At 41.0% G+C, this 71,388-nt stretch overlaps 4 protein-coding genes and 1 pseudogene across 9 annotated transcripts; all 5 read right to left on the bottom strand.

Moving 5' to 3' along the window:
• Positions 1–14,406: 14,406 nt before the first annotated feature.
• LOC115164283 (hyaluronan synthase 1-like) lies at positions 14,407–17,253 on the bottom strand. 2 transcript variants are annotated; one of them, XM_029716607.1, is made up of 5 exons: positions 17,007–17,253; positions 15,858–16,533; positions 15,547–15,772; positions 15,226–15,358; positions 14,407–15,109 (listed from the first exon to the last, which is right to left on the bottom strand). In XM_029716607.1, exons 2-5 carry the CDS (start codon positions 16,512–16,514, stop codon positions 14,434–14,436), a joined length of 1,692 nt encoding a protein of 563 aa, XP_029572467.1. In that variant the 5' UTR covers positions 16,515–16,533; positions 17,007–17,253; the 3' UTR covers positions 14,407–14,433. The 2 variants fall into 2 exon arrangements, with proteins under 2 accessions (XP_029572467.1, XP_029572458.1); XM_029716598.1 differs by having other exon boundaries at positions 17,003–17,253.
• A 6,447-nt stretch (positions 17,254–23,700) lies between these two features.
• On the bottom strand, positions 23,701–28,304 carry LOC115164254 (hyaluronan synthase 1-like). 2 transcript variants are annotated; one of them, XM_029716556.1, is made up of 5 exons: positions 28,060–28,304; positions 26,910–27,585; positions 26,599–26,824; positions 26,278–26,410; positions 23,701–26,161 (listed from the first exon to the last, which is right to left on the bottom strand). In XM_029716556.1, the coding sequence occupies exons 2-5, from the start codon at positions 27,564–27,566 to the stop codon at positions 25,486–25,488; spliced, it is 1,692 nt and encodes a 563-aa protein (XP_029572416.1). In that variant the 5' UTR covers positions 27,567–27,585; positions 28,060–28,304; the 3' UTR covers positions 23,701–25,485. The 2 variants fall into 2 exon arrangements, with proteins under 2 accessions (XP_029572416.1, XP_029572407.1); XM_029716547.1 differs by having other exon boundaries at positions 28,056–28,304.
• A 6,449-nt stretch (positions 28,305–34,753) lies between these two features.
• Positions 34,754–39,391, bottom strand: LOC115164265 (hyaluronan synthase 1-like). 3 transcript variants are annotated; one of them, XM_029716579.1, is made up of 5 exons: positions 39,112–39,382; positions 37,963–38,638; positions 37,652–37,877; positions 37,331–37,463; positions 34,754–37,214 (listed from the first exon to the last, which is right to left on the bottom strand). In XM_029716579.1, exons 2-5 carry the CDS (start codon positions 38,617–38,619, stop codon positions 36,539–36,541), a joined length of 1,692 nt encoding a protein of 563 aa, XP_029572439.1. In that variant the 5' UTR covers positions 38,620–38,638; positions 39,112–39,382; the 3' UTR covers positions 34,754–36,538. The 3 variants fall into 3 exon arrangements, with proteins under 3 accessions (XP_029572439.1, XP_029572431.1, XP_029572447.1); XM_029716571.1 differs by having other exon boundaries at positions 39,108–39,382; XM_029716587.1 differs by lacking the exon at positions 34,754–37,214 and having other exon boundaries at positions 37,327–37,463; positions 39,108–39,391.
• Positions 39,392–49,636: 10,245 nt separating this feature from the next.
• Positions 49,637–55,484, bottom strand: LOC115164296 (hyaluronan synthase 1-like). 2 transcript variants are annotated; one of them, XM_029716629.1, is made up of 5 exons: positions 53,995–55,484; positions 52,846–53,521; positions 52,535–52,760; positions 52,214–52,346; positions 49,637–52,097 (listed from the first exon to the last, which is right to left on the bottom strand). In XM_029716629.1, exons 2-5 carry the CDS (start codon positions 53,500–53,502, stop codon positions 51,422–51,424), a joined length of 1,692 nt encoding a protein of 563 aa, XP_029572489.1. In that variant the 5' UTR covers positions 53,503–53,521; positions 53,995–55,484; the 3' UTR covers positions 49,637–51,421. The 2 variants fall into 2 exon arrangements, with proteins under 2 accessions (XP_029572489.1, XP_029572480.1); XM_029716620.1 differs by having other exon boundaries at positions 53,991–55,483.
• Positions 55,485–56,522: 1,038 nt separating this feature from the next.
• Positions 56,523–58,990, bottom strand: LOC115165738 (trypsin-3-like; annotated as a pseudogene).
• Between the last annotated feature and the right edge of the window lie 12,398 nt (positions 58,991–71,388).

Below are 71,388 nucleotides of genomic sequence, written 5' to 3' on the forward strand. Positions count from 1 at the left end.
GGAGCCAGCAAAACGAGTGCTCTCTATATGTGCACTGGGTCACTAGACATACACCTGTGTGGGAATTCCTGTAACTGTGTTATGGCCTAATATGTACTGTTGCTATGGTTACGCCTCTTGGGTCTTTTCCAGAACATGGGTGTCCCTTTCAGAGGAGTTAGCAGGATGACATGTCTGGTTATTTCTGTAAAGTGCCAAGGACTGTTGCTATGGTCCTACATGCATGAACCTGTCTTAAGGTGAGTACATGTCTGTATTTTGTAACTATTGGTGTGGCTCTACAGCGAGGCAATTACATAACAGTGGCTAAATGCCAATATCAGTCATTAAGAGGAGATACTATGGGTGTGACGTAAGGAGGAAAAATGTATAAGAAGTATGTGCCAAGCGGGGAAAGGGGTTGATTGCATGAACCAGCTCTGCTTTTATTATGTTGTAAATAAAAAGTATATTTCAACTGACAGGCTCCGGTATTTGAGAAATATGATTGACTGAATATTTCCACGACATTGTCGTGTTCATTTAACCAGTTGATAAAGCTGTTGTCGTGTTCATTTAACCAGTTGATAATGCTGTTGTCGTGTTCATTTAACCAGTTGATAATGCTGTTGTAGTGTTCATTTAACCAGTTGATAAAGCTGTTGTCGTGTTCATTTAACCAGTTGATAATGCTGTTGTCGTGTTCATTTAACCAGTTGATAATGCTGTTGTAGTGTTCATTTAACCAGTTGATAAAGCTGTTGTCGTGTTCATTTAACCAGTTGATAAAGCTGTTGTCGTGTTCATTTAACCAGTTGATAATGCTGTTGTCGTGTTCATTTAACCAGTTGATAATGCTGTTGTCGTGTTCATTTAACCAGTTGGTAATGCTGTTGTCGTGTTCATTTAACCAGTTGATAATGCTGTTGTCGTGTTCATTTAACCAGTTGATAATGCTGTTGTCGTGTTCATTTAACCAGTTGATAATGCTGTTGTAGTGTTCATTTCGGTCTGTTGCACATCTGTAAATGAAAAGCCTCTAATCAGTCAAGAAGATTCATCATTGTCAGAGCATTATATCTGTTATTGCTTTATTAACATTTTGATAACGTCACAAAGTATTCGCTTATAGAATTTCTTTTGATCTTTAAGGGCAGAACACCAGATGTTTCAACCTTGCCGGCTTGGGGATTCAAACCAGCGACCTTTCGGTTACTGGCCCAACACTCTTAACCGCTAGGCTACCTGCTGCCCCCAGAATGGCGATTCACACAGCTAATATTTTCTCTGCAAGACAGGCTCTTTAATGATCTGTTAGTGTTACATAACAGCATTTAAAAACAAATGGGTATCACTTACACAATTCATATACACAGCAATATATCCACCAGTTCCCTGGGGGTCATGGTCTTTGGGGAAATATACAGAGGTACTTTGTTCATTCTGCATATAGAATGGAAAATATGTTATTAGGGGATGACAGTTACTTTGAATGGTTTGTGGTATATGTATTGATGATTTCATTTTGTTTTATTGTTTCAATACAAAATTCACCAGATTGGGATACTGGAGTGTGGGATTCTGCGAGGGGTTACAGTGATATCTTCATGATCTGGTAACTCGTCTGAGAGATCGCCAGTAGAATAAGGTCTGAGTGTTCCGGAGGAAGTGGAACGAGCCATGAAGAGAGGGTCCCTACGAAGAGGTCCTAGCAACACCAACAGCCGTCCAGGTGAAAGGAAGCACTATGTGGTACCATCTAAACCACTGTACCAGAGTTCCAGAGGGGATCGACGAGTGACTATCGAGCCATGAGGAAGCAGACGACACCAGGCAGGAGCCTGGAGGGAATGGAAAAAGTGGATGCTGATACACCAGGCAGGGGCCTGGAGGAAACAGAAGGAGAAAAGGATCACGGCACAACTCCCAATATTCAACAGATGCACTCGCCTGAAGATCCAGAGAGTCCAGGGATTGGGAGGAGTGACATGCCTGTTGCTCCTGATGACATACCTATTCTGGCAGATACCCCTGTCCTCTGCTTCTTCATGGCTCGATAGTCTATCGCCGATCCCCTCCGGAACTCTGGTACAGTGGTTTAGATGGTACCACATAGTGCTTCCTTTCACCTGGACGGCTGTTGGTGTTGCTAGGACCTCTTCGTAGGGACCCTCTTGCCATGGCTCATTCCACTTCCTCCGGGACTCTCGGACCTGGTCTCCTGGGATCACCGGACGTGAAACCTCTGGACCTGGTTCAGGTTTTTGCATTCTTTCCGTGAGGCTTTCAAACTCAGAGACTTATAGCCTCTGTCGAAGGGGACGGAGAAACTATGACAGGAGAATGGGAAGGAAACTTCCTGTTACGTCCTGACCATAGAGAGCTTGTATTTTTCTATGGTAGAGTAGGTCAGGGCGTGACTGGGGATTTTGGTATAGTTCATTTATTTCTATGTTGGTTCTAGTTTCTTTTTCCTATGTTGAGGTTTTGTCTAGTTTACATTTTCTATGTTGTGTTCTAGGTTCTTTTTTCTAGGTTGGGGTTTGCGTATGATTCCCAATTAGAGGCAGCGGGTCATCGTTGTCTCTAATTGGGGATCATATTTAAGTTGATGTTTTTCCCACTAGTGTTTGTGGGAGATTATTTTGAGTTAGTGTATGTTGCACCTCTTCGTCACGGTTTGTTGTTTTTGTTTATTAGTTTATTGTATGTCTTGCATAGTTTCACAGTTAAATAAAGATGTGGAACGATACACACGCTGCGCTTTGGTCTCATTCGTACAACGACCGTGACACCATCGACTTCTTAACAGACAGTGGAAATGAAGAACGGAAGAATGGCCTTGACACTGGCAAACCTAGAAGAAATTGTAAAAACACCTCCCACTAGCACTGGTACACTAACGGAGACAATGCAACACCACAAGAAAGTGGGTTGATGCAGAAAATCTGGACTTCTGTTACCAACTGGGGTGGCCAAAATGAAGAAACTACCCCTGAATCTGACATTGACCAAAATGTAGAAATGCAACTAAAAATGGCTGGTATATGTGTGCTCAGTGGGGCAGCAGAAATAAACATAGAATGGACATTTGTATGCTATGTAGCAAATCCCCCGTGACAAGTATAGCAATCGTACCGAAACCTGCGATGTTTGAGGTTTGTGCAAATGGTGTAAACTAGATGATGTGAAACTCGGACATTTTCATCATTCTGACTCAATTGTCTGTGCCATGTGCAAAAAAGGGGACTGCCCCTTATGAATATGTTTAGAGTATACATATAGTCTAACAGAATATAACCATGTACTCAGTGTAACAGTTGCTGAATGATCATTTATGTTAGACCTTCTGAATTTCACTTTGCTTAGACATGTAAGTTACATAGGTCACAAGAGTCTAGGGAACATGCCCTTAATCCTCTAACAGGTTTTTTCACTTGTGACCTAATAGTGGTTAGAGAGGTGTCTGTGAGGGAGGGCCATATGTTTAGGTGTGTCACGTTCGTCATAAGAAGGAGACCAAGGTGCAGCGTACGTAGAGTTCCACATAGTTTAATAAATAAAACTCACCAAACAAAACAATAAATCACAAATGAAACGTGAAGCAAATGGCGTGCTCACAGGCAACTAACCAAAAAACAAACAAGGTCCCACAAAAACCCAGTGGGAAAAAAATGCCTAAATATGATCTCCAATTAGAGACAACGAAAGATTAGGAACCATATCAGGCAAACATAGAAATACATAATCTAGAATGCCCATCCAAATCACACCCTGACCTAACCAAATAGAGAAATAAAAAGCTCTCTACGGTCAGGGTGTGACAAGGTGTCATATTGAGAGTGACGTTATAAGGGATTCTGAAATTTAGTTTAATAGATTTGATGTTTCTGTTGTTTTTCTTTTCTCATACATAACTATACATCTCTGGCAAGGCTAAGAAATGCATGCATATGCTTTTACACTATGTTGAAGGACAATTGGCTTGAGGAGGGATACTTCTTTCTAGCTATAAGAGGGGATATGTTTGGTCCTGCCTCCTCCGTACGAATGAGAAAGGGGGGGTGAGGTGCTTCCCTTCTCACTTGTACTGGGGGACATTTTAAGGTATGGGACTTATTAATCCCCAGAGGATAGAGATATTGTGTTTTTTCCAGAACATATGTGGCAATTAATTAATACAGAAGGAGCCAGCAAACGAGTGCTCTTTATAAGTGCACTGGGTCATTAGACATACACCTGTCTGGGAATTCCTGTAACTGTGTTATGGCCTAATATGTAACGTTGCTTTGGTTACGCCTCTTGGGTCTTTTCCAGAACATGGATGTCCCTTTTAGAGGAGTAAGCAGGATGACATGTCTGGTTATTTCTGTAAAGTGCCATGGTCCTACATGCATGAACCTGTTGTCGTGTCTTTGGGCACCATTAAACTGAAGACATGTTTATCAAAATAACTCCCTGTAATTATTATCACGTGATTAAACTGATTAATCGTTTAACTGTAATTAACTAGGAGATCAGGGCACCAAGGAAAATATTCAGACTACAAAGTTATAATTTTCCTAATATAACTTTCCTATATTATAACACTATATATTATATGATATTATATTATAGTATAGGCCGATTATCTTCTGGTTTAAATGGTGTATTTTACCTCGCGTCCAGTCTCATTCCAAACGTCGTAAATTATTGTATCTGCACGAATCCAGCCTTTACTAAGTCATCCATACATCAATTGTCTTAAAATCATTTATTTACTAAACTAAGTAATTCACAGAAAGCATACAAACAGTAATTATCGTCACAAAGAATTGTTAGAGTAATGTGCCCTAGTGGGCTAAACAGGCATGGCTGGTGTCTTGTTAAAACAAAGGGTCATAAAGGGCAGCTGAGAAGGCACACAGAGTTCGTTAATATTAACAATTGATATGCTAATCCTTTGCACATGAACGCTCACTCATTCGGGAACAATTGCAATCAATATATATTTACGCTCAGTGTGTGTCGGGATCCTTGTTGGAGAGTTCTGTTCTGTTGGAGAGTTTTGTCCGCGTTCTCTCTCTGTTAGAATGGATCTTTCAAAGCGACATTCATTAATGCCGTTATAGAATGAATGTTTCGTCGGTCTTCGCGTTCAATTATATAATTTCTAGCTGCAGACTATTAATTAATATCAAAGACTTGTTATTATTCTGTCGGTCTCGATAGTCTAAAAGTTTAACCACGTGGTATAGTTAACTTTCAGTGGAGGAATTGGATGGTCAAACCTTGGCTCTCTCTTCTGAGGTAAGCTGGTCTGAAGAAAGTAAATCAGGGTGGGGGTTTTATACATGAACATAGAACAGGCTTGTCACATGACGCCTGGTCCTGTCTGTGTCCCTGGGGGCGTGCCGATGACTGATTTAAGCTTTGAACAGAAATACATTCTATCACATTAACATCAGTACATAGCATCTCAACGTATTACAAATAGCTTTATCCTTATTAATACATTTTATACAACCATTTAGATGCAAGTCCCATAGCTGAGGCTATTATATAAACAGTATTATGGTAATATGGCTATATTGTCTCTTCTGATTATCACAAAATTGTACCAAGCGGACCAGTTCGTAGCTGGATTCTTCACCAATCTATTATACCTTCTCCAGAACATAAATGTCGTTCGATTCCCCAATTCTGTGAGTTGGAAGAATTTCCTTGGTCTCTCTATGAAACCCCTCTGTGTCTCAACTGGGCGAGGCGGCAGGACATTTCCTTTGGAATTTACGACCGCCTTCACCGGGCCTGGGTAGGGAGAGGTAGGTAGGGGGATGGTGCAAGGGGGAGGGGGTCAACTGTACTCCCTGTACTCAAAGAGGGCAACATCATGACACTGTCTTAAGGTGAGTACATGTCTGTATTTTTTAACTATTGGTGTGGCTCTACAGTTTCCATGCCCTAATGTGAAACCAAACTAAAATGAGTGCGAGGCAATTAGATAACAGTGGCTAAATGCCAATATCAGTCATTAAGAGGAGATACTATGGGTGTGACGTAAGGAGGAAAAATGTAGAAGAAGTATGTGCCAAGCGTGGAAGGTGTTGATTGCATGAACCAGCTCGGCTTTTATTATGTTGTAAAAAAAAGTATATTTGAACTCACAGGCTCCGGTATTTGAGAAATATGATTGACTGAATATTTCCACGACATTGTCGTGTTCATTTAACCACTTGATAATGCTGTTGTAGTGGTCATTTAACCACTTGATCATGCTGTTGTAGTGGTCATTTAACCAGTTGATAATGCTCTTGTCGTGTTCATTTAACCAGTTTATAATGCTGTTGTCATGTTCATTTAACCAGTTGATAAAGCTGTTGTCGTGTTCATTTAACCAGTTGATAAAGCTGTTGTCGTGTTCATTTAACCAGTTGATAATGCTGTTGTCGTGTTCATTTAACCAGTTGATAATGCTGTTGTCGTGTTCATTTAACCAGTTGATAAAGCAGTTGTCGTGTTCATTTAACCAGTTGATAATGCTGTTGTCGTGTTCATTTAACCACTTTATAATGCTGTTGTAGTGTTCATTTAACCAGTTGATAATGCTGTTGTCGTGTTCATTTAACAAGTTGATAATTCTGTTGTCGTGTTCATTTAACCAGTTGATAAAGCTGTTGTCGTGTTCATTTAACCAGTTGATAATGCTGTTGTCGTGTTCATTTAACCAGTTTATAATGCTGTTGTCGTGTTCATTTACCCAGTTGATAATGCTGTTGTCGTGTTCATTTAGCCAGTTGATAATGCTGTTGTCGTGTTCATTTAACCAGTTGATAAAGCTGTTGTCGTGTTCATTTAACCAGTTGATAATGCTGTTGTCGTGTTCATTTAACCAGTTGATAATGCTGTTGTAAAGTTCATTTAACCAGTTTATAATGCTGTTGTCGTGTTCATTTAACCAGTTGATAATGCTGTTGTCGTGTTCATTTAACCAGTTGATAATGCTGTTGTAGTGTTCATTTAACCAGTTGACAAAGCTGTTGTCGTGTTCATTTAACCAGTCGATAAAGCTGTTGTCGTGTTCATTTAACCACTTGATAATGCTGTTGTAATGTTCATTTAACCAGTTGATAATGCTGTTTTCGTGTTCATTTAACCAGTTGATAAAGCTGTTGTAATGTTCATTTAACCAGTTGATAATGCTGTTGTCGTGTTCATTTAACCAGTTGATAAAGCTGTTGTCGTGTTCATTTAACCAGTTGATAAAGCTGTTGTAAAGTTCATTTAACCAGTTGATAAAGCTGTTGTCGTGTTCATTTAACCAGTTGATAAAGCTGTTGTAATGTTCATTTAACCAGTTGATAATTCTGTTGTCGTGTCAATTTAACCAGTTGATAAAGCTTTTGTCGTGTTCATTTAACCACTTGATAATGCTGTTGTAAAGTTCATTTAACCAGTTGATAATGCTGTTGTCGTGTTCATTTAACCAGTTGATAAAGCTGTTGTCGTGTTCATTTAACCAGTTGATAATGCTGTTGTAATGTTCATTTAACCAGTTGATAATGCTGTTGTCGTGTTCATTTAACCAGTTGATAAAGCTGCTGTAGTGTTCATTTAACCAGTTGATAAAGCTGTTGTAATGTTCATTTAACCAGTTGATAATTCTGTTGTCGTGTTCATTTAACCAGTTGATAAAGCTGTTGTCGTGTTCATTTAACCAGTTGATAAAGCTGTTGTAATGTTCATTTAACCAGTTGATAATGCTGTTGTCGTGTTCATTTAACCAGTTGATAAAGCTGTTGTAATGTTCATTTAACCAGTTGATAATTCTGTTGTCGTGTCAATTTAACCAGTTGATAAAGCTTTTGTCGTGTTCATTTAAGCACTTGATAATGCTGTTGTAATGTTCATTTAACCAGTTGATAATGCTGTTGTCGTGTTCATTTAACCAGTTGATAAAGCTGTTGTCGTGTTCATTTAACCAGTTGATAATGCTGTTGTAATGTTCATTTAACCAGTTGATAATGCTGTTGTCGTGGTCATTTAACCACTTGATCATGCTGTTGTAGTGGTCATTTAACCAGTTGATAATGCTCTTGTCGTGTTCATTTAACCAGTTTATAATGCTGTTGTCATGTTCATTTAACCAGTTGATAAAGCTGTTGTCGTGTTCATTTAACCAGTTGATAAAGCTGTTGTCGTGTTCATTTAACCAGTTGATAATGCTGTTGTCGTGTTCATTTAACCAGTTGATAATGCTGTTGTCGTGTTCATTTAACCAGTTGATAAAGCTGTTGTCGTGTTCATTTAACCAGTTGATAATGCTGTTGTCGTGTTCATTTAACCACTTTATAATGCTGTTGTAGTGTTCATTTAACCAGTTGATAATGCTGTTGTCGTGTTCATTTAACAAGTTGATAATTCTGTTGTCGTGTTCATTTAACCAGTTGATAAAGCTGTTGTCGTGTTCATTTAACCAGTTGATAATGCTGTTGTCGTGTTCATTTAACCAGTTTATAATGCTGTTGTCGTGTTCATTTACCCAGTTGATAATGCTGTTGTCGTGTTCATTTAGCCAGTTGATAATGCTGTTGTCGTGTTCATTTAACCAGTTGATAAAGCTGTTGTCGTGTTCATTTAACCAGTTGATAATGCTGTTGTCGTGTTCATTTAACCAGTTGATAATGCTGTTGTCGTGTTCATTTAACCAGTTTATAATGCTGTTGTCGTGTTCATTTAACCAGTTGATAATGCTGTTGTCGTGTTCATTTAACCAGTTGATAATGCTGTTGTCGTGTTCATTTAACCAGTTGACAAAGCTGTTGTCGTGTTCATTTAACCAGTCGATAAAGCTGTTGTCGTGTTCATTTAACCACTTGATAATGCTGTTGTAATGTTCATTTAACCAGTTGATAATGCTGTTGTAATGTTCATTTAACCAGTTGATAAAGCTGTTGTAATGTTCATTTAACCAGTTGATAATGCTGTTGTCGTGTTCATTTAACCAGTTGATAAAGCTGTTGTAATGTTCATTTAACCAGTTGATAATTCTGTTGTCGTGTTCATTTAACCAGTTGATAAAGCTGTTGTCGTGTTCATTTAACCAGTGGATAAAGCTGTTGTAATGTTCATTTAACCAGTTGATAAAGCTGTTGTCGTGTTCATTTAACCAGTTGATAAAGCTGTTGTAATGTTCATTTAACCAGTTGATAATTCTGTTGTCGTGTCAATTTAACCAGTTGATAAAGCTTTTGTCGTGTTCATTTAACCACTTGATAATGCTGTTGTAAAGTTCATTTAACCAGTTGATAATGCTGTTGTCGTGTTCATTTAACCAGTTGATAAAGCTGTTGTCGTGTTCATTTAACCAGTTGATAATGCTGTTGTAATGTTCATTTAACCAGTTGATAATGCTGTTGTCGTGTTCATTTAACCAGTTGATAAAGCTGCTGTAGTGTTCATTTAATCAGTTGATAAAGCTGTTGTAATGTTCATTTAACCAGTTGATAATTCTGTTGTCGTGTTCATTTAACCAGTTGATAAAGCTGTTGTCGTGTTCATTTAACCAGTTGATAAAGCTGTTGTAATGTTCATTTAACCAGTTGATAAAGCTGTTGTCGTGTTCATTTAACCAGTTGATAAAGCTGTTGTAATGTTCATTTAACCAGTTGATAATTCTGTTGTCGTGTCAATTTAACCAGTTGATAAAGCTTTTGTCGTGTTCATTTAAGCACTTGATAATGCTGTTGTAATGTTCATTTAACCAGTTGATAATGCTGTTGTCGTGTTCATTTAACCAGTTGATAAAGCTGTTGTCGTGTTCATTTAACCAGTTGATAATGCTGTTGTAATGTTCATTTAACCAGTTGATAATGCTGTTGTCGTGTTCATTTAACCAGTTGATAAAGCTGTTGTAGTGTTCATTTAACCAGTTGATAAAGCTGTTGTCGTGTTCATTTAACCAGTTGATAAAGCTGTTGTCGTGTTCATTTAACCAGTTGATAAAGCTGTTGTCGTGTTCATTTAACCAATTGATAATGCTGTTGTAATGTTCATTTAACCACTTGATAATGCTGTTGTCGTGTTCATTTAACCAGTTGATAATTCTGTTGTAGTGTTCATTTAACCAGTTGATAATGCTGTTGTCGTGTTCATTTAACCAGTTGATAAAGCTGTTGTCGTGTTCATTTAACCAGTTTATAAAGCTGTTGTCGTGTTCATTTAACCACTTGATAATGCTGTTGTAATGTTCATTGAACCACTTGATAATGCTGTTGTCGTGTTCATTTAACCAGTTGATAAAGCTGTTGTCGTGTTCATTTAACCAGTTGATAAAGCTGTTGTCGTGTTCATTTAACCAGTTGATAAAGCTGTTGTAATGTTCATTTAACCAGTTGATAATGCTGTTGTCGTGTTCATTTAACCAGTTGATAAAGCTGTTGTCGTGTTCATTTAACCAGTTGATAAAGCTGTTGTCGTGTTCATTTAACCAGTTGATAATGCTGTTGTAGTGTTCATTTAACCAGTATATAAAGCTGTTGTCGTGTTCATTTAACCAGTTGATAATGCTGTTGTAGTGTTCATTTAACCATTTGAAAGCTGTTGTAATGTTCATTTAACAAGTTGATAATGCTGTTGTCGTGTTCATTTAACCAGTTGATAAAGCTGTTGTCGTGTTCATTTAACCAGTTGATAATTCTGTTGTAATGTTCATTTAACCAGTTGATAATTCTGTTGTCGTGTCAATTTAACCAGTTGATAAAGCTGTTGTCGTGTTCATTTAACCACTTGATAATGCTGTTGTAATGTTCATTTAACCAGTTGATAATGCTGTTGTAGTGTTCATTTAACCAGTTGATAAAGCTGTTGTCGTGTTCATTTAACCACTTGATAATGCTGTTGTAATGTTCATTTAACCAGTTGATAATGCTGTTGTAGTGTTCATTTAACCAGTTGATAAAGCTGTTGTCGTGTTCATTTAACCAGTTGATAAAGCTGTTGTAATGTCCATTTAACCAGTTGATAATGCTGTTGTCGTGTTCATTTAACCAGTTGATAAAGCTGTTGTCGTGTTCATTTAACCAGTTGATAAAGCTGTTGTCGTGTTCATTTAACCAGTTGATAATGCTGTTGTAGTGTTCATTTAACCAGTTGATAAAGCTGTTGTCGTGTTCATTTAACCAGTTGATAAAGCTGTTGTCGTGTTCATTTAACCACTTGATAATGCTGTTGTAATGTTCATTTAACCACATGATAATGCTGTTGTAGTGTTCATTTAACCAGTTGATAAAGCTTTTGTCGTGTTCATTTAACCACTTGATAATGCTGTTGTAATGTTCATTTAACCAGTTGATAATGCTGTTGTCGTGTTCATTTAACCAGTTGATAAAGCTGTTGTTGTGTTCATTTAACCAGTTGATAATGCTGTTGTCGTGTTCATTTAACCAGTTGATAATGCTGTTGTCGTGTTCATTTAACCAGTTGATAAAGCTGTTGTAGTGTTCATTTAACCAATTGATAAAGCTGTTGTCGTGTTCATTTAACCAGTTGATAAAGCTGTTGTCGTGTTCATTTAACCAGTTGATAAAGCTGTTGTCGTGTTCATTTAACCAGTTGATAAAGATGTTGTCGTGTTCATTTAACCAGTTGATAAAGCTGTTGTCGTGTTCATTTAACCACTTGATAATGCTGTTGTAATGTTCATTTAACCACTTGATAATGCTGTTGTCGTGTTCATTTAACCAGTTGATAATTCTGTTGTAGTGTTCATTTAACCAGTTGATAATGCTGTTGTCGTGTTCATTTAACCAGTTGATAAAGCTGTTGTCGTGTTCATTTAACCAGTTTATAAAGCTGTTGTCGTGTTCATTTAACCACTTGATAATGCTGTTGTAATGTTCATTGAACCACTTGATAATGCTGTTGTCGTGTTCATTTAACCAGTTGATAAAGCTGTTGTCGTGTTCATTTAACCAGTTGATAAAGCTGTTGACGTGTTCATTTAACCAGTTGATAAAGCTGTTGTAATGTTCATTTAACCAGCTGATAATGCTGTTGTCGTGTTCATTTAACCAGTTGATAAAGCTGTTGTCGTGTTCATTTAACCAGTTGATAAAGCTGTTGTCGTGTTCATTTAACCAGTTGATAATGCTGTTGTAGTGTTCATTTAACCAGTTGATAAAGCTGTTGTCGTGTTCATTTAACCAGTTGATAATGCTGTTGTAGTGTTCATTTAACCAGTTGATAAAGCTGTTGTAATGTTTATTTAACCAGTTGATAATGCTGTTGTCGTGTTCATTTAACCAGTTGATGAAGCTGTTGTCGTGTTCATTTAATCAGTTGATAATTCTGTTGTAATGTTCATTTAACCAGTTGATAATTCTGTTGTCGTGTCAATTTAACCAGTTGATAAAGCTGTTGTCGTGTTCATTTAACCACTTGATAATGCTGTTGGAATGTTCATTTAACCAGTTGATAATGCTGTTGTAGTGTTCATTTAACCAGTTGATAAAGCTGTTGTCGTGTTCATTTAACCACTTGATAATGCTGTTGTAATGTTCATTTAACCAGTTGATAATGCTGTTGTAGTGTTCATTTAACCAGTTGATAAAGCTGTTGTCGTGTTCATTTAACCAGTTGATAAAGCTGTTGTAATGTCCATTTAACCAGTTGATAATGCTGTTGTCGTGTTCATTTAACCAGTTGATAAAGCTGTTGTCGTGTTCATTTAACCCGTTGATAAAGCTGTTGTCGTGTTCATTTAACCAGTTGATAATGCTGTTGTAGTGTTCATTTAACCAGTTGATAAAGCTGTTGTCGTGTTCATTTAACCAGTTGATAAAGCTGTTGTCGTGTTCATTTAACCAGTTGATAATGCTGTTGTCGTGTTCATTTAACCAGTTGATAATGCTGTTGTCGTGTTCATTTAACCAGTTGATAAAGCTGTTGTCGTGTTCATTTAACCAGTTGATAATGCTGTTGTAGTGTTCATTTAACCAGTTGATAAAGCTGTTGTCGTGTTCATTTAACCACTTGATAATGCTGTTGTAATGTTCATTTAACCACTTGATAATGCTGTTGTCGTGTTCATTTAACCAGTTGATAATGCTGTTGTAGTGTTCATTTCGGTCTGTTGCACATCTATAAATGAAAGACCTCTAATCAGTCAAGAACATTCATCATTGTCAGAGCAATATATCTGTTATTGCTTTATTAACATTTTGATAACGTCACAAGGTATTCGCTTATAGAATTGCTTATGATCTTTAAAGTTAGCTCTGACAAGTTTGTTCAGTTTATCATGATTGGAAACGGGGATACCTAGTCAGATTCACAACTGAATCTATTCAACCGAATTTATACAGACATGCTCAGTCAGTTCAGTTCAAATCGAGCCAGGTGCATCTCTCATGTTTATACTCAACATGACAGCAGAACCATTGTCCGTCTATCTCACAGGGCTTCACAATGCATCCCTGGGAGTGGATATCACATGTATGATTGTCTAATTGTCTTCCTATGGAGTCTGTCACTATTATTTACACAGAAAAAAATATTTTCACTTAGAACCACAAGACATTTTGCTAGTTTTCTTCCAAGGTAATGTTTAAAAAAAATGTTTTATTAATTTCCAGTCCAATTTCCAGTGCATTATTGAGAGAAGTATATTTCAAAACAAAGAAAAGCTACTATGTCTGATATGGTATTTTGTTGTGTAAGGCACATATCAAGTCATGTACAGCGTGATCTAATAAAGGTTCAATAATGTTGTGCTCAAGAGAGATTACAAGTAAATAAATGTAACACTTCGTTCGTTAGGCAGTCAGTAGAAATAAGCAACAGCAAATCAAGGGCCATCTAGAATAGATTACTAGTCTTATCATCAACTGCTGAGAGGACTCCTTAGAGGTGCCTTCCCCGTAGCTCAGTTGGTAAAGCATGGTGTTTGCAACACCAGGGTTGTGGGTTCGATTCCCACGGGGGGCCAAGTACGAAGAAAAAAAAAATGTATGAAATGAAAATGAAATGTATGCATTCACTAATGTAAGTCGCTCTGGATAAGAGCGTCTGCTAAATGACTAAAATGTAATGTAAAGGTATACTATACTGCTTCTATATACAGTTTCAGTTATAAAGTATTTGTAAAGACAACTGAATGTCAAATATTCACTCACTTAACAACTAACAACTCCTTTCTTCAGTAGCATGGCAAAATGTAGTTATCAACAATATATTCTCATCTTTGACACTATTCTTGATGAAGCTTCCCAGAGTCTAGGTAATTGTTCTCATATACAGTACATTATATCCATTTATATATTCTACGGTTCAGTTGATTTAGCAGCTGTATAAAGGCTATCTGTTCACAGTTACTGTAGCACAATATTAAATAAATAAATGAAACATCTTTGATGTACAAAACACTAAATAAATACTAAATATCCAGTCTTTTTTCCCTTGTATAGAAAACTGTCCCTATACGCTAACGTCATAACTTTGGGAGCGTTTCCTAAACAGCCTGCGGAACCACACCCAGTAGAGGAAGATCATGAGGAACCAGTAGCAGACGTACGCCACACAGCCGTAGATCAGAAACCTGGTCTCTAGTACCTTAGCCGGCATGGACCAGTCCTTTTGGCTCTCCTTGTAGATGGTGTAGCAGGACCCGCCCAGCAAGATGGCCGCCCACACTGACAGAGGCAGCAGGGGGATGTAGTTCCCAACCATCTTGCGACGGCCCGACGTGCCCCAGCTGCTCTTGTTCATGGTGATGATGGCAAAGTACTTGGCGGGCAGCAAGCTGGTCATGTAGAGGGCAGAGTAGAGGGACATGAACACCATGACCAGGTCGCGGCGCAGGATGCAGGCATAGGCCGCCTTGATCAGGCCGATGAGCTGGATGCAGCAGAGGACCCAGAGGATGTCCCACAGGGTTCTTGTCCAGAACAGCTGGATGATGGTGGCCGTGACGAAGAAGGGGAAGACACCAGAGACGATGGACTCGTAGGTCATCCACAGGTGGTGCTTGTGCCACCACATGGCGTTGTAGAGCCACTCGCGGAAGTAAGACTTGGTCCAGCGCGTCTGCTGGTTGAGCCACCGGAGAAACTGGCCTGGCGTCTCCGTGTAGCACTTGGAACGGGCCGTGTATCTGAGAGCAGAGGATGGATGATGATGAATGAGTCTAATGTCATCTTATCTCCAGTAAAGTGTTGTGCTTCAGTTTATTTGTGTATGAGGAGTATTTGTGAAGAAATGTATACTCACTTGGTGGCATAGCCCATGCTGAGCATGCGGTTGGTGAGATGTCTGTCATCCCCAAATGTGCAGTGAGTCCCCAGGAACTTCTGGTTGTACCAGGACTCTAAAAACTGCTGGAGGAGGTCATTCCTGTACAGACCTGAGGATGAAACCAAATCTATGTTATAGCACTGCAGTTCACATGCATGTACATTCAAATTGTATCACTAGTTATGTTAATGAATACAAATAACATAGTAATATTACATGACTACCAGTAACATAAAGAAGAGAAGCAAGGTTATGACTCATGTTTATCGCGGTCACAGGAATGTGTAATTTCCTTACCCAGGGGGCCGCTGATGCAGGAGACACAGTTGAAGAAGGACTGGCAGGACCTCTCGATGTTGAACGCCATCCAGTAGCGCAGGCTGCTCATGAAGCTGATGTAGGACTCCTTGAGGTTGAGGATCATCACGTCTCCTCCCACCGCCCCGTACTTCTGGTTGCTCTCCAGCACCTTACACAGCTCCACCGTAGCCAAGGGGTCTAGCTTGGTGTCAGAGTCACACACCTGGAGGAGAGAAAGAGAGCGAGATTAAATACAGTATTTCCCTAATCTCAAGAGCCATACAAAGAGATGTAAGTAAACTCCTCACCTGTATGTAGTCCACCGACAGTCCCAGTGCCTTGAACGCTGTGTACATCACCTCCCTCTTTCCACCCCACTTCTGCATGATGCACACACACCTCCTGCTGTTGATCAGATCCTCCACCTCCCTCCTCTGGGGGTCCTCTCCCAGCCCATAACTAGCATCCTGGGTCTGGGTGGGGTCCCATGTGTGGTAGTTATTCCTCCACACGTAACAGCCAGGGTCCCGGTCAGCAAACACCTCCCTGAACATCTCCAGCATGTAGAGGTCGTCCCCTGAGTTCCCATCCACCACCATGATGACCCGCAGCAGCTCTGGAGGGTACTTGAGGGCCCGAATGGAGTTGAGGCACTCGCGCAGGTATTCTGGGTCCTCCTGGTAGGCTGAGATAGTTAAACCGATGGTCTTGGTGAATGTGCAGGCCTTGCTTCGGGCCCTCATGCGGCGGTGCTCCACGAAGGCAAAAAAGCTCTGGACCAGGATGTGGAGCCCCAGCAGGACACCATAAAAGCCAAACGAGATGATGCCGTACGGGGAGGTGGCCAGCTGGAAGCCCTGGACGTAGGCCCACACCATCACCCCCAGCACCACCAGGGCAAAGAGGAATGTTAGGATGGCACGGACTATCGAGCCCATCCGCCTTAGTAATGGTTTCAGTTCCATTTTTTCCCCCTTTAGATACCTGTGTCAATCAATGAAGATGAACATTGAAGATAAATACATTGAAACACGAACAAATAGGCTAAATTAAAGATTAGATTTCATTTATTGAATTAAGTGAATTGATTGAAAAAGGCCAATCATTATTTCAAGTATTATTATGTCAACAATATGGGGTCTACAAAATGTATTTGATTTTGATTTTAACCTTTAGGGTTGCTTATTTTAAGATAGAAAAAAATTGTTGGGCATCATTATGTCAAGTAAGTTCCAGATAACTATAAATACCAAAGACATCCTACCACAAAAGCGTTATCATGAAAAAAATATATATGTAATTGTTTTTATTTGACACATCAATCTTCAAAAGATGTTATCAAGATGTTACCTTGTTTCTTTGTGACGGAGACAATGTACCGCAAAACGAAAATGTATTTCTCATGGTAAAACAATAAATAAAACATATTTCCATTAAAAATGTATAGCCTTACCTGCCTTTGGTGCCAAATTACTCCACTCTTGAAATGCTCCTTCGTCTCTGTCTCCTACTCTCTCTCTCTCTCTACTCTGGCAATTTGCGTGAAGTTCGATTACTTGATAAACTTGAGAAACACGCTTACTCCAGATGCTGCCAGATATGAGCGCAGATATAGTGGCCCAAAGCAAAACCATCATAGGTATAACGCCCTTAATACCGGGTTTATGAGTCAGCACGTGCTGCGTCAAAGTAGAAAATAGGTCCATAGTGAATTTGCCAAATATAAATCAACAGGGATTAGATTTACTCCAGTAAAACTAGTTATGTATAGGATTTCATTCAGGAATGCACCATTTTGTACATTTCTAATCATTACAATTTTGACTCAAATATGTCACGCTGTCAAATATATGCCTTTTGAAAATGGATCAGGGTAAACCTCCATAAGGACCACAGTAATCCTGAAAATTAAATTCTTCTTTTGTTTTAGGTTATCTGTTTGTATTGTCGACAAAAAAAAGATTGATCTTGATCAATTGTAGGCTACTTATTTACAATTAATTTTTTTGAGTACAGACATTTAGATATTATTCACTTGACTATTGAATAGAATAGAGTAGAATAAAACAGAATATCCTACTTAACTTTTCCCATAGGGAACTTGTGGCATTTGGATTCGACAATGAATACATAACAGCACAATTCACATATGGCACAAACCCCTTATACAAGATCAACCAAAAGTGTGGGAAATATCACTACTCTCATCTCCACCATACATTTCCATTGAGGAATATTGCATCACAACTACCTTCTCCCTGACCAGTCACTGCCCTGATCTGTCAAGAAGTTGAATGATGCCCTCTGCTGGCACTATAATAACCCTGCATCCTTTCTCTTGTACTGAACATTGTCAGGCAATGCCAGTCACAAGGCTAACAAATGTATATCCACCACCACACATGAATGTTGCATAGAGATGGGCACATCAAGCAGTGGTTATGACCATATGACCATATCTTATCTCATGGATCAACCTGAGGGTCTTTGTTTTGGTTCAGTGACAGTGAAACATGACATACTATAATACTGCCTCAGTCATGCACATTCCTTGGTAAAGAGGCTGAACATACTACAGTAAAACCATGGGAGTATTTGACATTGCCTTGTTTCCAAAATTGTGGTTTGGAACTCGTGACCCAATGGTTAATCACCGCTAACTCTGCTTGGGTTGCAGACCCCAAATATATTGGTTTTATTTGTGGTTTTGCGTGGGTCACAAGGAAACGCCAACAGCCTCAGAGAGCAAATAACTTGGGAACCACTACCATATGTATTTTGGCAGGTTTAATATCAATGACCTCGAAAGACCTAGCTGCAGTGGTGTATAAAGTACCTAATTGTCATACTTGAGTAAACGTAAAGATATAGTACCTTAATAGAAAATAATGACTCAAATAAAAGTGAAAGTCACCCGGTAAAATACTACTTGAGTTAAAGTCTAAAAGTATTTGGTTTTAAATATACTTAAGTATCAAAAGTAAATATAATTGCTAAAATAAACTTAAGTATCAAAAGTAAAAGAATAAATCATTTCAAATTCCTCATATAAAGCAAACAAGCCGGCATGAGTTTATTTTATTTACGGATAGCCAGGGGCACACTTCAACACTCAGACATAATTTACAAACGAAGCATTTGTGTTTAGTCAGTCTGCCAGATCAGAGACAGTAGGGATGACCAGGGATGTTCTCTTGATAAGTGCTTGAAATTGACTATGTTCCTGTCCTCATATTTAAGTTGTTGTTTTTCCCACTAGTGTTTGTGGGAGATTATTTTGAGTTAGTGAATGTTGCACCTCTTCATCACGGTTTGTTGTTTATGTTTATTAGTTTATTGTATGTCTTGCATAGTTTCACAGTTAAATAAAGATGTGGAACGATACACACGCTGCGCTTTGGTCTCATTCATACGACGACCGTGACACCTTTGACTTCTTAACAGACAGTGGAAATGAAGAACGGAAGAATGGCCTTGACACTGGCAAACCTAGAAGAAACTGTAAAAACACCTTCCACTAGCACTGGTACACTAACGGAGACAATGCAACACCACAAGAAAGTGGGTTGATGCAGAAAATCTGGACTTCTGTTACCAACTGGAGTGGCCAAAATGAAGAAACTACCCCTGAATCTGACATTGACCAAAATGTAGAAATGCAACTAAAAATGGCTGGTTTATGTGTGCTCAGTGGGGCAGCAGAAATAAACATAGAATGGACATTTGTATGCTATGTAGCAAATCCCCCATGACAAGTATAGCAATAGTACCTAAACCTGCGATGTTTGAGGTTTGTGCAAATAGTGCAAACTAGATGATGTGAAACTCGGACATTTTCATCATTCTGACTCAATTGTCTGTGCCACGTGCAAAAAGGGGGACTGCCCCTTATGAATATGTTTAGAGTATACACATAGTATAACAGAATATAACCATGTACTCAATGTAACAGTTGCTGAATGATCATTTATGTTAGACCTTCTGAATTTCACTTTGCTTAGACATGTAAGTTGCATAGGTCACAAGAGTCTACGGAACATGCCCTTAATCCTCTAACAGGTTTTTTCACTTGTGACCTAATAGTGGTTAGAGAGGTGTCTGTAAGGGAGGGCCATATGTTTAGGTGTGTCACGTTCGTCATAAGAAGGAGACCAAGGTGCAGCGTACGTAGAGTTCCACATAGTTTAATAAATGAAACTCACCAAACAAAACAATAAAGCACAAATGAAACGTGAAGCAAATGGTGTGCTCACAGGCAATTAACCAAAAAACAAACAAGATCCCAGTGAGAAAAAAGTGCCTAAATATGATCTCCAATTAGAGACAACGAAAGATTAGGAACCATATCAGGCAAACATAGAAAAACATAATCTAGAATGCCCATCCAAATCACACCCTGACCTAACCAAATAGAGAAATAAAAAATCTCTCTACGGTCAGGGCGTGACAAGGTGTCATATTGAGAGTGACGTTATAAGGGATTCTGAGGTTTAGTTTAATAGATTTGATGTTTCTGTTGTTTTTCTTTTCTAATACACAACTATAAATCTCTGGCAAGGCTAAGAAATGCGTGCATATGCTTTTACACTATGTTGAAGGACAATTGGCTTGATGAGGGATCTTATACTTCTTTCTAGCTATAAGAGGGGATATGTTTGGTCCTGCCTCCTCCGTACAAATGAGAAAGGAAGGGGGGTGAGGTGCTTCACTTCTCACTTGTACTGGGGTACATTTTAAGGTATGGGACTTATTAAGCCCCAGAGGATAGAGATATTGTGTTTTTTCCAGAACATATGTGGCAATTAATTAATACAGAAGGAGCCAGCAAAACAAGTGCTCTTTATAAGTGCACTGGGTCATTAGACATACACCTGTCTGGGAATTCCTGTAACTGTGTTATTGCCTAATATGTACTGTTGCTATGGTTACGCCTCTTGGGTCTTTTCCAGAACATGGGTGTCCCTTTCAGAGGAGTTAGCAGGATGACATGTCTGGTTATTTCTGTAAAGTGCCATGGTCCTACATGCATGAACCTGTTGTCGTGTCTTTGGGCACCATTAAACTGAAGACATGTTTATCAAAATAACTCCCTGTAATTATTATCACGCGATTAAACTGATTAATCGTTTAACTGTAATTAACTAGGAGATCGGGGCACCAAGGAAAATATTCAGATTACAAAGTTATAATTTTCCTAATATAACTTTCCTATATTATAACAATATATATTATATTATAGTATAGGCCGATTATCTTCTGGTTTAAATGGTGTATTTTACCTCGCGTCCAGTCTCATTCCAAACGTCGTAAATTATTGTATCTGCACGAATCCAGCCTTTACTAAGTCATCAATACATCAATTGTCTTAAAATCATTTATTTACTAAACTAAGTAATTCACAGAAAGCATACAAACAGTAATTATCGTCACAAAGAATTGTTAGAGTAATGTGCCCTAGTGGGCTAAACAGGCATGGCTGGTGTCTTGTTAAAACAAACGGTCATAAAGGGCAGCTGAGAAGGCACACAGAGTTCATTAATATTAACAATTGATATGCTAATCCTTTACACATGAACGCTCACTCATTCGGGATATATTGCAATCAATATATATTTACGCTCAGTGTGTGTCGGGATCCTTGTTGGAGAGTTCTGTTCTGTTGGAGAGTTTTGTCTGCGTTCTCTCTCTGTTAGAATATTTCTTTCAAAGCGACATTCATTAATGTCGTTATAGAATGGATGTTTCGTCGGTCTTCGCGTTCAATGATATAATTTCTAGCTGCAGACTATAAATTAATATCAAAGACTTGTTATTATTCTGTCGGTCTCGATAGTCTAAAAGTTTAACCACGTGGTATAGTTAACTTTCAGTAGAGGAATTGGATGGTCAAACCTTGGCTCTCTCTTCTGAGGTAAGCTGGTCTGAAGAAAGTAAATCAGGGTGGGGGTTTTATACATGAACATAGAACAGGCTTGTCACATGACGCCTGGTCCTGTCTGTGTCCCTGGGGGCGTGCCGATGACTGATTTAAGCTTTGAACAGAAATACATTCTATCACATTAACATCAGTACATAGCATCTCAACGTATTACAAATAGCTTTATCCTTATTAATACATTTTATACAACCATTGAGATGCAAGTCCCATAGCTGAGGCTATTATATAAACAGTATTATGGTAATATGGCAATATTGTCTCTTCTGAGTATCACAAAATTGTACCAAGCGGACCAGTTCGTAGCTGGATTCTTCACCAATCTTTTATACCTTCTCTAGAACATAAATGTCGTTCGGTTCGGAAAAATGTAGAAGAAGTATGTGCCAAGCGTGGAAGGTGTTGATTGCATGAACCAGCTCGACTTTTATAATGTTGTAAAAAAAAGTATATTTGAACTCACAGGCTCCGGTATTTGAGAAATATGATTGACTGAATATTTCCACGACATTGTCGTGTTCATTTAACCACTTGATAATGCTGTTGTAGTGGTCATTTAACAAGTTGATAATGCTGATTTAGTGGTCATTTAACCAGTTGATAAAGCTGTTGTCGTGTTCATTTAACCAGTTGATAAAGCTGTTGTCGTGTTCATTTAACCACTTGATAATGCTGTTGTTTTGTTCATTTAACCAGTTGATAATGCTGATTTAGTGGTCATTTAACCAGTTGATAAAGCTGTTGTCGTGTTCATTTAACCAGTTGATAAAGCTGTTGTCGTGTTCATTTAACCACTTGATAATGCTGTTGTCGTGTTCATTTAACCACTTGATAATGCTGATTTAGTGGTCATTTAACCAGTTGATAAAGCCGTTGTAATGTTCATTTAACCAGTTGATAAAGCTGTTGTCGTTTTCATTTAACCAGTTGATAATTCTGTTGTAATGTTCATTTAACCAGTTGATAATGCTGTTGTCGTGTTCATTTAACCAGTTGATAAAGCTGTTGTCGTGTTCGTTTAACCAGTTGATAAAGCTGTTGTCGTGTTCATTTAACCAGTTGATAAAGCTGTTGTAATGTTCATTTAACCAGTTGATAAAGCTGTTGTCGTGTTCATTTAACCAGTTGATAAAGCTGTTGTCGTGTTCATTTAACCACTTGATAATGCTGTTGTCGTGTTCATTTAACCAGTTGATAATGCTGATTTAGTGGTCATTTAACCAGTTGATAAAGCTGTTGTCGTGTTCATTTAACCAGTTGATAAAGCTGTTGTCGTGTTCATTTAACCACTTGATAATGCTGTTGTCGTGTTCATTTAACCACTTGATAATGCTGATTTAGTGGTCATTTAACCAGTTGATAAAGCCGTTGTAATGTTCATTTAACCAGTTGATAATTCTGTTGTCGTTTTCATTTAACCAGTTGATAATTCTGTTGTAATGTTCATTTAACCAGTTGATAATGCTGTTGTCGTGTTCATTTAACCAGTTGATAAAGCTGTTGTCGTGTTCGTTTAACCAGTTGATAAAGCTGTTGTCGTGTTCATTTAACCAGTTGATAAAGCTGTTGTAATGTTCATTTAACCAGTTGATAATGCTGTTGTCGTGTTCATTTAACCAGTTGATAATGCTGTTGTCGTGTTCATTTAACCAGTTGATAAAGCTGTTGTCGTGTTCATTTAACCAGTTGATAATGCTGTTGTCGTGTTCATTTAACCAGTTGATAATGCTGTTGTAGTGTTCATTTCGGTCTGTTGCACATCTATAAATGAAAGGCCTCTAATCAGTCAAGTACATTCATCATTGTCAGAGCAATATATCTGTTATTGCTTTATTAACATTTTGATAACGTCACAAGGTATTCGCTTATAGAATTGCTTATGATCTTTAAAGTTAGCTCTGATAAGTTTGTTCAGTTTATCATGATTGGCAACGGGGATACCTAGTCAGATGCACAACTGAATCTATTCAACCGAAATTTGTCTTCCACATTTAACCCAAACCCTCTAAATCAGAGAGGTGCCCTGGACTTCCTTAATTGACGTCCACGTCACCAGTTGCTGTTGGGGGTTAACTGCCTTGCTCAAGGGCAGAACACCAGATGTTTCAACCTTGCCGGCTGGGGGATTCAAACCAGCGACCTTTCTGTTACTGGCCCAACACTCTTAACCGCTAGGCTATCTGCTTCCCCCAGAATGGCGATTCACACAGCTAATATTTTCTCTGCAAGACAGACTCTTTAATGCTCTGTTAGTGTTACATAACGGTGCTAAAAACAAATGGGTATCACTTACACAATTCATATATACAATAATTAACTGTCTATTGCAGTTTTCAGACTCTTTTAGAACTTCCACCCACCCAGACCTGTCATAAAAAGTTTGTATGGTACAAAAACAGCAAAAAAGACTCTCCTCCTTCCACCAGTCAAATGAAACCAATGCAAAGCAACTGGCCCACTAACTGCCCTGAGAGGTCAGAAATGTTGACTCTACATCAGTAATTATACCTCTTGATGAGCAACGATGACCCTCCTGATGATAGATGTCTCTAACAGAACCTCTCATTTCTCAGATTATCATGTGTTGCACAATGGAAATCAGTACATCAGTACATAGTACATCATGCAGACGTTCCATTGCAAGCTAGGGGCCAGTATTAGGGGCTAAAGCAAAGGAATAAATGGTATATTATGGCTTATAAAAATCATTGGAATGACTGTATTTTTCTTCCCTTCTGACCACAATGGTTACCTTACCTATCAACTGTCAACTATCAACTGTCAGGGAAATCAGGGGTATATTTAGCATTGACGGTGGAGGCAGATGAAGCAACCATTAAGACACCAATTTCAACATCCTAGATTGATAGGATAATTGAGAGATGGGTGTGGTAGCCAAACAATCCCTCCTCAACAAATCAACAGTAGGCTACTGTACTCCATGCTTTTCATAAAATACTTCATTTTTAACATACATAGATACATTCATTCACATTTGCAAAATAATATGAAAAAGGAAATAATCCCATACAATGAAAAATGTGCATAAAGAATTTATACAGACATGCTCAGTCAGTTCAGTTCAAATCGAGCCAGGTGAATCTCTCATGTTTATACTCAACATGACAGCAGAACCATTGTCCGTCTATCTCACAGGGCTTCACAACGCATCCCTGGGAGTGGATGTCACATGTATGATTGTCTAATTGTCTTCCTATGGAGTCTGTCACTATTATTTACACAGAAAAAAATATTTTCACTTAGAACCACAAGACATTTTGCTAGTTTTCTTCCAAGGTAATGTTTAAAAAAAAAAATGTTATTAAATTCCAGTCCAATTTCCAGTGCATTATTGAGAGAAGTATATTTCAAAACAAAGAAAAGCTACTATGTCTGATATGGTATTTTGTTGTGTAAGGCACATATCAAGTCATGTACAGCGTGATCTAATAACGGTTCAATCATGTTGTGCTCAAGAGAGATTACAAATCCTTATATTAAATAAATGTAACACTTCGTTCGTTAGGCAGTCAGTAGAAATAAGCAACAGCAAAACAAGGGCCATCTAGAATAGATTACTAGTCTTATCATCAACTGCTGAGAGGACTCCTGGGAGGTATACTATACTGCTTCTGTATACAGTTTCAGTTATAAAGTATTTGTAAAGACAACTGAATGTCAAATATTCACTCACTTAACAACTAACAACTCCTTTCTCCATCTTCAGTAGCACGGCAAACTGTAGTTATCAACAATATATTCTCATCTTTGACACTATTCTTGATGAAGCTTCCCAGAGTCTAGGTAATTGTTCTCATATACAGTACATTATATCCATTTATATATTCTACGGTTCAGTTGATTTAGCAGCTGTATAAAGGTTATCTGTTCACAGTTACTGTAGCACAATATTAAATAAATAAATGAAACATCTTTGATGTACAAAACACTAAATAAATACTAAATATCCAGTCTTTTTTCCCTTGTATAGAAAACTGTCCCTATACGCTAACGTCATAACTTTGGGAGCGTTTCCTAAACAGCCTGCGGAACCACACCCAGTAGAGGAAGATCATGAGGAACCAGTAGCAGACGTACGCCACACAGCCGTAGATCAGAAACCTGGTCTCTAGTACCTTAGCCGGCATGGACCAGTCCTTTTGGCTCTCCTTGTAGATGGTGTAGCAGGACCCGCCCAGCAAGATGGCCGCCCACACTGACAGAGGCAGCAGGGGGATGTAGTTCCCAACCATCTTGCGGCGGCCCGACGTGCCCCAGCTGCTCTTGTTCATGGTGATAATGGCAAAGTACTTGGCGGGCAGCAAGCTGGTCATGTAGAGGGCAGAGTAGAGGGACATGAACACCATGACCAGGTCGCGGCGCAGGATGCAGGCATAGGCCGCCTTGATCAGGCCGATGAGCTGGATGCAGCAGAGGACCCAGAGGATGTCCCACAGGGTTCTTGTCCAGAACAGCTGGATGATGGTGGCCGTGACGAAGAAGGGGAAGACACCAGAGACGATGGACTCGTAGGTCATCCACAGGTGGTGCTTGTGCCACCACATGGCGTTGTAGAGCCACTCGCGGAAGTAAGACTTGGTCCAGCGCGTCTGCTGGTTGAGCCACCGGAGAAACTGGCCTGGCGTCTCCGTGTAGCACTTGGAACGGGCCGTGTATCTGAGAGCAGAGGATGGATGATGATGAATGAGTCTAATGTCATCTTATCTCCAGTAAAGTGTTGTGCTTCAGTTTATTTGTGTATGAGGAGTATTTGTGAAGAAATGTATACTCACTTGGTGGCATAGCCCATGCTGAGCATGCGGTTGGTGAGATGTCTGTCATCCCCAAATGTGCAGTGAGTCCCCAGGAACTTCTGGTTGTACCAGGACTCTAAAAACTGCTGGAGGAGGTCATTCCTGTACAGACCTGAGGATGAAACCAAATCTATGTTATAGCACTGCAGTTCACATGCATGTACATTCAAATTGTATCACTAGTTATGTTAATGAATACAAATAACATAGTAATATTACATGACTACCAGTAACATAAAGAAGAGAAGCAAGGTTATGACTCATGTTTATCGCGGTCACAGGAATGTGTAATTTCCTTACCCAGGGGGCCGCTGATGCAGGAGACACAGTTGAAGAAGGACTGGCAGGACCTCTCGATGTTGAACGCCATCCAGTAGCGCAGGCTGCTCATGAAGCTGATGTAGGACTCCTTGAGGTTGAGGATCATCACGTCTCCTCCCACCGCCCCGTACTTCTGGTTGCTCTCCAGCACCTTACACAGCTCCACCGTAGCCAAGGGGTCTAGCTTGGTGTCAGAGTCACACACCTGGAGGAGAGAGAGAGAGCGAGATTAAATACAGTATTTCCCTAATCTCAAGAGCCATACAAAGAGATGTAAGTAAACTCCTCACCTGTATGTAGTCCACCGACAGTCCCAGTGCCTTGAACGCTGTGTACATCACCTCCCTCTTTCCACCCCACTTCTGCATGATGCACACACACCTCCTGCTGTTGATCAGATCCTCCACCTCCCTCCTCTGGGGGTCCTCTCCCAGCCCATAACTAGCATCCTGGGTCTGGGTGGGGTCCCATGTGTGGTAGTTATTCCTCCACACGTAACAGCCAGGGTCCCGGTCAGCAAACACCTCCCTGAACATCTCCAGCATGTAGAGGTCGTCCCCTGAGTTCCCATCCACCACCATGATGACCCGCAGCAGCTCTGGAGGGTACTTGAGGGCCCGAATGGAGTTGAGGCACTCGCGCAGGTATTCTGGGTCCTCCTGGTAGGCTGAGATAGTTAAACCGATGGTCTTGGTGAATGTGCAGGCCTTGCTTCGGGCCCTCATGCGGCGGTGCTCCACGAAGGCAAAAAAGCTCTGGACCAGGATGTGGAGCCCCAGCAGGACACCATAAAAGCCAAACGAGATGATGCCGTACGGGGAGGTGGCCAGCTGGAAGCCCTGGACGTAGGCCCACACCATCACCCCCAGCACCACCAGGGCAAAGAGGAATGTTAGGATGGCACGGACTATCGAGCCCATCCGCCTTAGTAATGGTTTCAGTTCCATTTTTTCCCCCTTTAGATACCTGTGTCAATCAATGAAGATGAACATTGAAGATAAATACATTGAAACACGAACAAATAGGCTAAATTAAAGATTAGATTTCATTTATTGAATTAAGTGAATTGATTGAAAAAGGCCAATCATTATTTCAAGTATTATTATGTCAACAATATGGGGTCTACAAAATGTATTTGATTTTGATTTTAACCTTTAGGGTTGCTTATTTTAAGATAGAAAAAAATTGTTGGGCATCATTATGTCAAGTAAGTTCCAGATAACTATAAATACCAAAGACATCCTACCACAAAAGCGTTATCATGAAAAAAAATATATATGTAATTGTTTTTATTTGACACATCAATCTTCAAAAGATGTTATCAAGATGTTACCTTGTTTCTTTGTGACGGAGACAATGTACCGCAAAACGAAAATGTATTTCTCATGGTAAAACAATAAATAAAACATATTTCCATTAAAAATGTATAGCCTTACCTGCCTTTGGTGCCAAATTACTCCACTCTTGAAATGCTCCTTCGTCTCTGTCTCCTACTCTCTCTCTCTCTCTACTCTGGCAATTTGCGTGAAGTTCGATTACTTGATAAACTTGAGAAACACGCTTACTCCAGATGCTGCCAGATATGAGCGCAGATATAGTGGCCCAAAGCAAAACCATCATAGGTATAACGCCCTTAATACCGGGTTTATGAGTCAGCACGTGCTGCGTCAAAGTAGAAAATAGGTCCATAGTGAATTTGCCAAATATAAATCAACAGGGATTAGATTTACTCCAGTAAAACTAGTTATGTATAGGATTTCATTCAGGAATGCACCATTTTGTACATTTCTAATCATTACAATTTTGACTCAAATATGTCACGCTGTCAAATATATGCCTTTTGAAAATGGATCAGGGTAAACCTCCATAAGGACCACAGTAATCCTGAAAATTAAATTCTTCTTTTGTTTTAGGTTATCTGTTTGTATTGTCGACAAAAAAAAGATTGATCTTGATCAATTGTAGGCTACTTATTTACAATTAATTTTTTTGAGTACAGACATTTAGATATTATTCACTTGACTATTGAATAGAATAGAGTAGAATAAAACAGAATATCCTACTTAACTTTTCCCATAGGGAACTTGTGGCATTTGGATTCGACAATGAATACATAACAGCACAATTCACATATGGCACAAACCCCTTATACAAGATCAACCAAAAGTGTGGGAAATATCACTACTCTCATCTCCACCATACATTTCCATTGAGGAATATTGCATCACAACTACCTTCTCCCTGACCAGTCACTGCCCTGATCTGTCAAGAAGTTGAATGATGCCCTCTGCTGGCACTATAATAACCCTGCATCCTTTCTCTTGTACTGAACATTGTCAGGCAATGCCAGTCACAAGGCTAACAAATGTATATCCACCACCACACATGAATGTTGCATAGAGATGGGCACATCAAGCAGTGGTTATGACCATATGACCATATCTTATCTCATGGATCAACCTGAGGGTCTTTGTTTTGGTTCAGTGACAGTGAAACATGACATACTATAATACTGCCTCAGTCATGCACATTCCTTGGTAAAGAGGCTGAACATACTACAGTAAAACCATGGGAGTATTTGACATTGACTTGTTTCCAAAATTGTGGTTTGGAACTCGTGACCCAATGGTTAATCACCGCTAACTCTGCTTGGGTTGCAGACCCCAAATATATTGGTTTTATTTGTGGTTTTGCGTGGGTCACAAGGAAACGCCAACAGCCTCAGAGAGCAAATAACTTGGGAACCACTACCATATGTATTTTGGCAGGTTTAATATCAATGACCTCGAAAGACCTAGCTGCAGTGGTGTATAAAGTACCTAATTGTCATACTTGAGTAAACGTAAAGATATAGTACCTTAATAGAAAATAATGACTCAAATAAAAGTGAAAGTCACCCGGTAAAATACTACTTGAGTTAAAGTCTAAAAGTATTTGGTTTTAAATATACTTAAGTATCAAAAGTAAATATAATTGCTAAAATAAACTTAAGTATCAAAAGTAAAAGAATAAATCATTTCAAATTCCTCATATAAAGCAAACAAGCCGGCATGAGTTTATTTTATTTACGGATAGCCAGGGGCACACTTCAACACTCAGACATAATTTACAAACTGAAGCATTTGTGTTTAGTCAGTCTGCCAGATCAGAGACAGTAGGGATGACCAGGGATGTTCTCTTGATAAGTGCTTGAAATTGACTATGTTCCTGTCCTCATATTTAAGTTGTTGTTTTTCCCACTAGTGTTTGTGGGAGATTATTTTGAGTTAGTGAATGTTGCACCTCTTCATCACGGTTTGTTGTTTATGTTTATTAGTTTATTGTATGTCTTGCATAGTTTCACAGTTAAATAAAGATGTGGAACGATACACACGCTGCGCTTTGGTCTCATTCATACGACGACCGTGACACCTTTGACTTCTTAACAGACAGTGGAAATGAAGAACGGAAGAATGGCCTTGACACTGGCAAACCTAGAAGAAACTGTAAAAACACCTTCCACTAGCACTGGTACACTAACGGAGACAATGCAACACCACAAGAAAGTGGGTTGATGCAGAAAATCTGGACTTCTGTTACCAACTGGAGTGGCCAAAATGAAGAAACTACCCCTGAATCTGACATTGACCAAAATGTAGAAATGCAACTAAAAATGGCTGGTTTATGTGTGCTCAGTGGGGCAGCAGAAATAAACATAGAATGGACATTTGTATGCTATGTAGCAAATCCCCCATGACAAGTATAGCAATAGTACCTAAACCTGCGATGTTTGAGGTTTGTGCAAATAGTGCAAACTAGATGATGTGAAACTCGGACATTTTCATCATTCTGACTCAATTGTCTGTGCCACGTGCAAAAAGGGGGACTGCCCCTTATGAATATGTTTAGAGTATACACATAGTATAACAGAATATAACCATGTACTCAATGTAACAGTTGCTGAATGATCATTTATGTTAGACCTTCTGAATTTCACTTTGCTTAGACATGTAAGTTGCATAGGTCACAAGAGTCTACGGAACATGCCCTTAATCCTCTAACAGGTTTTTTCACTTGTGACCTAATAGTGGTTAGAGAGGTGTCTGTAAGGGAGGGCCATATGTTTAGGTGTGTCACGTTCGTCATAAGAAGGAGACCAAGGTGCAGCGTACGTAGAGTTCCACATAGTTTAATAAATGAAACTCACCAAACAAAACAATAAAGCACAAATGAAACGTGAAGCAAATGGTGTGCTCACAGGCAATTAACCAAAAAACAAACAAGATCCCAGTGAGAAAAAAGTGCCTAAATATGATCTCCAATTAGAGACAACGAAAGATTAGGAACCATATCAGGCAAACATAGAAAAACATAATCTAGAATGCCCATCCAAATCACACCCTGACCTAACCAAATAGAGAAATAAAAAATCTCTCTACGGTCAGGGCGTGACAAGGTGTCATATTGAGAGTGACGTTATAAGGGATTCTGAGGTTTAGTTTAATAGATTTGATGTTTCTGTTGTTTTTCTTTTCTAATACACAACTATAAATCTCTGGCAAGGCTAAGAAATGCGTGCATATGCTTTTACACTATGTTGAAGGACAATTGGCTTGATGAGGGATCTTATACTTCTTTCTAGCTATAAGAGGGGATATGTTTGGTCCTGCCTCCTCCGTACAAATGAGAAAGGAAGGGGGGTGAGGTGCTTCACTTCTCACTTGTACTGGGGTACATTTTAAGGTATGGGACTTATTAAGCCCCAGAGGATAGAGATATTGTGTTTTTTCCAGAACATATGTGGCAATTAATTAATACAGAAGGAGCCAGCAAAACAAGTGCTCTTTATAAGTGCACTGGGTCATTAGACATACACCTGTCTGGGAATTCCTGTAACTGTGTTATTGCCTAATATGTACTGTTGCTATGGTTACGCCTCTTGGGTCTTTTCCAGAACATGGGTGTCCCTTTCAGAGGAGTTAGCAGGATGACATGTCTGGTTATTTCTGTAAAGTGCCATGGTCCTACATGCATGAACCTGTTGTCGTGTCTTTGGGCACCATTAAACTGAAGACATGTTTATCAAAATAACTCCCTGTAATTATTATCACGCGATTAAACTGATTAATCGTTTAACTGTAATTAACTAGGAGATCGGGGCACCAAGGAAAATATTCAGATTACAAAGTTATAATTTTCCTAATATAACTTTCCTATATTATAACAATATATATTATATTATAGTATAGGCCGATTATCTTCTGGTTTAAATGGTGTATTTTACCTCGCGTCCAGTCTCATTCCAAACGTCGTAAATTATTGTATCTGCACGAATCCAGCCTTTACTAAGTCATCAATACATCAATTGTCTTAAAATCATTTATTTACTAAACTAAGTAATTCACAGAAAGCATACAAACAGTAATTATCGTCACAAAGAATTGTTAGAGTAATGTGCCCTAGTGGGCTAAACAGGCATGGCTGGTGTCTTGTTAAAACAAACGGTCATAAAGGGCAGCTGAGAAGGCACACAGAGTTCATTAATATTAACAATTGATATGCTAATCCTTTACACATGAACGCTCACTCATTCGGGATATATTGCAATCAATATATATTTACGCTCAGTGTGTGTCGGGATCCTTGTTGGAGAGTTCTGTTCTGTTGGAGAGTTTTGTCTGCGTTCTCTCTCTGTTAGAATATTTCTTTCAAAGCGACATTCATTAATGTCGTTATAGAATGGATGTTTCGTCGGTCTTCGCGTTCAATGATATAATTTCTAGCTGCAGACTATAAATTAATATCAAAGACTTGTTATTATTCTGTCGGTCTCGATAGTCTAAAAGTTTAACCACGTGGTATAGTTAACTTTCAGTAGAGGAATTGGATGGTCAAACCTTGGCTCTCTCTTCTGAGGTAAGCTGGTCTGAAGAAAGTAAATCAGGGTGGGGGTTTTATACATGAACATAGAACAGGCTTGTCACATGACGCCTGGTCCTGTCTGTGTCCCTGGGGGCGTGCCGATGACTGATTTAAGCTTTGAACAGAAATACATTCTATCACATTAACATCAGTACATAGCATCTCAACGTATTACAAATAGCTTTATCCTTATTAATACATTTTATACAACCATTGAGATGCAAGTCCCATAGCTGAGGCTATTATATAAACAGTATTATGGTAATATGGCAATATTGTCTCTTCTGAGTATCACAAAATTGTACCAAGCGGACCAGTTCGTAGCTGGATTCTTCACCAATCTTTATACCTTCTCTAGAACATAAATGTCGTTCGGTTCGGAAAAATGTAGAAGAAGTATGTGCCAAGCGTGGAAGGTGTTGATTGCATGAACCAGCTCGACTTTTATAATGTTGTAAAAAAAAGTATATTTGAACTCACAGGCTCCGGTATTTGAGAAATATGATTGACTGAATATTTCCACGACATTGTCGTGTTCATTTAACCACTTGATAATGCTGTTGTAGTGGTCATTTAACAAGTTGATAATGCTGATTTAGTGGTCATTTAACCAGTTGATAAAGCTGTTGTCGTGTTCATTTAACCAGTTGATAAAGCTGTTGTCGTGTTCATTTAACCACTTGATAATGCTGTTGTTTTGTTCATTTAACCAGTTGATAATGCTGATTTAGTGGTCATTTAACCAGTTGATAAAGCTGTTGTCGTGTTCATTTAACCAGTTGATAAAGCTGTTGTCGTGTTCATTTAACCACTTGATAATGCTGTTGTCGTGTTCATTTAACCACTTGATAATGCTGATTTAGTGGTCATTTAACCAGTTGATAAAGCCGTTGTAATGTTCATTTAACCAGTTGATAAAGCTGTTGTCGTTTTCATTTAACCAGTTGATAATTCTGTTGTAATGTTCATTTAACCAGTTGATAATGCTGTTGTCGTGTTCATTTAACCAGTTGATAAAGCTGTTGTCGTGTTCGTTTAACCAGTTGATAAAGCTGTTGTCGTGTTCATTTAACCAGTTGATAAAGCTGTTGTAATGTTCATTTAACCAGTTGATAAAGCTGTTGTCGTGTTCATTTAACCAGTTGATAAAGCTGTTGTCGTGTTCATTTAACCACTTGATAATGCTGTTGTCGTGTTCATTTAACCAGTTGATAATGCTGATTTAGTGGTCATTTAACCAGTTGATAAAGCTGTTGTCGTGTTCATTTAACCAGTTGATAAAGCTGTTGTCGTGTTCATTTAACCACTTGATAATGCTGTTGTCGTGTTCATTTAACCACTTGATAATGCTGATTTAGTGGTCATTTAACCAGTTGATAAAGCCGTTGTAATGTTCATTTAACCAGTTGATAATTCTGTTGTCGTTTTCATTTAACCAGTTGATAATTCTGTTGTAATGTTCATTTAACCAGTTGATAATGCTGTTGTCGTGTTCATTTAACCAGTTGATAAAGCTGTTGTCGTGTTCGTTTAACCAGTTGATAAAGCTGTTGTCGTGTTCATTTAACCAGTTGATAAAGCTGTTGTAATGTTCATTTAACCAGTTGATAATGCTGTTGTCGTGTTCATTTAACCAGTTGATAATGCTGTTGTCGTGTTCATTTAACCAGTTGATAAAGCTGTTGTCGTGTTCATTTAACCAGTTGATAATGCTGTTGTCGTGTTCATTTAACCAGTTGATAATGCTGTTGTAGTGTTCATTTCGGTCTGTTGCACATCTATAAATGAAAGGCCTCTAATCAGTCAAGTACATTCATCATTGTCAGAGCAATATATCTGTTATTGCTTTATTAACATTTTGATAACGTCACAAGGTATTCGCTTATAGAATTGCTTATGATCTTTAAAGTTAGCTCTGATAAGTTTGTTCAGTTTATCATGATTGGCAACGGGGATACCTAGTCAGATGCACAACTGAATCTATTCAACCGAAATTTGTCTTCCACATTTAACCCAAACCCTCTAAATCAGAGAGGTGCCCTGGACTTCCTTAATTGACGTCCACGTCACCAGTTGCTGTTGGGGGTTAACTGCCTTGCTCAAGGGCAGAACACCAGATGTTTCAACCTTGCCGGCTGGGGGATTCAAACCAGCGACCTTTCTGTTACTGGCCCAACACTCTTAACCGCTAGGCTATCTGCTTCCCCCAGAATGGCGATTCACACAGCTAATATTTTCTCTGCAAGACAGACTCTTTAATGCTCTGTTAGTGTTACATAACGGTGCTAAAAACAAATGGGTATCACTTACACAATTCATATATACAATAATTAACTGTCTATTGCAGTTTTCAGACTCTTTTAGAACTTCCACCCACCCAGACCTGTCATAAAAAGTTTGTATGGTACAAAAACAGCAAAAAAGACTCTCCTCCTTCCACCAGTCAAATGAAACCAATGCAAAGCAACTGGCCCACTAACTGCCCTGAGAGGTCAGAAATGTTGACTCTACATCAGTAATTATACCTCTTGATGAGCAACGATGACCCTCCTGATGATAGATGTCTCTAACAGAACCTCTCATTTCTCAGATTATCATGTGTTGCACAATGGAAATCAGTACATCAGTACATAGTACATCATGCAGACGTTCCATTGCAAGCTAGGGGCCAGTATTAGGGGCTAAAGCAAAGGAATAAATGGTATATTATGGCTTATAAAAATCATTGGAATGACTGTATTTTTCTTCCCTTCTGACCACAATGGTTACCTTACCTATCAACTGTCAACTATCAACTGTCAGGGAAATCAGGGGTATATTTAGCATTGACGGTGGAGGCAGATGAAGCAACCATTAAGACACCAATTTCAACATCCTAGATTGATAGGATAATTGAGAGATGGGTGTGGTAGCCAAACAATCCCTCCTCAACAAATCAACAGTAGGCTACTGTACTCCATGCTTTTCATAAAATACTTCATTTTTAACATACATAGATACATTCATTCACATTTGCAAAATAATATGAAAAAGGAAATAATCCCATACAATGAAAAATGTGCATAAAGAATTTATACAGACATGCTCAGTCAGTTCAGTTCAAATCGAGCCAGGTGAATCTCTCATGTTTATACTCAACATGACAGCAGAACCATTGTCCGTCTATCTCACAGGGCTTCACAACGCATCCCTGGGAGTGGATGTCACATGTATGATTGTCTAATTGTCTTCCTATGGAGTCTGTCACTATTATTTACACAGAAAAAAATATTTTCACTTAGAACCACAAGACATTTTGCTAGTTTTCTTCCAAGGTAATGTTTAAAAAAAAAAATGTTATTAAATTCCAGTCCAATTTCCAGTGCATTATTGAGAGAAGTATATTTCAAAACAAAGAAAAGCTACTATGTCTGATATGGTATTTTGTTGTGTAAGGCACATATCAAGTCATGTACAGCGTGATCTAATAACGGTTCAATCATGTTGTGCTCAAGAGAGATTACAAATCCTTATATTAAATAAATGTAACACTTCGTTCGTTAGGCAGTCAGTAGAAATAAGCAACAGCAAAACAAGGGCCATCTAGAATAGATTACTAGTCTTATCATCAACTGCTGAGAGGACTCCTGGGAGGTATACTATACTGCTTCTGTATACAGTTTCAGTTATAAAGTATTTGTAAAGACAACTGAATGTCAAATATTCACTCACTTAACAACTAACAACTCCTTTCTCCATCTTCAGTAGCACGGCAAACTGTAGTTATCAACAATATATTCTCATCTTTGACACTATTCTTGATGAAGCTTCCCAGAGTCTAGGTAATTGTTCTCATATACAGTACATTATATCCATTTATATATTCTACGGTTCAGTTGATTTAGCAGCTGTATAAAGGTTATCTGTTCACAGTTACTGTAGCACAATATTAAATAAATAAATGAAACATCTTTGATGTACAAAACACTAAATAAATACTAAATATCCAGTCTTTTTTCCCTTGTATAGAAAACTGTCCCTATACGCTAACGTCATAACTTTGGGAGCGTTTCCTAAACAGCCTGCGGAACCACACCCAGTAGAGGAAGATCATGAGGAACCAGTAGCAGACGTACGCCACACAGCCGTAGATCAGAAACCTGGTCTCTAGTACCTTAGCCGGCATGGACCAGTCCTTTTGGCTCTCCTTGTAGATGGTGTAGCAGGACCCGCCCAGCAAGATGGCCGCCCACACTGACAGAGGCAGCAGGGGGATGTAGTTCCCAACCATCTTGCGGCGGCCCGACGTGCCCCAGCTGCTCTTGTTCATGGTGATAATGGCAAAGTACTTGGCGGGCAGCAAGCTGGTCATGTAGAGGGCAGAGTAGAGGGACATGAACACCATGACCAGGTCGCGGCGCAGGATGCAGGCATAGGCCGCCTTGATCAGGCCGATGAGCTGGATGCAGCAGAGGACCCAGAGGATGTCCCACAGGGTTCTTGTCCAGAACAGCTGGATGATGGTGGCCGTGACGAAGAAGGGGAAGACACCAGAGACGATGGACTCGTAGGTCATCCACAGGTGGTGCTTGTGCCACCACATGGCGTTGTAGAGCCACTCGCGGAAGTAAGACTTGGTCCAGCGCGTCTGCTGGTTGAGCCACCGGAGAAACTGGCCTGGCGTCTCCGTGTAGCACTTGGAACGGGCCGTGTATCTGAGAGCAGAGGATGGATGATGATGAATGAGTCTAATGTCATCTTATCTCCAGTAAAGTGTTGTGCTTCAGTTTATTTGTGTATGAGGAGTATTTGTGAAGAAATGTATACTCACTTGGTGGCATAGCCCATGCTGAGCATGCGGTTGGTGAGATGTCTGTCATCCCCAAATGTGCAGTGAGTCCCCAGGAACTTCTGGTTGTACCAGGACTCTAAAAACTGCTGGAGGAGGTCATTCCTGTACAGACCTGAGGATGAAACCAAATCTATGTTATAGCACTGCAGTTCACATGCATGTACATTCAAATTGTATCACTAGTTATGTTAATGAATACAAATAACATAGTAATATTACATGACTACCAGTAACATAAAGAAGAGAAGCAAGGTTATGACTCATGTTTATCGCGGTCACAGGAATGTGTAATTTCCTTACCCAGGGGGCCGCTGATGCAGGAGACACAGTTGAAGAAGGACTGGCAGGACCTCTCGATGTTGAACGCCATCCAGTAGCGCAGGCTGCTCATGAAGCTGATGTAGGACTCCTTGAGGTTGAGGATCATCACGTCTCCTCCCACCGCCCCGTACTTCTGGTTGCTCTCCAGCACCTTACACAGCTCCACCGTAGCCAAGGGGTCTAGCTTGGTGTCAGAGTCACACACCTGGAGGAGAGAGAGAGAGCGAGATTAAATACAGTATTTCCCTAATCTCAAGAGCCATACAAAGAGATGTAAGTAAACTCCTCACCTGTATGTAGTCCACCGACAGTCCCAGTGCCTTGAACGCTGTGTACATCACCTCCCTCTTTCCACCCCACTTCTGCATGATGCACACACACCTCCTGCTGTTGATCAGATCCTCCACCTCCCTCCTCTGGGGGTCCTCTCCCAGCCCATAACTAGCATCCTGGGTCTGGGTGGGGTCCCATGTGTGGTAGTTATTCCTCCACACGTAACAGCCAGGGTCCCGGTCAGCAAACACCTCCCTGAACATCTCCAGCATGTAGAGGTCGTCCCCTGAGTTCCCATCCACCACCATGATGACCCGCAGCAGCTCTGGAGGGTACTTGAGGGCCCGAATGGAGTTGAGGCACTCGCGCAGGTATTCTGGGTCCTCCTGGTAGGCTGAGATAGTTAAACCGATGGTCTTGGTGAATGTGCAGGCCTTGCTTCGGGCCCTCATGCGGCGGTGCTCCACGAAGGCAAAAAAGCTCTGGACCAGGATGTGGAGCCCCAGCAGGACACCATAAAAGCCAAACGAGATGATGCCGTACGGGGAGGTGGCCAGCTGGAAGCCCTGGACGTAGGCCCACACCATCACCCCCAGCACCACCAGGGCAAAGAGGAATGTTAGGATGGCACGGACTATCGAGCCCATCCGCCTTAGTAATGGTTTCAGTTCCATTTTTTCCCCCTTTAGATACCTGTGTCAATCAATGAAGATGAACATTGAAGATAAATACATTGAAACACGAACAAATAGGCTAAATTAAAGATTAGATTTCATTTATTGAATTAAGTGAATTGATTGAAAAAGGCCAATCATTATTTCAAGTATTATTATGTCAACAATATGGGGTCTACAAAATGTATTTGATTTTGATTTTAACCTTTAGGGTTGCTTATTTTAAGATAGAAAAAAATTGTTGGGCATCATTATGTCAAGTAAGTTCCAGATAACTATAAATACCAAAGACATCCTACCACAAAAGCGTTATCATGAAAAAAAAATATATGTAATTGTTTTTATTTGACACATCAATCTTCAAAAGATGTTATCAAGATGTTACCTTGTTTCTTTGTGACGGAGACAATGTACCGCAAAACGAAAATGTATTTCTCATGGTAAAACAATAAATAAAACATATTTCCATTAAAAATGTATAGCCTTACCTGCCTTTGGTGCCAAATTACTCCACTCTTGAAATGCTCCTTCGTCTCTGTCTCCTACTCTCTCTCTCTCTCTACTCTGGCAATTTGCGTGAAGTTCGATTACTTGAGAAACTTGAGAAACACGCTTACTCCAGATGCTGCCAGATATGAGCGCAGATATAGTGGCCCAAAGCAAAACCATCATAGGTATAACGCCCTTAATACCGGGTTTATGAGTCAGCACGTGCTGCGTCAAAGTAGAAAATAGGTCCATAGTGAATTTGCCAAATATAAATCAACAGGGATTAGATTTACTCCAGTAAAACTAGTTATGTATAGGATTTCATTCAGGAATGCACCATTTTGTACATTTCTAATCATTACAATTTTGACTCAAATATGTCACGCTGTCAAATATATGCCTTTTGAAAATGGATCAGGGTAAACCTCCATAAGGACCACAGTAATCCTGAAAATTAAATTCTTCTTTTGTTTTAGGTTATCTGTTTGTATTGTCGACAAAAAAAAGATTGATCTTGATCAATTGTAGGCTACTTATTTACAATTAATTTTTTTGAGTACAGACATTTAGATATTATTCACTTGACTATTGAATAGAATAGAGTAGAATAAAACAGAATATCCTACTTAACTTTTCCCATAGGGAACTTGTGGCATTTGGATTCGACAATGAATACATAACAGCACAATTCACATATGGCACAAACCCCTTATACAAGATCAACCAAAAGTGTGGGAAATATCACTACTCTCATCTCCACCATACATTTCCATTGAGGAATATTGCATCACAACTACCTTCTCCCTGACCAGTCACTGCCCTGATCTGTCAAGAAGTTGAATGATGCCCTCTGCTGGCACTATAATAACCCTGCATCCTTTCTCTTGTACTGAACATTGTCAGGCAATGCCAGTCACAAGGCTAACAAATGTATATCCACCACCACACATGAATGTTGCATAGAGATGGGCACATCAAGCAGTGGTTATGACCATATGACCATATCTTATCTCATGGATCAACCTGAGGGTCTTTGTTTTGGTTCAGTGACAGTGAAACATGACATACTATAATACTGCCTCAGTCATGCACATTCCTTGGTAAAGAGGCTGAACATACTACAGTAAAACCATGGGAGTATTTGACATTGACTTGTTTCCAAAATTGTGGTTTGGAACTCGTGACCCAATGGTTAATCACCGCTAACTCTGCTTGGGTTGCAGACCCCAAATATATTGGTTTTATTTGTGGTTTTGCGTGGGTCACAAGGAAACGCCAACAGCCTCAGAGAGCAAATAACTTGGGAACCACTACCATATGTATTTTGGCAGGTTTAATATCAATGACCTCGAAAGACCTAGCTGCAGTGGTGTATAAAGTACCTAATTGTCATACTTGAGTAAACGTAAAGATATAGTACCTAAATAGAAAATAATGACTCAAATAAAAGTGAAAGTCACCCGGTAAAATACTACTTGAGTTAAAGTCTAAAAGTATTTGGTTTTAAATATACTTAAGTATCAAAAGTAAATATAATTGCTAAAATATACTTAAGTATCAAAAGTAAAAGAATAAATCATTTCAAATTCCTCATATAAAGCAAACAAGCCGGCATGATTTTATTTTATTTACGGATAGCCAGGGGCACACTACAACACTCAGACATAATTTACAAATGAATCATTTGTGTTTAGTCAGTCTGCCAGATCAGAGACAGTAGGGATGACCAGGGATGTTCTCTTGATAAGTGCTTGAAATTGACTATGTTCCTGTCCTCATATTTAAGTTGTTGTTGTTTTTCCCACTAGTGTTTGTGGGAGATTATTTTGAGTTAGTGAATGTTGCACCTCTTCATCACGGTTTGTTGTTTATGTTTATTAGTTTATTGTATGTCTTGCATAGTTTCACAGTTAAATAAAGATGTGGAACGATACACACGCTGCGCTTTGGTCTCATTCATACGACGACCGTGACACCTTTGACTTCTTAACAGACAGTGGAAATGAAGAACGGAAGAATGGCCTTGACACTGGCAAACCTAGAAGAAACTGTAAAAACACCTTCCACTAGCACTGGTACACTAACGGAGACAATGCAACACCACAAGAAAGTGGGTTGATGCAGAAAATCTGGACTTCTGTTACCAACTGGAGTGGCCAAAATGAAGAAACTACCCCTGAATCTGACATTGACCAAAATGTAGAAATGCAACTAAAAATGGCTGGTTTATGTGTGCTCAGTGGGGCAGCAGAAATAAACATAGAATGGACATTTGTATGCTATGTAGCAAATCCCCCATGACAAGTATAGCAATAGTACCTAAACCTGCGATGTTTGAGGTTTGTGCAAATAGTGCAAACTAGATGATGTGAAACTCGGACATTTTCATCATTCTGACTCAATTGTCTGTGCCACGTGCAAAAAGGGGGACTGCCCCTTATGAATATGTTTAGAGTATACACATAGTATAACAGAATATAACCATGTACTCAATGTAACAGTTGCTGAATGATCATTTATGTTAGACCTTCTGAATTTCACTATGCTTAGACATGTAAGTTACATAGGTCACAAGAGTCTACAGAACATGCCCTTAATCCTCTAACAGGTTTTTTCACTTGTGACCTAATAGTGGTTAGAGAGGTGTCTGTGAGGGAGGGCCATATGTTTAGGTGTGTCACGTTCGTCATAAGAAGGAGACCAAGGTGCAGCGTGCGTAGAGTTCCACATAGTTTAATAAATGAAACTCACCAAACAAAACAATAAAGCACAAATGAAACGTGAAGCAAATGGTGTGCTCACAGGCAATTAACCAAAAAACAAACAAGATCCCACAAAATCCCAGTGGGAAAAAAATGCCTAAATATCATCTCCAATTAGAGACAACGAAAGATTAGGAACCATATCAGGCAAACATAGAAATACATAATCTAGAATGCCCACCCAAATCACACCCTGACCTAACCAAATAGAGAAATAAAAAATCTCTCTACGGTCAGGGCGTGACAAGGTGTCATATTGAGAGTGACGTTATAAGGGATTCTGAGGTTTAGTTTAATGGTTTTGATGTTTCTGTTGTTTTTCTTTTCTAATACATAACTATAAATCTCTGGCAAGGCTAAGAAATGCGTGCATATGCTTTTAAACTATGTTGAAGGACAGTTGGCTTGATGAGGGATCTTATACTTCTTTCTAGCTATAAGAGGGGATATGTTTGGTCCTGCCTCCTCCGTACGAATGAGAAAGGCGGGGGGGGGGGGGGGGGCGAGGTGCTTCCCTTCTCACTTGTACGGGGGTACATTTTAAGGTATGGGACTTATTAAACCCCAGAGGATAGAGATATTGTTTTTTTTCCAGAACATATGTGGCAATTAATCATTTCAGAAGGAGCCAGCAAAACGAGTGCTCTCTATATGTGCACTGGGTCACTAGACATACACCTGTGTGGGAATTCCTGTAACTGTGTTATGGCCTAATATGTACTGTTGCTATGGTTACGCCTCTTGGGTCTTTTCCAGAACATGGGTGTCCCTTTCAGAGGAGTTAGCAGGATGACATGTCTGGTTATTTCTATAAAGTGCCAAGGACTGTTGCTATGGTCCTACATGCATGAACCTGTCTTAAGGTGAGTACATGTCTGTATTTTGTAACTATTGGTGTGGCTCTACAGCGAGGCAATTACATAACAGTGGCTAAATGCCAATATCAGTCATTAAGAGGAGATACTATGGGTGTGACGTAAGTAGGAAAAATGTAGAAGAAGTATGTGCCAAGCGGGGAAGGTGTTGATTGCATGAACCAGCTCGGCTTTTATTATGTTGTAAAAAAAAGTATATTTCAACTGACAGGCTCCGGTATTTGAGAAATATGATTGACTGAATATTTCCACGACATTGTCGTGTTCATTTAATCACTTGATAATGCTGTTGTAATGGTCATTTAACAAGTTGATAATTCTGTTGTCGTGTTCATTTAACCAGTTGATAAAGCTGTTGTCGTGTTCATTTAACCAGTTGATAAAGCTGTTGTCGTGTTCATTTAACCAGTTGGTAATGCTGTTGTCGTGTTCATTTAACCAGTTGATAATGCTGTTGTAGTGTTCATTTCGGTCTGTTGCACATCTGTAAATGAAAAGCCTCTAATCAGTCAAGAAGATTCATCATTGTCAGAGCATTATATCTGTTATTGCTTTATTAACATTTTGATAACGTCACAAAGTATTCGCTTATAGAATTTCTTTTGATCTTTAAGGGCAGAACACCAGATGTTTCAACCTTGCCGGCTTGGGGATTCAAACCAGCGACCTTTCGGTTACTGGCCCAACACTCTTAACCGCTAGGCTACCTGCTGCCCCCAGAATGGCGATTCACACAGCTAATATTTTCTCTGCAAGACAGGCTCTTTAATGATCTGTTAGTGTTGCATAACAGCATTTAAAAACAAATGGGTATCACTTACACAATTCATATACACAGCAATATATCCACCAGTTCCCTGGGGGTCATGGTCTTTGGGGAAATATACAGAGGTACTTTGTTCATTCTGCATATAGAATGGAAAATATGTTATTAGGGGATGACAGTTACTTTGAATGGTTTGTGGTATATGTATTGATGATTTCATTTTGTTTTATTGTTTCAATACAAAATTCACCAGATTGGGATACTGGAGTGTGGGATTCTGCGAGGGGTTACAGTGATATCTTCATGATCTGGTAACTCGTCTGAGAGATCGCCAGTAGAATAAGGTCTGAGTGTTCCGGAGGAAGTGGAACGAGCCATGAAGAGAGGGTCCCTACGAAGAGGTCCTAGCAACACCAACAGCCGTCCAGGTGAAAGGAAGCACTATGTGGTACCATCTAAACCACTGTACCAGAGTTCCAGAGGGGATCGGCGAGTGACTATCGAGCCATGAGGAAGCAGACGACACCAGGCAGGAGCCTGGAGGGAATGGAAGGAGTGGATGCTGATACACCAGGCAGGGGCCTGGAGGAAACAGAAGGAGAAAAGGATCACGGCAGAACTCCCAATATTCAACAGATGCACTCGCCTGAAGATCCAGAGAGTCCAGGGATTGGGAGGAGTGACATGCCTGTTGCTCCTGATGACATACCTATTCTGGCAGATACCCCTGTCCTCTGCTTCTTCATGGCTCGATAGTCTCTCGCCGATCCCCTCCGGAACTCTGGTACAGTGGTTTAGATGGTACCACATAGTGCTTCCTTTCACCTGGACGGCTGTTGGTGTTGCTCGAACCTCTTCGTAGGGACCCTCTTGCCATGGCTCATTCCACTTCCTCCGGGACTCTCGGACCTGGTCTCCTGGGATCACCGGACGTGAAACCTCTGGACCTGGTTCAGGTTTTTGCATTCTTTCCGTGAGGCTTTCAAACTCAGAGACTTATAGCCTCTGTCGAAGGGGACGGAGAAACTATGACAGGAGAATGGGAAGGAAACTTCCTGTTACGTCCTGACCATAGAGAGCTTGTATTTTTCTATGGTAGAGTAGGTCAGGGCGTGACTGGGGATTTTGGTATAGTTCATTTATTTCTATGTTGGTTCTAGTTTCTTTTTCCTATGTTGGGGTTTTGTCTAGTTTACATTTTCTATGTTGTGTTCTAGGTTATTTTTTCTAGGTTGGGGTTTGCGTATGATTCCCAATTAGAGGCAGCGGGTCATCGTTGTCTCTAATTGGGGATCATATTTAAGTTGTTGTTTTTCCCACTAGTGTTTGTGGGAGATTATTTTGATTTAGTGAATGTTGCACCTCTTCATCACGGTTTGTTGTTTATGTTTATTAGTTTATTGTATGTCTTGCATAGTTTCACAGTTAAATAAAGATGTGGAACGATACACACGCTGCGCTTTGGTCTCATTCATACGACGACCGTGACACCATCGACTTCTTAACAGACAGTGGAAATGAAGAATGGAAGAATGGCCTCCACAGCGGCAAACCTAGAAGAAATTGTAAAAACACCTCCCACTAGCACTGGTAAACTAACGGAGACAATGCAACACCACAAGAAAGTGGGTTGATGCAGAAAATCTGGACTTCTGTTACCAACTGGGGTGGCCAAAATGAAGAAACTATCCCTGAATCTGACATTGACCAAAATGAAGAAATGCAACTAAAAATGGCTGGTTTATGTGTGCTCAGTGGGGCAGCAGAAATAAACATAGAATGGACATTTGTATGCTATGTAGCAAATCGCCCATTACAGGTATAGTAATAGTACCTAAACCTGCGATGTTTTTGCAAATGGTGCAAACTAGATGATGTGAAAATCGGACATTTTTCATCATTCTGACTCAATTGTCTGTGCCATGTGCAAAAAGGGGACTGCCCCTTATGAATATGTTTAGAGTATACATATAGTTTAAAAGAATATAACCATGTACTCAGTGTAACAGTTGCTGAATGATCATTTATGTTAGACCATCTGAATTTCACTTTGCTTAGACATGTAAGTTACATAGGTCACAAGAGTCTACGGAACATGCCCTTAATCCTCTAACAGGTTTTTTCACTTGTGACCTAATAGTGGTTAGAGAGGTGTCTGTGAGGGAGGGCCATATGTTTAGGTGTGTCATGTTCGTCATAAGAAGGAGACCAAGGTGCAGCGTGCGTAGAGTTCCACATAGTTTAATAAATAAAACTCACCAAACAAAACAATAAATCACAAATGAAACGTGAAGCAAATGGCGTGCTCACAGGCAACTAACCAAAAAACAAACAAGGTCCCACAAAAACCCAGTGGGAAAAGGCTGCCTAAATATGATCTCCAATTAGAGACAACGAAAGATTAGGAACCATATCAGGCAAACATAGAAATACATAATCTAGAATGCCCATCCAAATCACACCCTGACCTAACCAAATAGAGAAATTAAAAAGCTCTCTACGGTCAGGGTGTGACAAGGTGTCATATTGAGAGTGGCGTTATAAGGGATTCTGAGGTTTAGTTTAATAGATTTGATGTTTCTGTTGTTTTTCTTTTCTCATACATAACTATAAATCTCTGGCAAGGCTAAGAAATGAATGCATATGCTTTTACACTATGTTGAAGGACAATTGGCTTGAGGAGGGATCTTATACTTCTTTCTAGCTATAAGAGGGGATATGTTTGGTCCTGCCTCCTCCGTACGAATGAGAAAGGAAGGGGGTGAGGTGCTTCACTTCTCACTTGTACTGGGGTACATTTTAAGGTATGGGACTTACTAAGCCCCAGAGGATAGAGATATTGTGTTTTTTCCAGAACATATGTGGCAATTAATTAATACAGAAGGAGCCAGCAAAACAAGTGCTCTTTATAAGTGCACTGGGTCATTAGACATACACCTGTCTGGGAATTCCTGTAACTGTGTTATTGCCTAATATGTACTGTTGCTATGGTTACACCTCTTGGGTCTTTTCCAGAACATGGGTGTCCCTTTCAGAGGAGTTAGCAGGATGACATGTCTGGTTATTTCTGTAAAGTGCCATGGTCCTACATGCATGAACCAGTTGTCGTGTCTTTGGGCACCATTAAACTGAAGACATGTTTATCAAAATAACTCCCTGTAATTATTATCACGCGATTAAACTGATTTATCGTTTAACTGTAATTAACTATGAGATCGGGGCACCAAGGAAAATATTCAGATTACAAAGTTATAATTTTCCTAATATAACTTTCCTATATTATAACAATATATATTATATTATAGTATAGGCCGATTATCTTCTGGTTTAAATGGTGTATTTTACCTCGCGTCCAGTCTCATTCCAAACGTCGTAAATTATTGTATCTGCACGAATCCAGCCTTTACTAAGTCATCCATACATCAATTGTCTTAAAATCATTTATTTACTAAACTAAGTAATTCACAGAAAGCATACAAACAGTAATTATCGTCACAAAGAATTGTTAGAGTAATGTGCCCTAGTGGGCTAAACAGGCATGGCTGGTGTCTTGTTAAAACAAACGGTCATAAAGGGCAGCTGAGAAGGCACACAGAGTTCATTAATATTAACAATTGATATGCTAATCCTTTACACATGAACGCTCACTCATTCGGGATATATTGCAATCAATATATATTTACGCTCAGTGTGTGTCGGGATCCTTGTTGGAGAGTTCTGTTCTGTTGGAGAGTTTTGTCCGCTTTCTCTCTCTGTTAGAATGGATCTTTCAAAGCGACATTCATTAATGTCGTTATAGAATGGATGTTTCGTCGGTCTTCGCGTTCAATGATATAATTTCTAGCTGCAGACTATAAATTAATATCAAAGACTTGTTATTATTCTGTCGGTCTCGATAGTCTAAAAGTTTAACCACGTGGTATAGTTAACTTTCAGTGGAGGAATTGGATGGTCAAACCTTGGCTCTCTCTTCTGAGGTAAGCTGGTCTGAAGAAAGTAAATCAGGGTGGGGGTTTTATACATGAACATAGAACAGGCTTGTCACATGACGCCTGGTCCTGTCTGTGTCCCTGGGGGCGTGCCGATGACTGATTTAAGCTTTGAACAGAAATACATTCTATCACATTAACATCAGTACATAGCATCTCAACGTATTACAAATAGCTTTATCCTTATTAATACATTTTATACAACCATTGAGATGCAAGTCCCATAGCTGAGGCTATTATATAAACAGTATTATGGTAATATGGCAATATTGTCTCTTCTGAGTATCACAAAATTGTACCAAGCGGACCAGTTCGTAGCTGGATTCTTCACCAATCTTTTATACCTTCTCCAGAACATAAATGTCGTTCGGTTCCCCAATTCTGTGAGTTGGAAGAATTTCCTTGGTCTCTTTATGAAACCCCTCTGTGTCTCAACTGGGCCAGGCGGCAGGACATTTCCTTTGGAATTTACGACCGCCTTCACCGGGCCTGGGTAGGGAGAGGTAGGTAGGGGGATGGTGCAAGGGGGAGGGGGTCAACTGTGCTCCCTGTACTCAAAGAGGGCAACGTCATGACACTGTCTTAAGGTGAGTACATGTCTGTATTGTTTAACTATCTGTGTGGCTCTACAGTATCCATGCCCTAATGAGAAACCAAACTAAAATGAGTGCGAGGCAATTAGATTACAGTGGCTAAATGCCAATATCAGTCATTAAGAGGAGATACTATGGGTGTGACGTAAGGAGGAAAAATGTAGAAGAAGTATGTGCCAAGCGTGGAAGGTGTTGATTGCATGAACCAGCTCGACTTTTATTATGTTGTAAAAAAAAGTATATTTGAACTCACAGGCTCCGGTATTTGAGAAATATGATTGACTGAATATTTCCACGACATTGTCGTGTTCATTTAACCACTTGATAATGCTGTTGTAGTGGTCATTTAACCAGTTGATAATGCTGATTTAGTGGTCATTTAACCAGTTGATAAAGCTGTTGTCGTGTTCATTTAACAAGTTGATAATGCTGTTGTCGTGTTCATTTAACCACTTGATAATGCTGTTGTCGTGTTCATTTAACCAGTTGATAATGCTGATTTAGTGGTCATTTAACCAGTTGATAAAGCTGTTGTCGTGTTCATTTAACCAGTTGATAAAGCTGTTGTCGTGTTCATTTAACCACTTGATAATGCTGTTGTCGTGTTCATTTAACCACTTGATGATGCTGATTTAGTGGTCATTTAACCAGTTGATAAAGCCGTTGTAATGTTCATTTAACCAGTTGATACAGCTGTTGTCGTTTTCATTTAACCAGTTGATAATTCTGTTGTAATGTTCATTTAACCAGTTGATAATGCTGTTGTCGTGTTCGTTTAACCAGTTGATATAGCTGTTGTCGTGTTCGTTTAACCAGTTGATAAAGCTGTTGTCGTGTTCATTTAACCAGTTGATAAAGCTGTTGTAATGTTCATTTAACCAGTTGATAATGCTGTTGTCGTGTTCATTTAACCAGTTGATAATGCTGTTGTCGTGTTCATTTAACCAGTTGATGAAGCTGTTGTCGTGTTCATTTAACCAGTTGATAAAGCTGTTGTCGTGTTCATTTAACCAGTTGATAATGCTGTTGTCGTGTTCATTTACCCAGTTGATAATGCTGTTGTAGTGTTCATTTCGGTCTGTTGCACATCTATAAATGAAAGGCCTCTAATCAGTCAAGTACATTCATCATTGTCAGAGCAATATATCTGTTATTGCTTTATTAACATTTTGATAACGTCACAAGGTATTCGCTTATAGAATTGCTTATGATCTTTAAAGTTAGCTCTGATAAGTTTGTTCAGTTTATCATGATTGGCAACGGGGATACCTAGTCAGATGCACAACTGAATCTATTCAACCGAAATTTGTCTTCCACATTTAACCCAAACCCTCTAAATCAGAGAGGTGCGCTGGACTTCCTTAATTGACGTCCACGTCACCAGTTGCTGTTGGGGGTTAACTGCCTTGCTCAAGGGAGAACACCAGATGTTTCAACCTTGCCGGCTGGGGGATTCAAACCAGCGACCTTTCTGTTACTGGCCCAACACTCTTAACCGCTAGGCTACCTGCTTCCCCCAGAATGGCGATTCACACAGCTAATATTTTCTCTGCAAGACAGACTCTTTAATGCTCTGTTAGTGTTACATAACGGTGCTAAAAACAAATGGGTATCACTTACACAATTCATATATACAATAATTAACTGTCTATTGCAGTTTTCAGACTCTTTTAGAACTTCCACCCACCCAGACCTGTCATAAAAAGTTTGTATGGTACAAAAACAGCAAAAAAGACTCTCCTCCTTCCACCAGTCAAATGAAACCAATGCAAAGCAACTGGCCCACTAACTGCCCTGAGAGGTCAGAAATGTTGACTCTACATCAGTAATTATACCTCTTGATGAGCAACGATGACCCTCCTGATGATAGATGTCTCTAACAGAACCTCTCATTTCTCAGATTATCATGTGTTGCACAATGGAAATCAGTACATCAGTACATAGTACATCATGCAGACATTCCATTGCAAGCTAGGGGCCAGTATTAGGGGCTACAGCAAAGGAATAAATGGTATATTATGGCTTATAAAAATCATTGGAATGACTGTATTTTTCTTCCCTTCTGACCACAATGGTTACCTTACCTATCAACTGTCAACTATCAACTGTCAGGGAAATCAGGGGTATATTTAGCATTGACGGTGGAGGCAGATGAAGCAACCATTAAGACACCAATTTCAACATCCTAGATTGATAGGATCATTGAGAGATGGGTGTGGTAGCCAAACAATCCCTCCTCAACAAATCAACAGTAGGCTACTGTACTCCATGCTTTTCATAAAATACTTCATTTTTAACATACATAGATACATTCATTCACATTTGCAAAATAATATGAAAAAGGAAATAATCCCATACAATGAAAAATGTGCATAAAGAATTTATACAGACATGCTCAGTCAGTTCAGTTCAAATCGAGCCAGGTGAATCTCTCCTGTTTATACTCAACATGACAGCAGAACCATTGTCCGTCTATCTCACAGGGCTTCACAATGCATCCCTGGGAGTGGATATCACATGTATGATTGTCTAATTGTCTTCCTATGGAGTCTGTCACTATTATTTACACAGAAAAAAATATTTTCACTTAGAACCACAAGACATTTTGCTAGTTTTCTTCCAAGGTAATGTTTAAAAAAAAAAATGTTATTAAATTCCAGTCCAATTTCCAGTGCATTATTGAGAGAAGTATATTTCAAAACAAAGAAAAGCTACTATGTCTGATATGGTATTTTGTTGTGTAAGGCACATATCAAGTCATGTACAGCGTGATCTAATAACGGTTCAATCATGTTGTGCTCAAGAGAGATTACAAATCCTTATATTAAATAAATGTAACACTTCGTTCGTTAGGCAGTCAGTAGAAATAAGCAACAGCAAAACAAGGGCCATCTAGAATAGATTACTAGTCTTATCATCAACTGCTGAGAGGACTCCTGGGAGGTATACTATACTGCTTCTGTATACAGTTTCAGTTATAAAGTATTTGTAAAGACAACTGAATGTCAAATATTCACTCACTTAACAACTAACAACTCCTTTCTCCATCTTCAGTAGCACGGCAAACTGTAGTTATCAACAATATATTCTCATCTTTGACACTATTCTTGATGAAGCTTCCCAGAGTCTAGGTAATTGTTCTCATATACAGTACTTTATATCCATTTATATATTCTACGGTTCAGTTGATTTAGCAGCTGTATAAAGGTTATCTGTTCACAGTTACTGTAGCACAATATTAAATAAATAAATGAAACATCTTTGATGTACAAAACACTAAATAAATACTAAATATCCAGTCTTTTTTCCCTTGTATAGAAAACTGTCCCTATACGCTAACGTCATAACTTTGGGAGCGTTTCCTAAACAGCCTGCGGAACCACACCCAGTAGAGGAAGATCATGAGGAACCAGTAGCAGACGTACGCCGCACAGCCGTAGATCAGAAACCTGGTCTCTAGTACCTTAGCCGGCATGGACCAGTCCTTTTGGCTCTCCTTGTAGATGGTGTAGCAGGACCCGCCCAGCAAGATGGCCGCCCACACTGACAGAGGCAGCAGGGGGATGTAGTTCCCAACCATCTTGCGGCGGCCCGACGTGCCCCAGCTGCTCTTGTTCATGGTGATAATGGCAAAGTACTTGGCGGGCAGCAAGCTGGTCATGTAGAGGGCAGAGTAGAGGGACATAAACACCATGACCAGGTCGCGGCGCAGGATGCAGGCATAGGCCGCCTTGATCAGGCCGATGAGCTGGATGCAGCAGAGGACCCAGAGGATGTCCCACAGGGTTCTTGTCCAGAACAGCTGGATGATGGTGGCCGTGACGAAGAAGGGGAAGACACCAGAGACGATGGACTCGTAGGTCATCCACAGGTGGTGCTTGTGCCACCACATGGCGTTGTAGAGCCACTCGCGGAAGTAAGACTTGGTCCAGCGCGTCTGCTGGTTGAGCCACCGGAGAAACTGGCCTGGCGTCTCCGTGTAGCACTTGGAACGGGCCGTGTATCTGAGAGCAGAGGATGGATGATGATGAATGAGTCTAATGTCATCTTATCTCCAGTAAAGTGTTGTGCTTCAGTTTATTTGTGTATGAGGAGTATTTGTGAAGAAATGTATACTCACTTGGTGGCATAGCCCATGCTGAGCATGCGGTTGGTGAGATGTCTGTCATCCCCAAATGTGCAGTGAGTCCCCAGGAACTTCTGGTTGTACCAGGACTCTAAAAACTGCTGGAGGAGGTCATTCCTGTACAGACCTGAGGATGAAACCAAATCTATGTTATAGCACTGCAGTTCACATGCATGTACATTCAAATCGTATCACTAGTTATGTTAATGAATACAAATAACATAGTAATATTACATGACTACCAGTAACATAAAGAAGAGAAGCAAGGTTATGACTCATGTTTATCGCGGTCACAGGAATGTGTAATTTCCTTACCCAGGGGGCCGCTGATGCAGGAGACACAGTTGAAGAAGGACTGGCAGGACCTCTCGATGTTGAACGCCATCCAGTAGCGCAGGCTGCTCATGAAGCTGATGTAGGACTCCTTGAGGTTGAGGATCATCACGTCTCCTCCCACCGCCCCGTACTTCTGGTTGCTCTCCAGCACCTTACACAGCTCCACCGTAGCCAAGGGGTCTAGCTTGGTGTCAGAGTCACACACCTGGAGGAGAGAGAGAGAGCGAGATTAAATACAGTATTTCCCTAATCTCAAGAGCCATACAAAGAGATGTAAGTAAACTCCTCACCTGTATGTAGTCCACCGACAGTCCCAGTGCCTTGAACGCTGTGTACATCACCTCCCTCTTTCCACCCCACTTCTGCATGATGCACACACACCTCCTGCTGTTGATCAGATCCTCCACCTCCCTCCTCTGGGGGTCCTCTCCCAGCCCATAACTAGCATCCTGGGTCTGGGTGGGGTCCCATGTGTGGTAGTTATTCCTCCACACGTAACAGCCAGGGTCCCGGTCAGCAAACACCTCCCTGAACATCTCCAGCATGTAGAGGTCGTCCCCTGAGTTCCCATCCACCACCATGATGACCCGCAGCAGCTCTGGAGGGTACTTGAGGGCCCGAATGGAGTTGAGGCACTCGCGCAGGTATTCTGGGTCCTCCTGGTAGGCTGAGATAGTTAAACCGATGGTCTTGGTGAATGTGCAGGCCTTGCTTCGGGCCCTCATGCGGCGGTGCTCCACGAAGGCAAAAAAGCTCTGGACCAGGATGTGGAGCCCCAGCAGGACGCCATAAAAGCCAAAGGAGATGATGCCGTACGGGGAGGTGGCCAGCTGGAAGCCCTGGACGTAGGCCCACACCATCACCCCCAGCACCACCAGGGCAAAGAGGAATGTTAGGATGGCACGGACTATCGAGCCCATCCGCCTTAGTAATGGTTTCAGTTCCATTTTTTCCCCCTTTAGATACCTGTGTCAATCAATGAAGATGAACATTGAAGATAAATACATTGAAACACGAACAAATAGGCTAAATTAAAGATTAGATTTCATTTATTGAATTAAGTGAATTGATTGAAAAAGGCCAATCATTATTTCAAGTATTATTATGTCAACAATATGGGGTCTACAAAATGTATTTGATTTTGATTTTAACCTTTAGGGTTGCTTATTTTAAGATAGAAAAAAATTGTTGGGCATCATTATGTCAAGTAAGTTCCAGATAACTATAAATACCAAAGACATCCTACCACAAAAGCGTTATCATGAAAAAAATATATATGTAATTGTTTTTATTTGACACATCAATCTTCAAAAGATGTTATCAAGATGTTACCTTGTTTCTTTGTGACGGAGACAATGTACCGCAAAACGAAAATGTATTTCTCATGGTAAAACAATAAATAAAACATATTTCCATTAAAAATGTATAGCCTTACCTGCCTTTGGTGCCAAATTACTCCACTCTTGAAATGCTCCTTCGTCTCTGTCTCCTACTCTCTCTCTCTCTCTACTCTGGCAATTTGCGTGAAGTTCGATTACTTGATAAACTTGAGAAACACGCTTACTCCAGATGCTGCCAGATATGAGCGCAGATATAGTGGCCCAAAGCAAAACCATCATAGGTATAACGCCCTTAATACCGGGTTTATGAGTCAGCACGTGCTGCGTCAAAGTAGAAAATAGGTCCATAGTGAATTTGCCAAATATAAATCAACAGGGATTAGATTTACTCCAGTAAAACTAGTTATGTGCGTCCATTTTATAGGAAAATCCGCATGTTGGATTTCATTCAGGAATGCACCATTTTGTACATTTCTAATCATTACAATTTTGACTCAAATATGTCACGCTGTCAAATATATGCCTTTTGTAAAATGGATCAGGGTAAACCTCCATAAGGACCACAGTAATCCTGAAAATTAAAATCTTCTTTTGTTTTAGGTTATCTGTTTGTATTGTCGACAAAAAAAAGATTGATCTTGATCAATTGTAGGCTACTTATTTACAATTAATTTTTTTGAGTACAGGCATTTAGATATTATTCACTTGACTATTGAATAGAATAGAGTAGAATAAAACAGAATATCCTACTTAATTTTTCCCATAGGGAACTTGTGGCATTTGGATTCGACAATGAATACATAACAGCACAATTCACATATGGCACAAACCCCTTATACAAGATCAACCAAAAGTGTGGGAAATATCACTACTCTCATCTCCACCATACATTTCCATTGAGGAATATTGCATCACAACTACCTTCTCCCTGACCAGTCACTGCCCTGATCTGTCAAGAAGTTGAATGATGCCCTCTGCTGGCACTATAATAACCCTGCATCCTTTCTCTTGTACTGAACATTGTCAGGCAATGCCAGTCACAAGGCTAACAAATGTATATCCACCACCACACATGAATGTTGCATAGAGATGGGCACATCAAGCAGTGGTTATGACCATATGACCATATCTTATCTCATGGATCAACCTGAGGGTCTTTGTTTTGGTTCAGTGACAGTGAAACATGACATACTATAATACTGCCTCAGTCATGCACATTCCTTGGTAAAGAGGCTGAACATACTACAGTAAAACCATGGGAGTATTTGACATTGCCTTGTTTCCAAAATTGTGGTTTGGAACTCGTGACCCAATGGTTAATCACCGCTAACTCTGCTTGGGTTGCAGACCCCAAATATATTGGTTTTATTTGTGGTTTTGCGTGGGTCACAAGGAAACGCCAACAGCCTCAGAGAGCAAATAACTTGGGAACCACTACCATATGTATTTTGGCAGGTTTAATATCAATGACCTCGAAAGACCTAGCTGCAGTGGTGTATAAAGTACCTAATTGTCATACTTGAGTAAACGTAAAGATATAGTACCTAAATAGAAAATAATGACTCAAATAAAAGTGAAAGTCACCCGGTAAAATACTACTTGAGTTAAAGTCTAAAAGTATTTGGTTTTAAATATACTTAAGTATCAAAAGTAAATATAATTGCTAAAATATACTTAAGTATCAAAAGTAAAAGAATAAATCATTTAAAATTCCTCATATTGAGCAAACAAGCCGGCATGATTTTATTTTATTTACGGATAGCCAGGGGCACACTACAACACTCAGACATAATTTACAAACGAAGCATTTGTGTTTAGTCAGTCTGCCAGATCAGAGACAGTAGGGATGACCAGGGATGTTCTCTTGATAAGTGCTTGAAATTGACTATGTTCCTGTCCTGCCAAGCATTAAGAAGTACTTTTGGGTGTCAGGGAAAATGTATGGAGGATAAAGTCACTTATTTTCTTTAGGAATGTAGTGAAACAAAAGTAAAAGTTGAATAGTTGAAAATATAAATAGTAATGTAAAGTACAGATATCCAAAAAATGACTTAAGTAATACTTTAAAGTATTTTTACTTAAGTACTTTACACCACTGCCTAGCTGTCCATTCTACTTTATTTACCCTGACTACATCTTTAGGGACATAGAAATCTGATGACGAGATCGTTGAAGGCCCACACCCATAGCCACCGGCACTGTTGTGAACGAATCCACACGCCTCAGGTCAGACCCAAATAGGATGCCTCAGGCCACAGGGCCAACAGAGCCCTTGGCCTGGTCACTATAATGTCATGGTGAAGGGTGTGGTACTTGGGGTATTTTGGATGGTGGGCAGACTTGTCAAATCTGGCTATTCTACCATATTGTGAGAATATTCCCACACTGGAAGACTGACTAAGACCATAGTCTAAATAGAATATGTATTCTTTGCTTCTCTTTGCTAGACATGATTTGGTCATGTTTTTTGATTATTGCTTAAGAATGATCAAGGTATAGCCAGCAGAGGAAGCCAAGTGCTCAGTTTTTATCTCTTGTACACTCAAGCTAGCGCCTTCACGATAGCTCAAATTCTTATCCTCTCATAAGTCAACCCTATGATGTCACTCAACACAGACCACACGATAAACTATTCAATAAACAGACACACTTTATTTGATATTGTCAGTTCAAATTGTTAATCCCATGACATCAGGACCAGCCTTTGCTACTTAGCCAGATGCCATGGTGTTTTGGATCTATGACACGTAGTTGCAGACTTTGGTGTAGACGCCAGGCTTCTTCCTGAGAGCACAGCCATGAAGCCAGGACACAACACCCTGCAGCTCCCCATCACACACCAGAGGGGCACCAGAGTCACCCTGAGAGGTGGGGGGGGGGGGGGTAGAGAGAAAGAAAGTGACAGAGTGGAAGATGGGGGAGGTGATGCGAGAGATAAAGAAAGAGGGAGCGCAACAAGCCAGAGTGACAGGACAAGATAGAGAGATTCAGTGACAGATCAAGATGAAGAGAGACAAGAAAATATATAACCAGAGATCAGTGTGATTGCATCATGGTACAAACTGTGAAAACACGAAAGTAAAATATGAAGAAGTACAGTACAGGTCTATTCTGTCAGTTACCTGGCAGGAGTCCTTGCCTCCCTCCATGAAGCCTGCACAGATCATGTTCTCAGTCATCTGGAAGAAATAGGCTTCCAGGCAGGTGTTACCAGTCAGGAGGGGGACCTCCACATACTGCAGTGTGTCAGGGTACCTCACTGGAACAGAACAGAGGGAGCAGGGTACCTCACTGAAAGTAAGAGGCAGCAAGAAAAGACACAGACATATGCTTCTACATCTGCATCGCTTGCTGTTTGGGGTTTCAGGCTGGGTTTCTGTATGGCACTTTGTGATATCGGCTGATGTAAAAAGGGCTTAATTAATACATTTGTTTGAATTTGATTGACATGTAACAAGGCATTAAAACTTTCCATTTGAAAAAAATCAGAAGTGGAAAACTTGAGATTTCTTAAAAGACTGTAAAAGTACCAATCACTGTAAAATAGCTGTTGTCCTCAGCTGTTAACCGTTTATAACCAAGGCAGCATGGTATCTTATCAGGTTCTGTACACACTGGGCAAGTAGGTCACCTGGGGTAATAGACACAGCTGTTTTACACACCCACACAAACACACGCGCACACACACGCACAAATGTTTGTATTATTATATTTTCTTATTTCTTATTGTTGTTGCATTGTCGAGAAGGAACCTGAAAGTAAGCATTTCATTGGATGGTGTATAACATGTGTATCCCATACATACGACTAATAAAACTTGAAACTTGAAACACACATTCCACTCACAGCCTTCGTTGCTGGCACGAAGGCTCCCCAGCCAGAGACCTGGCACATAGTTCCAGCAGTGCCACACTTAGTGGGGAGAGCCACAGAGCTCACATAGCTGTTGAGGGTAGCAGGCTGGCTTAGCTTGATCAGCGCAATGTCACTGTCCTGGGTACCGGAGTTGTAGTCTGGGTGGCAGATGAACCAGGCAGACATGATGTGCTGCTCCGTGTCCTCAGGCTCCTTGATGTTGTGCTCCCCTAGACAGACCTCCAATGGTGACCTGCAAGGTTATAGCCAGAATGGAGATGATACTGTGGTTGTTGGAGGAAAAGGAGGGTCCTGCACTAAAAATCAATTCAAAAATCAAATCAAATCTCATTGGTCACATACACATGGTTAGCAGATGGTAATGCGAGTGTAGCGAAATGCTTGTGCTTTTAGTTCCTACAGTGCAGTAATATCTAACAAGTAATTTAACAATTTCCCAACAACTACCTAATACACACAAATCTAAAAGGGTGAATGAGAATATGTACATATAAATATATGGATAAGAGATGGCCGAGCGACATAGGCAAGGTGCAATATATGGTATAAAATACAGTATATACATTCAATATGAGTAATGTAAGATATGTAAACATTATTAAAGTGGCATTTTTTAAAGTGACATGTGATCCATTTATTAAAGTGTCCAGTGATTGGGTCTCAATGTAGGCAGCAGCCTCTCTGTTAGTGATTGCTGTTTAGCAGTCTGATGGCCTTGAGACAGAAGCTGTTTTTCAGTCTCTCGGTCCCAGCTTTATGCACCTGTACTGACCTCGCCTTCTGGATGGTAGCGGTGTGAACAGGCAGTGTCTCGGGTGGTTGTTGTCCTTGATGATCTTTTTGGCCTTCCTGTGACATCGGGTGCTGTAGGTGTCATGGAGGGCAGGTAGTTTGCCCCCGGTGATGCGTTGTGCAGACCGCACCACACTATGGAGAGCCTTGCGGTTGAGGGCGGTGCAGTTGCCATACCAGGCTGTGATACAGCCCGACAGGATGCTCTCGATTGTGTACGCCGAGGAACTAAAAACTTTCCACCTTCTCCACTGCTGTCCCTTCAATGTGGATAGGGGGGGTAGTCCCTCTGATGTTTCCTGAAGTCCACGATCATCTCCTTTGTTTTGTTAACATTGAGTGAGAGATTGTTTTCCTGACACCACACTCCGAGTGCCCTCATCTCCTCCCTGTACGCTTTCTCGTCGTGGTTGGTAATCAAGCCCATTACTGTTGTCGTCTGCAAACTTGATGATTGAGTTGGAGGCGTGCATGGTCACGCAGTCGTAGGTGAAGAGGGAGTATGGGATGGGGCTGAGCACGGACCCTTGTGGGGCCCCAGTGTTGAGAGTCAGCGAAGTGGAGATGTTGTTTCCTACCTTCACCACCTCGGGTCGGCCCGTCAGAAAGTCCAGGACCCAATTGCACAGGGCGGGGTTGAGACCCAGGGCCTCAAGCTTGACTATGAGCTTGGAGGGTACTATGGTGTTGAATGCTGAGCTGTAGTCAATGAAAAGTATTCTTACATAGGTATTCCTTTTGTCCAGATGGGATAGGGCAGTGTGCAACGTGATGGCGATTGCATCGTCTGTGGACCTGTTGGGGCGGTATGCAAACTGAAGTGGGTCTAGGGTGGCCGGTAAGGTGGAGATGATATGATCCTTAACTAGTCTCTCAAAGCACTTCATGATGGCAGAAGTGAGTGCTAGGGGGCGATAGTCGTTTAGTTCAGTTACCTTTGCCCTCTTGGGTACAGGAAAAATGGTGGCCATCTTGAAGCATGTGGGGACAGCAGACTGGGATAGGGAGAGATTGAATATTTCCGTAAACACACCAGCCAGCTGGTCTGCGCATGCTCTGAGGACGCGGCTAGGGATGCTGTCTGGGCCAACAGCCTTGCGAGGATTAACACGTTTAAAAGTTTTATTCACGTCGGCCACGGAGAAGGAGCGGGTGGGGGGGGGCGCAGTCCTTGTTAGCGGGCCGTGAAGGTGGCACTGTATTGTCCTCAAAGCGGGCAAAGAAGATGTTTAGTTTGTCTGGAAGTGTGGCGTCGGTGGCTGTTTTCTTTTTGTAGTCCGTGATTTCCTGTAGACCTTGCCACATACGTCTCATGTCTGAGCCGTTGAATTGCGACTCCACTTTGTCCCTGTACCGGCATTTCGCTTGTTTGATTGCCTTGCGGAAGGAATAACTACACTGTTTATATTCAGCCATATTCCCAGACCTCTTTCCATGGTTAAATGCGGTGGTTCGCGCTTTCAGTTTTGCGCAAATGCTGCCATCCATCCACGATTTTTGGTTAGGGTAGGGTTTTAATAGTCACAGTGGGTACAACATCTCCAATGCCTTTCTTTATAAACTCACTCACCGAGTCAGCGTACAAATCAATGTTGTTATCTGAGGCTGACCGGAAAATTTCCCAGTCCACGTGATCAAAACAATCTTGAAGCATAAATTTCAATTGGTCAGACCAGCGTTGAATGGTTCTAGTCACTGGTACATCCTATTTGAGTTTCTGCCTATAAGACGGAAGGAGCAAGATGGCGTCATGGTCATATTTGCCGAAGGCAGGGCTGGGGAGGGCTTTGTATACATCGTGGATGTTAGAGTAGCAGTGATCGAGTGTATTACCCCCTCGCGTAGTGCAATCAATATGCTGATAGAATTTAGGTAGCCTTGTTCTCAAATGTACTTTCTTAAAATCCCCAGCTAAACCAAATGCTGCATCAGGATATATGGTTTCCAGTTTACATAGAGTCCAGTGAAGTTCCTTGAGGGCCGTCTTGGTGTCTGCTTGAGGGGGAATGACTGCCTACCCCGGCCAAACCCAGACGATGCTGGGCCAATTGTGCGCCACCCTATGGGACTCTCAATCACGGCCGGATGTGATACAGCCTGGATTCGAAACCGGTACTGTAGTGACGTCTCTAGCACTGAGATGCAGTGTCAGACCGCTGCGCCACTCAGGAGTCCTAGAGTATAGAGTGTAATCAGACTTGATTTTTTATGGAGTTAATGGAGAACCAAGGTAGAATCTCAAATTTGCTGAAAGTCAAAATGTGAAGTCCACTATATACTATTTATACATGATCATGGGTGGGCTCTATTGCATTTTACTTCAGTCATGTACTGTTGACTCATTCAATCAAATGCTTTCAATTCAAGGATTGAAAAAAAGTACTTTAAATTTCATTGAGTTGACTTGAAAATGGACCCCAATCCTGTACACCACATGATCACAGCATTTTATCATTGATCATTAACCTTAGTGACCAATATCGCAAAAGCTGAATATATGTCACAAATCAGCCCTACGTTAGAGCCGACCCCAGCCTCGACCACACCTGTAGCTTTCATCCTCACGGGGCTATATATCACTCTGACACTCTGTCATTTTACCAGAGAAAAGGTAGTATTATGTAATAGCATCAGGTAAACCTGGAACTTAGCTTTGTTTGAAGTTCCCAGTACTCTACAGTATAGGCATTATTCTAACAGATAATGATGGACTGGACCCTCACATTTTATTTAACCTTTATAAGGGAGTCAAGCTGAAACCAAGGTCTCTTTTACAGATGAGCCTGATGAAGGAACCAAGGTCTCTTTATTTGATTGACTATTTGGCTGCCTTTGTGTGTCCGTCATCGTTCGGAAAGGATTATGCTTTGGAAATGACATGCATTGCACGCCAACTTATGTCTTGGTATCTGGGAGCCTGACCCTTTTCATCTCAACAACAAAGGCCTTTCCTTCAACTTGACTGGCACAAAGCATGGTTGTAATACAATTATATCATCAGGGAGACATCTTTTGAGACCTCATGGTCAGGTAGTTGTAAAATAAGGTTTTTAAATGTATTTTTAGCGACCAGAAAAACACTTCTTTACCTGGTTCTCTGACCTGATACCAATCAAAATATGACATATTTCCCAGACATCTCGATGCCATCATGAACAAATATGTACAGTATTTTGGGTGTAATATTGTCTGACGTCTTTTCAACCAGAGTGTGCAGTTTGTTGCCTTACCCAATCAACCCTGAGGAACTCCCAGACAGTCCATAGGCTCCCCAGCCTGAGGAAACTCCCTTAGCTAGAGGCGTTGAAATACAGTATTACAGTATTACAGTATTACTCTGCATTGCAGGGGCGGTTCCTCCTGCAGGCAGAGGAGGGTCGTTAGTGATTGGAGCTGGCGTGATTGGAGCCACCTGGGCTCAGGGTATTAAACTGCTTCACTAACCACTCTTCTCTCTCTCTGCTCCTACAGGTATGATCCTGTTTTGTTTGTTCCTTTGTAGGTTTACTTAGTTTCCACTCAGTCATGCTCACACGCACAGATTCATGCATCCAAGCACTTTACATCCACCCTACATTATGACATTTCCACACCTCATTCCTTTTTCTTTGTTTAAAGTTAATAGTTTTTGGTTGACAATAAAGAACCTTTTGATTGGCCTATACCTGTTGTTCATGTCCCCTCATGTTTGCCACAGGCTATGAGCCGGCCTGTGACAGTATGACAAAAATAACCTCTGAGAAATGGTGTAATCTTACAGGATATTCCATCCTCCCCCCACTGTCTATGGTCCTTTTCTCAACTCTGAGAGGCAAACCTGAAGGTTTTATCGTAACTCTCACTGGGTGGGGAAAGTATCATTGTTTCCATAGCAGTTGTTGTGTTTTAGGGGTAGTTAGGACTAGTACAACTAGTGGAAGTCCATTTCAGTTGCATTACAATGCTTGTTCTCTGTCCTCATTTCACTTTTGTCCTTGCTGTCTTCGTCTTTCAGGCTTCACAACACGATGCATCTCAGACCTCATCTATTGGTTTCTCTGCATCTCGTACGATTATGACGCTGTTGTGGTGAAAATGACGGTAATGAGAATCACGATCATATGGATTGCATTTACATAGCACTTCACACAAGGCCTAAAAGCACTTCACTGTGCGTTGTCATCCCGTCCACAGTGAGTTGAGAACATCAGCTCCATTGATATCAAAGTGGGTGACTTGATATGGAATGACTTTGAAACCTTGAGGTGGGAAGGAGATAGATCCGACCCTCAAACTTGCAATACACACACACACACACACAAACACACACACACACACACACACGCACGCACACGCACACACACACACACACACACACACACACACACACACACACACACACACACACACACACACACACACACACACACACACACACACACACACACACACACACACACACACACACACACAGACCACATCTTTCAGTTTAGTCACATTACTGTGCTTCCCCTTTTAATGGGAGCAGCATGTCTCTGGTTGGGCTGCCAGCTGAGAGCATTCCTCCCTGACGCAGGGAAGGAGGCCTAGACAGGGTGGGGGAGGAAGGGATAATTTGAACCAGCTGCCAGGGGAAGTGATCTCCTGCTTCGTCAAACAGAGACCTCCTCACCAACTAACAGCCTGGGAACCCTAGCCTGGGTCCCAACATAAACCCAGCCCCTCGTATCTGCATCCTCCATCCACATCTCTGCGTCTGGGCTTTCACAGACGGTCAGGGTGTTTGGGAATAGTCACGTCACATATGTCACCTTATCAGATAGTGTGCGTGTATATACAAAAGTTGCGAATGACACAAATATACATTTTCACAAAGTCTACCACCGTTTGTATGATGGCAATTTGCATATACTCCAGAATGTTATGAAGAGTGATCAGATGAATTGCAATTGATTGCAAAGTCACTCTTTGCCATGCAAATGAATTGAATCCCCCCCAAAAAAATTCCACTGCATTTCAGCCATGCCACAAAAGGACCAGCTGACATGTCAGTGATTCTCTCGTTAACACAGGTGTGAGTGTTGACGAGGACAAGGCTGGAGATCACTCTGTCATGCTGATTGAGTTCGAATAACAGACCGGAAGCTTCAAAAGGAGGTTGGTGCTAGGAATCATTGTTCTTCCTGTCAACCATGGTCACGTGCAAGGAAACATGTGCCGTCATCATTGCTTTGCACAAAAAGGGCTTCACAGGCAAGGATATTGCTGCCAGTAAGATTGCACCTAAATCAACCATTTCTCGGATCATCAAGAACTTCAAGAAGAGCGGTTAATTTGTTGTGAAGAAGGCTTCAGGGCACCCAAGAAAGTCCAGCAAGCGCCAGGACCATCTCCTAAAGTTGATTCAGCTGCGGGATCGGGGCACCACCAGTACAGAGTTTGCTCAGGAACGGCAGCAGGCAGGTGTGAGTGCATCTGCACGCACAGTGAGGTGAAGACTTTTGGAGGATGGCCTGGTGTCAAGAAGGGCAGCAAAGAAGCCACTTCTCTCCAGGAAAAACATCAGGGACAGACTGATATTCTGCAAAAGGTACAGGGATTGGACAGCTGAGAAATGGGGTAAAGTCATTTTCTCTGATGAATCCCCTTTCCGATTGTTTGGGGCATCCGGAAAAAAGCTTGTCCGGAGAAGACAAGGTGAGCGCTACCATCAGTCCTGTGTCATGCCAACAGTCAATCATCCTGAGACCATTCATGTGTGGGGTTGCTTCTCAGCCAAGGGATTGGGCTCACTCACAATTTTGCCTAAGAACACAGCCATGAATAAAGAATGGTACCAACACATCCTCCGAGAGCAACTTCTCCCAACCATCCAGGAACAGTTTAGTGACAAACAATGCCGTTTCCAGCATGATGGAGCACCTTGCCATTAGGCAAAAGTGACACAAAAGTGGCTCGGGGAACAAAACATTGACAATTTGGGTCCATGGCCTGGAAACTCCCCAGACCTTAATCCCACTGAACGTGTCAATCCTCAAGAGGCGGGTGGACAAACAAAAACCCACAAATTCTGACAAAGCCCAAGCATTGATTATGCAAGAATGGGCTGCCATCAGTCAGGATGTGGCCCAGAAGTGAATTGACAGCATGCTAGGGCGGATTGCAGAGGTCTTGAAAAAGAAGGGTCAACACTGCAAATATTGACTCTTTGCATCAACTTCATGTAATTATCAATAAAAGGCTTTGACACTTATGAAATGCTTGTAATTATACTTCAGTATTCCATAGTAACATCTGACAAAAATATCTAAAGACACTGAAGCAGCAAACTTTGTGGAAATTAATATTTGTGTCATTCTCAAAACTTTTGGCCACGACTATATCACATAGTCCCGCTCCTAAGCCGAGAAGTTAGTGAAGTCAGAAGTCTATAACATGATATCAACCCAAATCTAGTGAGTGTGATGATTATTGGTGATAACATAGACTGGTACCATTCAGACTCTCATATACTCACCACAATAATGTTTTGACTCATTTTAATCACCATCTTTGTTGTACTGGCATTGTTGACTGGCACTGGCTATCACCAAGGAGCACTCTTCCCTCTATGGTTAGATTGATACGGTTCTGATACTGAAGACTGGGAAGCTGTCCAAAGTCATCAATTATGCATATAATTAATGTCATTTTAGTGCTCCAACACCTTGCACCAGAATGTTTTGAGTGTTGGGGTGAGGAGGGGTTCATGATCCATTACCAGGGAAGTTTTCCATATATTCAAAAAAAGGTTGCCATATCTTAACCAAAGTACCTAATTTGTTCCGTAGAACAGGGTTTCCCAAAATAAATGTAATAAGAAAAACAAACATTTACAAAATATGTAAGTATTGACAGGTTAAACACATTTTGGACAAGGGATCTTTGGGAATTTTTTTGAGGGTGCAATACAATGTAGTATTATACAATTTATGTTCTTAATTTACGTTCTTGCTTGTATTAGTTATTTTTATTTTGTTGTGTGCTGAATTATATTGTTCTGTATATGTGTATGTTTTATTATTCTGTTTTTATTGTAATGTATACAGGGCTCTCTTGTAAAATATATTTTTAATCTCAATGTGACTCAGTTTAAAAAAAATGGCAAACCACAGGGATATTGATACGTCACAGTATCAATTATTTAAAAAATCTACTAAATTCCCCAAATGTTGTTTTTGTCAAGGCTCAGCAGAAGACCCAAATGCAGACAGTTTCAAAGTAACAAAAGTTTATTACAAAAACAGGGGGGCAGGCAAACGACAGGTCAGTAGTCCAGAGCAGAGTCCGAAAGGTACAGAACGGCATGCAGGGTCTGGGCAGGCAGAGATCAGTAATCCAGGGTGATGTGACAAAGGGGACAAAACGACAGGCAGGCTCGGCCGCAAACCTGAACCTATAGGGGAGGGTCCGGGTGGGCATCTCTCGGTGGAGGCTCCGGTGCGGGACGCAGACCCCGCTCTGCTTGAGGCTCCCCCCACTTCCGTGGAACCGGACCGTGGATCGTCGCCGGAGGCTCTGAACTGCAGACCGTCGCTGCAGGCTCCGGACTGGGGACCGTCGCTGCAGGCTCAGGACTGGGGACCGTCGCTGCAGGCTCCGGACTAGGGACCGTCGCTGCAGGCTCCGGACTGGGGACCGTCGCTGCAGGCTCCGGACTGTAAGCCGTCTCAGGAAGTTCCGGACTGTGGGCCGTCTCAGGAGGTTCCGGACTGTGGGCCGTCTCAGGAGGTTCCGGCCTGTGGGCCGTCTCAGGAGGTTCCGGACTGTGGGCCATCGCCGGAGGTTCCGGACTGGGAACTGTCACTGGAGGCTTGGTGCGTGGAGCCGGCACAGGACTACCAGGCTTGGGAGATGCACTGGAGACCGGGTGCGTGGAGCAGGCACAGGGCGTACCAGGCTGGAGAGACGCACTGGAGGATGGGTGCGTGGAGCAGGCACAGGAAGTGCCGGGCAGGGGAGACGCACTGGAGGTCTGGAGAGTAGAGCTGGCACAACCCGTCCTGGCTGATGCTCACTTTAGCCTGGCAAGTGCGGGGCGCTGGCACAGGACGCACTGGGCTGTGAAAGCGCACTGGCGACTCAGTGCGTAGAGCCGGCGCAGGATATCCTGGACCGAGGAGGTGTACTGGAGACCAGGAGCGCTGAGCCGGCACAACCCGTCCTGGCTGGATGCTCATTTTCACACGGCAAGTGCGAGGAGCTGGCACAGAACGCACCGGGCAGTGGATGCGCACTGGAGACACATTGTGTATCTCCGCAAAGCATGGTATCTGAACTGTGACCAACTCCTCATCGTAATTACAGGGAGTTGGTTCTTGTTCCCACCTTTGCTCCGCTCGCCACCCCGTGTGCCCACCCCCACACACACACAATTTGTTTGAGGCTGCCTCTCGGGTTTCCATCGTCTCCTTGATTCCTGGTCTCGTCGACGTTCCTCTCTCGCTGCCTTCCGCCTGCTTCCATGGCAGGGTCTTGTCCCCTGCCATTACCTCCTCCCAGGTCCAGGATGTCATCCACTCCCTTTTCTCCTGGGCCCAGGATCCCTGCTCCTCCTGGGCACGCTGTTTGGTCCTTTGGTGGTGAGATCTTCTGTCACGCTCGTCGTTAGAAGGAGACCAAGGTGCAGCGTGGTAGGCGTACCTTTTCTTTTATTTAAAATGACACCGGGAAAAAGAACAAAATACGAAAACGAACGTAAAGGTAATATGCAGTGCAGAAAGCAACAACACACAAACAAGATCCCACAATCACAGGTGGGAAAAAGGGCTGCCTAAGTATGATCCCCAATCAGAGACAACGAGAAACAGCTGCCTCTGATTGGGAACCATACTAGGCCAACAAAGAAATAGAATCATAGATATGCCCACCCAAGTCACACCCTGACCTAACAAAATAGAGAATAAAGAAGGCTCTCTAAGGTCAGGGCGTGACAGTAGTGTTCAAACTACAGGTGCAGCCCTGTATCATGCAACGCTGACTGACTGACTAGTATGAATTGTGTTCTTATATTATGAGGGGGTCTCTGATGTATTTGCTATCGAAAAAGGGGGTCCACAACAACAAAAATGTTCGGGAACCCCTGCCTTAGAATATGTTATTTTCTCTAAAGGAATGCATTTATTCATTTGCACGCTTTTTTTTGCTACACCAAGGGCAATCTTGGCTAAAGATGGCACAGGAGGGGATGGCTGCTGTCTTATCGGCTCTTAACCAACCATGCGTTTTTGTTTGTTTTTTCGCGTTGTTTGTAACTTGTTTTGTACATAATGTTGATGCTACTGTCTCTTATGACCGAAAAGAGCTTCTGGACATCAGAACTGCGATTACTCACCTCAGATTAGACAGTTTTTCATCAATGAGTAGGACGGGTGGGATATACTACAGACACCCGAGCAGGCCCATATCCCAGTCATTCGCTGGAGAAGGAAACTGTAATTTTGCAGAGAAAGAACAGGGTGCCTTGTGAGGATCAGGCGACGAGTGGCTAATCTGCCTTTGCCTTCCGTACTGCTAGCTAATGTTCAATCGCTGGAAATAAATGGGATGAACTGAAAGCACGTATATCCTACCAACGGGACATTCAAAACGGTAATATCTTATGTTTCACCGAGTCGTGGCTGAACGACGACATTAATAACATACAGCTGGCAGGTTATACACTCTATTGGAGGTATAGAACAGCAGCCTCTGGTAAGACACGGGGCTTAAGTATATATGTACACAACAGCTGGTGCACGATATCTAAGGAAGTCTCAAGGTTTTGCTCGCCTGAGGTAGAGTATCTCATGATAAGCTGTAGACCACACTATCTACCTAGAGAGTTTTCATCTGTATGTATTGTCGCTGTCTACATACCACCACAGACTGATGCTGGCACTAAAACCGCACTCAATGAGCTGTATACCGCCATAAGCAAACAGGAAAACGTTCATCCAGAGACGGCGCTCCTAGTGGCCGGGGACTTTAATGCAGTGAAACTTAAATCAGTTTTACCTCATTTCTATCAGCATGTTTAATGTGCAACCAGAGGGAAAATAATTCTAGTCCACCTTTACTCCACACACAGAGACGCGTACAAAGCTCTCGCTTGCCTTCCATTTTGCAAATCTGACCATAATTATATCCTACTGATCCCTGCTTACAAGCAAAAAATTAAAGCAGGAAGCACCAGTGACTCGGTCTATAAAAAGTGGTCAGATGAAGGAGATGCTAAACTACAGGACTGTTTTGCTAGCACAGACTGGAATATGTTCCGGGATTCTTCCGATGGCATTGAGTACACCACATCAGTCACGGGCTTTATCAATAAGTGCATCGAGGACGTCGTCCCCACAGTGACTGTACGTACATACCCCAACCAGACGCCATGGATTATAGGCAACCTTCGCACTGAGTTTAAAGGTAGAGCTGCCACTTTCAAGGAGCGGGACTCTAACCCGGAAGCTTCTAAGAAATCCCGTTGTGCCCTCCGACGAACCATCGAACAGGCAAAGTGTCAATACAGGACTAAGATCGAATCGTACTACACCGGCTCCGACACTCGTCGGATGTAGCAGGGCTTGCAAACTTTTACAGACTACAAAGGGAAGCACAGCCGAGAGCTGAAGAGTGACACGAGCCTACCAGACGAGCTAAATAACCGCTTTGCTCGCTTTGAGGAAAGTAACACTGAAACATGCATGAGAGCATCAGCTGTTCTGGACGACTGTGTGATCACGCTCTCCACAGCCGATGTGAGTAAGACCTTTAAACGGGTTAACATTCACAAGGCCGCAGGGCCAGACGGATTCCTAGGACGTGTACTCTGAGCATGAGCTGACCAACTGGCAAGTTGTCAGAACAAGAACAGATAACAACAGATAACAAGAACAGATATAGCTCTTTGTTCACTCCAGACCTGACTTCCCTTGACCAGCACAATAACATACATGCTTTCGGTGGTATTTACAATCGTGTGTATGTTTCGTGCTATGCCAATATGTTCCCATGTTATTTTGTCCACTTCCTATGGAACACTCGAACCTGGTCTCCTGGGATCACCGGACATGAAACCTCTGGACCTGGTTGGGGTTTTTGCCTTCTTTCCGCGAGGCTTCCAAATTCAGAGACTTATAGCCTCTGTCAAAGGGGACGGAAAAACTACGACAGGAGAATGGGAAGGAAACTTCCTGTCACGTCCTGACCATAGAGAGCTTGTATTTGTCTATGGTAGAGTAGGTCAGGGCGTGACTGGGGGGGTTTGGTCTAGTTTATTTATTTCTATGTTGGTTCTAGTTTATTTTTTCTATGGGGGGGTTTGGTCTAGTTTATTTATTTCTATGTTGTGTTCTAGGTTCTTTTTCTATGTTGGGGTTTTTGTCTAGTTTACATTTTCTATGTTGTGTTCTAGGTTCTTTTTCCTAGGTTGGGGTTTGTGTATGATTCCCAATTAGAGGCAGCGGGTCATCGTTGTCTCTAAGTGGGGATCATATTTAAGTTGTTGTTTTTCCCACTAGTGTTTGTGGGAGATTATTTTGAGTTAGTGTATGTTGCACCTCTTCGTCACGGTTTGTTGTTTTTGTTTATTCGTTTATTGTATGTCTTGCATGGTTTCACAGTTAACCTGTTACATCTAGGGGGCAGTAATTTCACGGCTGGATAAAAAACGTACCCGATTTAATCTGATTATTAGTCCTGCCCAGAAACTGGAATATGCATATAATTATTAGCTTTGGAGAGAAAACACTCCAAAGTTTCTGAAACTGTTTGAATGGTGTCTGTGAGTATAACAGAACTCCTATGGCAGGCAAAAACCTGAGATGCTTCTGTTCAGGAAGTACCCTGTCTGAACATTTCTTGCCCTTCTTTATTATCTCTGTCGTTTACAAAGGATCTCTGCTCTTACGTGACACTTCTCACGTCAACAATGGAGTCTCACAGCCCGGGAAAAACAGGAATGATGTCATTCAAAGCCCTGGCTGAAGCACACGAGAGCAAATGCTGAGTGGTCAGTCAATGGACTAAGCCTTAGGCGCGTGACACGCCCCGCCCCCGGCTTTCGGTTTTTTCCTCAGTTTACAGACAGGCAGATTCCCGGTCGGAATATTATCGCTTCTCTACGAGATAAATTGCATAAATATTGGTTTTAAACAGCGGTTGACATGCTTCGAAGTACGGTAATGGAATATTTCGAAATTTTTTGTCATATTTTGCGTCATGCTCGTGGCCGAGATTTAGCGTTGGGATAGTGTCTAGAACGCACGAACAAAACGTCGCTGTTTGGATATAACGATGGATTATTTGGGACCAAACCTACATTTGTTATTGAAGTAGAAGTCCTGGCAGTGTATTCTGATGAAGAACAAGCAAGGTAAGAACATTTTTCTTATAGGAAATGTGATTTTGGTGAAGGCTACACTGGGTGGGTGTCTAAATAGCTAGCCCTGTAACGCCGGGCTATGTACTTACATTATTGCAAAATGTGCTTCATCCGAAAAGCTATTTTAAAATCGGACATATCGAGTGCATAGAGGAGTTCTGTATCTATAATTCTTAAAATAATTGTTATGCTTTTTGTGAACGTTTATCGTGAGTAATTTAGTAAAATCACCGGAAGTGTTCGGTGGGAATGCTAGTTCTGAACGTCACATGCTAATGTAAAAAGCTGGTTTTTGATATAAATATGAACTTGATTGAACAGACATGCATGTATTGTATAACACAATGTCCTAGGTGTGTCATCTGATGAAGATCATCAAAGGTTAGTGCTGCATTTAGATATGGTTTGGGTTTATGTGACATGATATGCTAGCTTGAAAAATGGCT

Source organism: Salmo trutta, chromosome 3 (assembly GCF_901001165.1).
Source record: "Salmo trutta chromosome 3, fSalTru1.1, whole genome shotgun sequence".
NCBI classification, from domain to species: Eukaryota; Metazoa; Chordata; class Actinopteri; order Salmoniformes; family Salmonidae; genus Salmo; species Salmo trutta.

Bases quoted from the DNA above. Each gene is read 5' to 3' on its own strand.
- LOC115164283 (XM_029716607.1), bottom strand. From the start codon at position 16,514: ATGGAACTGAAACCATTACTAAGGCGGATGGGCTCGATAGTCCGTGCC. The intron at 15,773-15,857 runs GTGAGGAGTTTA...TCTCTCCTCCAG, and splicing joins TGTCGGTGGACTACATACAG to GTGTGTGACTCTGACACCAA. The intron at 15,359-15,546 runs GTAAGGAAATTA...TTTCATCCTCAG, and splicing joins CTGCATCAGCGGCCCCCTGG to GTCTGTACAGGAATGACCTC.
- LOC115164254 (XM_029716556.1), bottom strand. From the start codon at position 27,566: ATGGAACTGAAACCATTACTAAGGCGGATGGGCTCGATAGTCCGTGCC. The intron at 26,411-26,598 runs GTAAGGAAATTA...TTTCATCCTCAG, and splicing joins CTGCATCAGCGGCCCCCTGG to GTCTGTACAGGAATGACCTC. The intron at 26,162-26,277 runs GTGAGTATACAT...CTCTGCTCTCAG, and splicing joins AGCATGGGCTATGCCACCAA to ATACACGGCCCGTTCCAAGT.
- LOC115164265 (XM_029716579.1), bottom strand. From the start codon at position 38,619: ATGGAACTGAAACCATTACTAAGGCGGATGGGCTCGATAGTCCGTGCC. The intron at 37,464-37,651 runs GTAAGGAAATTA...TTTCATCCTCAG, and splicing joins CTGCATCAGCGGCCCCCTGG to GTCTGTACAGGAATGACCTC. The intron at 37,215-37,330 runs GTGAGTATACAT...CTCTGCTCTCAG, and splicing joins AGCATGGGCTATGCCACCAA to ATACACGGCCCGTTCCAAGT.
- LOC115164296 (XM_029716629.1), bottom strand. From the start codon at position 53,502: ATGGAACTGAAACCATTACTAAGGCGGATGGGCTCGATAGTCCGTGCC. The intron at 52,761-52,845 runs GTGAGGAGTTTA...TCTCTCCTCCAG, and splicing joins TGTCGGTGGACTACATACAG to GTGTGTGACTCTGACACCAA. The intron at 52,347-52,534 runs GTAAGGAAATTA...TTTCATCCTCAG, and splicing joins CTGCATCAGCGGCCCCCTGG to GTCTGTACAGGAATGACCTC.